Raw genomic sequence first — 64,559 nt, 5'->3', positions numbered from 1 at the left:
CTATTCATCCAGTCACCTAAGAAGTGATGAACCAAGATGTAAACATAGTCCACATAATTTATGCTAAGAATAAAAAGGTATTATCCCTTATAACTACCATTAGTTACCATCAAAGAAGTAAAAATAGTTCCAATAGTAAAAAAAAAGGGAAATGTGAAAAATTAAGTGCCCAATATTTAATGAATTTTAAATCCAGAAATTTGAACCTGGATTGCATTTATTGAAGTTGGCAGCCCAACATCAGAAATCATAATGATGGCAACCCGCTTCAATGCATCTTCAGGAAATCCGTTTATTTTAATTATATATATACTTCAGATTTTCAAAGTAGAATTTCTGACCAACAAGTAACCAAGGAATACAAAACCAAATTATAGAGTGGCAATAACCTGACATGGACTAAACATGAATATAGAACACAATAATAGCAAATAACAGAGAAAAAAAAAGGTCAGAGATAAAATCAAAAGAAAACCATACTTCACCAATGTGTGTAGAAATGGCGAAAAGTAACAGGAAAAAAAAAAACAAATAAATGCATTTTCATATAAATTTTAGCAATATGAAAACACAGTCGTCACCCATTTCCTATTCTTCAGTAGATAACAACAACAACAAAATGTTACAACATGAATCTCAAACATGTATATATATATACCAGATATTTGAATTACCATCTACTGTATGCATTGAAATCAAAGCACAAATAGTCAAAACACTGAAGAGCAAATTACTACCAACTAACAGATAATGAACCAAGTTGCAAATACAATCAACAACAAATTATCATTCTCAAACACACAAATATACCTAATGCAGCTAGCTGTTGCTTCCTTCCAGATCCACGAGGCCGTCCTCTACCCCGTTTCTCAGAAGGCGTAGTTGAACCCTGTGACATAGAATTAACAGGTGCAGACATTGGAGACAGTTTCAAAGAAACCGATCCACCAGGACCGTATTTCCGAGGCCTCCCTCTTTTCTTTTTCACAGGCTCACTTAAAGGTGCCCCAGAAGAGGCCCCAATGCTAATGCCATGATTAAAATTACCATGATGAGACTGAGTTTCCAACGAAAATATGGAGCTAGAGTCAACTGTACTACCACCTTGACCCCTATCATTTGGTTGAGCTATAATGCCAGTGTTTGACAAAGCTCTAAACCCAGGAGGTGCTTGGAAAACTCCAGAGCTAGACCCTCCAACACCAACCCCTCCTCTATGCATGTAATATGAAGCAGAACCACCAGAGAATGCCATAGCCTCTCTCCCATCCATGCATTTACTAAAGAGATTAGTACCTATGCAACTATGTTAAAATTAAAATCCTCTTCAATTTTCCAAAAGGTAACTTCTTAAAGTTGAATATGTTAAAATGGGTTCAGCTAGATTTACTCCTATTTAATGAGCTAAAGCAAAAAAGCTGAAACAATGATGAAAATATTGAATTTTTAACTAAAAATAAGGGGATCTAGTATAAAACCTAGTAGTGCTACAAATAATTCAACAACTAGCTCAAAGATTTTGTAAGTGTTTGCAGGAACAAGGATTTTGTTCACCTATACAAATCTAAGAACCCAACAAAAGATCAAACTCCTAACCACAATAAAGAAGGAAAAAACAGTTTTTTTAGAACTAAAACAGTGCAGACAGAGAAAAAATGGGAAATATATAGGGCAAAATGTAGGAAAATCAGAAGGTGAAAGTTGGTATAATCATATCTGAAGAGAAAAGAAAACCCCAGATTTGAAATCTAGGGTTTAGATAGAAGAAAGAATGCAGGAGAAGAAGTTAGAGGGGGAAAAAAAGAAAGAGGAGAAAAAGACAAAGTGGGAGGTTGGGAATTGGGAAGAGGATTAAAAAATGAATAATAAAAAAAAGAGCTTTTGAAATAAAAGGAGGTTTGAAATAAGTGAAGTGAAGTGTGTGTGAAACAGATGGCTGTGCATAGAAAAAAAGACCCTTTCTTTAATTTAATTGATTTGTTTGTGTTTGTAAGTTACTAGTGACAAGTGAGGGTAGAGTGAGTGGTGGTGGAAGTATCTTATGAGCAAAGAAGGAAGATAGATTTTTGTTAATGTAAAGAGATAGAAACAAACACAAGAGTAGCAGGGACGGCAGAATAGTGGGTATTGGAGGGAAACTGTGGCCTACCAAAATTCATCTCTTTTTTTTATTTTTTTATCACCATTTCTTTCTTATTGCTCTAGAGGGACTTTATGTCATTTGCATATTTAATATTCATTGAGATAATCACTAACTTCTTTTGATGTATTCAATTTTATTGATAAATTAAATTTTTTTATTTTATTTTATATGAAATGGTAAATAAACTTCATATAAATGTGAAATTTAGAGTTGAAATTCAAAACATAGTATTTTATTTAATGATTTCCACATATATGTCATGTTTAGCGAAGGATTAAGTATAATATGACTTTTATAGTAATGAAACAATTTCATGATGTTGGAAACAGTTAAATCAAATTGGTGTTATAAAAGGTGTATTTTCAAATGGGACTCATGACAAACCCATTATTTTGTTATTGATTGGTTATTCGATGATTTGATAAATAATTTTTTGTTATTGAATTAATAACTAAAATAAAGATATTTTATACTTTTAAGAATTAAAATTGTAGTTTGTCTTAAAAAATATAACAATATTAAAATTAATTAAAACAAACGAGATTAAACCTTCTTATAATATAATGTACGAATTGTTTGATAGTTAAACTTAAAGAGATTCAAATCATTTTATCTCAATGTTATCTATGTAAAACAATGCAAACAGTTTTTGATAGATATAATAAAATAAAATAAATATATTTCAATTAATTATTTAATAAATTAACAAATATATAATAAGTAAATTTATAATATTATTATGTGTTGTTTGATTAATTAAAAATGTTATATTAAATATAAATTAAGTTAGAAATCAACATAATATAATTAATTTATATTTGTGAAAAATAATTTAAAATATACAAAAATGTAAGCTAATAAAATTAAAATTAAAATAACACAGTCTAAAATTAAAGTTTAAAACACAAAGATAATTTTATTATTTTATATAATCTAATAAATTATTAACTAAAATTATTAAAATATAAATAGTAAATTATATATATATATATATATATATATATATCTGAAAAACAAAAAATCAAACTAATAAAGTACTATAAACCCAATACGTGAGATCTTTTACCCAAAAGGACTGTGATAGCTTAACTTCTTTGACTCCGTCTTTATTAATTTATTTAACAAATAAAATATAATAACTTTACTAGTCATAAATTTTCATACTAACTTTTTTTATAATTTAAATTATTTATTTGGTAGTATTAACCTTTTTTAATATAAAATTATTTTATTATTTATTTAATTATTTTAGTTTTGTTTGTAATCAATAAAAAATTTAAGTATTATAAATTAATGTATCGTAATAATGTGTGTATTAAATAGTTGATGCGATAAAATAAAGTTATTGTGTTGTTATATGTACATCTCAGATATATGATCCAGTGCACGATGCTTATCTTATGCCTATCATATATTTATTCAGTTTGTATTGTACATTTTCTCTATCATTTTGTATGCATAAAAAAATTCTCACAAGTAATGTGCAAGGGCTATTTCAAATGTTTTATTTAAAAAAATATTAGTTTCATTAATTTTAATAATAAAAATATATTAATAGGAAAATATCAATATTATACTGTTATTATAAAATAAAAAATAATTTAAAATAATAAATAAAACATTTAAAATACAAGTGAAAATAGCATTCAGAGTAGTATAGAAATATCTTTTCATTATTTCTAAATGTAAAACTAATTGAATGTACATTAGTTATTAGTTATCAGATTACTAATGCTCTTCCTGCGACTTTTCCCTATGTTGGACCTAGTATACTTCCACAATCAACCTAGTAAATTCTATTCATTTTGAATTTAAAATATACTATTAATTATAATAATATTAAAAACTTAAAATATAATATTCAAGATAATAATATTAATATTTATTAATTAAATTAAATATAAAAATAAACAATTTATTTTTTATTCACTCATTATTTAATATCTCTTAATTATTGAATTTAAATAATTAAATTATAGGCAATACCGACCAAAATTTAAATTCCAAAAATAACAAAAAAGTGTAAAAGTTGGTATTGGTCATTCATGCAATTTAAGACCACCAGTAACAGCGTTGAATGAGACTTTTCATTTATTCAATTTAATCTTTGGTATAATTAATGATTTTAATTAATTAATACTATAGTGAATTAAATTAATAATAAAAAATGTATATATTATATAAGAATGAGAAGAAGAAAGAAAGAGCAGAAAGTGCTTTCACTTTCCTTGTCTCTTTTGAGTTTTGACTGTTACGAATCCCTTTCTCCTATAAGGTCATTCATTCATTCTCTTAATTCTTCTTATCCTTAATTCTTTCTTCAATTCAATTCATCTTTCTCTTCTTCTCTCTTATAATTTCATTTTTCCATTTACTACTTTTGCTTCATTGCTTCTAAGTTGTATTGATTTTCTGGTCTGTAATGTTTCTATTTTTTATTTTTCTGCTCAATTATTGTTTCGGAGCTTTTGTTTTGTTGATTTAGTTTTTTCTTGTTAGAAATTTGAAGCAGCAGTGTTGAATTAAATTGGCCCAGCTCTGCACAGATTCGACACTCAAATAACAAAGAAAGGTTTGATTTTGCGACCTTTATGTATGTACTGGTTGAATATTCGTTATTGTTCTGCTGCTTAATTTTATTCGGTTATTGTTATTTATATTTGTTTGATTTTTTCATGTGGATGTGATTGTTTTTTTTTACTAGGTTAGTTCAAACTAGCTTCTAGGTAACATTCAATCGTCAATTGTTCATATGGAACAAGGTTTATTTTTTATTTTTTATTTATGTTTACTTAATGTGAATTGTTTTGGGTATTAGAAAAAAAAAACAATTTTGGTAATTGAATCCATACCAATCATGTTTTAATGTAATTCTGTTGGTATTGGGCAATAGGTATAGGTATTGGATAATAATTGAGGGGGAAATGATTTTAAGCAAAAAGGACTCTGTGATAACTTTAGGAATTTGTGGACTAACTAGTTTTTTTTTTGAAGGAGTTATAGGTTGGGATGGGTTGTAAGTGCTCTAAGTTCTCAGCATGCTGTTGGAGTACTGAGCAAGGTGGTGATCCGGTTCTGGAGGCTAACATTGATGGTAAGCTATTGAGTTGTCCCCATGTATATGTTCTTGCTGCTCTGAGAGTGATTGTTAATCATGTGGCTATATTTTGTGTTTAGAAAATGAAGATAATAATATTGAGGGAAATGGGTTGCCGTTGTTTCGTGAATATACAATTGATCAGCTTAGGAAGGCCACTTCTGGGTTTGCAATAGAAAATATTGTTTCTGAGCATGGAGAAAAGGCTCCGAATGTTGTCTATAAAGGGAAACTTGAAAATCAAATGCGAATTGCTATCAAACGGTTCAACAAATCAGCATGGCCAGATACCCATCAGTTTTTGGTGAGCATACAGAAACTAATGTATCGAATTCAAGTAGTTGATTTTTTTAATGTTTGTTATAAGTGTCAGTTGTGCACTTCGTCATATGCTTCTACATTTTAATGCACAATTTATAGTTTGTTACTACTGTATTTTTGTTGGTTTTAACGGCTGAGTTAATTGGTGTTTTGTTTTGTGAGTCTGTTCCACAGGTCACGAGAAATCATAAGAGGGTCTGGAGAAAGACCAAATCAATCATTAGTTTGTTGTTTTTACACATCTGTGATTCTTCATATAGGAAAAATAAATGTGACGGTTCAAATGCAAGTGTTTTTGTGGCCTTTTATGATGTCAATATTCATTTATTTTCATTGCTGTGTTTCATGCATGCTTCGGCATTACAATGATAGTCCGCCTGTTGTTGGATTTACCGTACTTCGGTTGGTTTACGCTTTTGCATTTCAATGATCGTGCAATCTCTTGTTGACTTACATACTTTTGTCGTTTTTTAACAGCCGTATTAATTGGTATTTTGTTTGATGCGTGCGAGTCTATATAGATTCTTTGGGGTCTGGGGAACGACAGAATCAGCTATTACTTTGTTTTGTACACATGGTTTGTGTCGCTGTATGTAAGATAAATGTATGATAGTCCAGTTCAAGTGTTTTACATGTTTTAGTGTCTCCTAAGTCATGTGTGGCATTAATGGCATCAACATTTTTTTGTCTCATTCAATCTTTTATATTGGCATGCAACATTTTCGTGCGTTGAAGATATTTAATATGTGATGTGTGTGCAAGATCTATCAAATAATTTACCTTGTTCAAATAGTTATTGTGTGTATTTATGGCATTTTAGTTCTCCTTTTACATATGTTGGCAGTTGAAAACTTTCCATGATTTTGAGAAAATTTCCAAAAATTTCTAACCCCCCCCAACATGGTTAGTAGTGTGGTTTTCTTTTGCTTAAACTGCTTTTCATCATTAGCACGATAAGGAACCTTCTCCCACCACCCGTTTCAGGAAGAGGCCAGAGCTGTTGGTCTGATAAGGAGCCAAAGATTGGCAAATCTGCTTGGATGTTGCTGTGAAGGTGATGAGAGGTTGCTCGTATCAGAATATATGTCCAATGATACTTTGGCAAAGCACTTGTTCCATTGTGAGTAAATAGCTAACTTGTCATGCTTAGCTTTGGTATTTATTTGTTTGAATTCAAATACAACTCCTATTGAAGCAGCGACTGAAAGCTATCTTTATTGATAGTCGCATTGCTATCGAATTTGTTTTGAATTGAAGGAAATTCAATGCTCTCACTCTTTTGTACCATTTCAGTGCTATTTGGGTGAACTTTAGCAGTGATTATTTGTTGCCGTTACTTCTTCCCTGCTATCCTTTTGAATACCTGTTGATGACTTTTCTTTTAACAAAATTTTCCACAATTATTTAGGGGAAACTCAACCGATGAAATGGGCAATGCGACTTAGAGTTGCTTTACACCTTGCCCAAGCTCTAGAGTACTGTACCAGCAAAGGGCGTGCTCTGTATCATGATCTAAATGCTTACAGAGTTCTTTTTGATGATGTAAGTTCATTTCTTGTATTTTCGGTGATATCTATTTCTCACTGCGGCGAAGGGTGCAAAAGTTTGTTATCTTTGAAAGCTTTATTACAGTTAATTAATAAAGCTGTGTTAAGTACACAGTTGAATTGCTTGCTTAAAATTAATGAATACCATATAATATTCTTTCTTTTCTTGTCAAGTATGCTTATATTCTTTCTTTTCATGTCATTCAGGACTTTAATCCAAAACTTTCATGCTTCGGTTTGATGAAAAACAGTCGAGATGGGAAAAGTTATAGTACGAATTTGGCATTTACCCCGCCTGAATATCTCAGGACAGGTACTTCCTCAAACGAAATACAATTTCATCACAAAATTATGTTATCTGTTGTTCTATGTCTGTGCCTTGTATCAAACTTCTGTACAGTGATTTTAAATTTGAAGATACAGTTGTAAAATTTTCTTCACTCATAAAAGTTGTTTCTGTATCATGTCTGTGATTGGGGTATGGCTCTCTCATATGTTTTTTTAAGTCGCATAGTATTCTTCTTGCTCAGTACCTAATGTTCTCGTGGATTAATAATGTCATGGACCTGCTTATTTTATCTTATCGTAATAAACAGGTTAACATAAATCATTATGTTATTTCAAACTTATGTGATTGAAGTGGATTCGTATCCCCTCCTCCAAATTGAGAAAGACAATAATTCTCCTACATGATGATTTAGTCATTATATTCATTTTATATCTTATGTCATACTTATAAATGTATGATATATGATGGCAATGTTTCTGCTTTCCTTTTCCATGTTCACGCAGGTAGAGTTACTCCCGAGAGTGTAACTTATAGCTTTGGGACCCTTTTGCTTGACCTTCTCAGTGGAAAGCATATTCCTCCAAGCCATGTAAGTTTCTTTCCTTCATAAAAAGTTACAAAAACCAATAATTGGATAATGTTGTAAGTTTCTTTCCTCCAAGCCATGTAAGTTTCTTTCCGCATAGCTTAGTGTCCCCTGTTGGATAATGTTGTGAGTATGTACTCCCAAAAGACTGCTCAACCTATGCGAGGTGGCAAAGTGACAACAGCTGCCTTGAACATTCGCATAACCAATATTTTGTGCTTGCATTTCTTGTCATGTGAAAGATTAATACTACTTGTCTGTCTATCTTCTGACTGTAATTATTGTCTTTCTTCGCCTTCAAGTAGCCAAAGTTATAGCCTGTTAATATTAAGTTGTCTCATTTTGTATTTATTTTCCTGGACAGACGTGGCTCTCATGATTGAATAGGGTGCTTTTTTTTCTTAAGAGCTAAACATTCTGTATTACAGTAACTTTGTTTTTCCTATACATTTGACTTATATTTCATATTTTTTGCAGGCCCTTGACCTGATCAGGGACAGGAACCTTCGGAGTCTAACAGATTCTTGTTTAGAAGGACAATTTTCAGATGACGAGGGGACCGAATTGGTCCGTCTAGCCTCACGATGTTTACAATCTGAACCGCGAGAGCGTCCTAATCCAAAGTCACTGGTCACTGCTCTAATACCTTTACAGAAGGATTCTGAGGTTAGCTATCTTAGATGTGGTTCACATTTTCTCACACATGAATGAGGATAGCCTATTAAAGAATGCTTGAAGGCTGATTTTTATAGGATTCTCAAGTTGTACACGATATTGTCTGTACTGATGTTTTTCTATTCAATATAATTGTAACCATCTTATATTTGCAAGTCAGTGGCTTTTTTTGTCTGTGCTTAGAACTGCGACCATATTTCGGTAAGATGGAATGGACTGTGAATGTTTTTATTTTTATAGGTTCCTTCTCATGTTCTGATGGGTATACCTGATGGTAGTGCTGCTTTTCCCCTTACTCCACTTGGGGAAGCTTGTCTACGCATGGATCTGACTTCCATTCATGAACTGCTGGAGAAAATTGGGTATAAAGATGACGAGGGCACAGCTACCGAGGTATAAAGTTTTGGTCTATATAAGATGTTTGATCTCTTATCATATATGTATTGCCATATACTTGTTTTCCATGTTGACCGGCTAATTGTGTTGTCCACTAATTTATTTATTTACATCTATCTCTATCAAGCAGCTTTCATTCCAAATGTGGACCAACCAGATGCAGGAAACATTAGACTCAAAGAAGAAGGGAGACGCTGCTTTTCGGCATAAGGACTTCAAAACCGCAATAGATGGCTATACACAGGTCCGTAGTTTTCTTGGTTCTTAAGTCGGTTATGAAAAATTTATAAAATCACTTTCTGTGCTCTTCTGGAGCACAACTACGACTTGCTGCTGCTGATGGTTTTTCTCTGCAATTCACAGTTTATTAACGTTGGAAGCATGGTGTCTCCAACAATTTACGCCCGTCGTAGTCTCTCTTATCTCATCAGCAATATGCCAACGGAAGCACTCGGTGACGCAATGCAGGCGCAAATGATATCTCCCATTTGGTACATTGCATTTTACTTACAAGCTATCGCTCTTTTGGCATTGGGTAAGGAGAATGATGCACAAGTGGCACTTAAAGAAGGTTCATCACTTGAAACTAAAAAGAACACAAATTAGTACATGAAGTGGTTAGCCAAATCTTGAAGATAACAACTTTTTTTTACATAGAAAAAACAGCTGCTGGTTTCTCAATGTTTGGGTAAATGTACATGTTCCTTATTGGATAATTGTTAGGATTGTTTTTAAGGTTTATTATACTTGTGCATGCTTAGAAGCATTCTTTTGCAGTAGGATTATCTTTTTGTTGTTTATTTACCTATGTTAGTGGCAGCATAAAAGAAGTGAAATATATGATCATTTAGAAGAGAGGTGTGTTTGTAAAGGATTGACATGGCATTTGCTGGGAAAGTATCAAATGCTTGTAGTTGTGCTTGTAATTTAATGTACAGAACAAATGGTTATGGCTACCATATGTCGACATGTTTTTTGTATGTTAAATATATTGATATATATTCATTTTCCTTCTAATAAATTCTTTTAATATTTTCTCTGGATAGTTGTTCTATTTGCCTAATAAAATCATTTACAAGAAATTCCTTGCTTCGAATAATCACTGGGTTTTCATTAATTTTCTGATGCAATCTCTGGAGAGTCTAGACTGTGGGCCTGTGGTTGTGCCCAAGGATGACTGCAGAGATAGACAGTAACAGTGTAACACTGTAACACTGTGCATGTCGCTCGTACGTTTTGTTTAGTTAAAATTATTTAGTTGTCCTTTTGAAATTATAGTTACATTTTTTTCTTCAATTATACACTTATTATGTTATAGTTTTTTAAATTAACAAAGAGAGAGAGTAAAATGAGTAAATGACCGGATTGAATCCATCTATTTATAATTTTTTATTAACTTAGTAAAATACTTCAATATTTCAATTCATCCATAATCCATTTAAAAAAACAACCGTTCATTATCCGTTAACGTTCTTTTAATGGGTATTCAATTTCAATATCCATAAAATTATTTTTAAAAGTCCGTCAACAAAATTATTTTAATTAAGTACTCTAGGTGGAATAAATTAATATGCAAAAATAAGTTAGATTGCAAATATTAAGAAAGTAGTTGATCACATGTAATCTATGCAATTTCAATATAAATTTAAGTCTATTATCTAAATTACCATTCATGATCAATAATTTGAAATAAAAAAGGTTAAATTAAATGAAGTATATTGTGGAGTAAATTAATATGCAAAAATAAGTTAGATTACAAATATTAAGAAAGGGACTTGATCATATCTAATCTATGCAATTCCAATATAAATTTAACTCTATTATCTAAATTACATTCATGATCCATAATTTGAAATAAAAAAGTTAAATTAAATGAAGTGTATTTTAGATATATTATCATTGAATAAGAGATAGATAGGTGATTTTTGCTCATTTCATTTTAAAAACCACAAAATAATTTAATTTATATCTTATTTTAAAAAGAAGGGACTGTTTGGCCACACCAACCGCGGGAGCTCCGCCTCATCCAAATCCTCAAATTTTATTTTAAGAATACTATTTATTTTATATTTAAGCATCTTTGAATCCAATAGATTGTAAAATATATTTGAGGTGATCCAAGGATATTTTAAATAATGGATTACTTACCATCCATAAATTAAATGGATTGGATGCAATCTTTAATTACTGTAACGCGCACCCAGGATAGTTTTATTCTAGCGTGGAAATTCTAACAAAAATATTTAAAAGATTTGACAGGGCCCAACCGGGTTCGAACCGGTGACCTCTTGATCTGCAGTCAAATGCTCTACCACTGAGCTATGGACCCATCACGTTTATGTTAAAATGATCTTTTATTATATATATTGTTTTATAAAGCGACAAAACATGGCTTAAAGTTGGATCTCAATCACATGCAAATTCTGGCTTGCTGAATTTTAAACACAATTAAATTAATTTAGTTTTCAATTTTATGTCGATCTAGAAAAACTTAAACAATCTATTATTTAAAAAAAAAAAAAAACATGAAAATAAAATATCCATTCCATCGACTATACAATTCATCATATCAACATTAATAGAATATAAAAATTAAAAATAAAAACAGAATCCAAAGTGTACGTACATTCACAAATAAACCCCCACAACTAAACACTAAACCCCCCAAAAGAAAAAGAAAAAAAACAAACATACATAGAATTGAATTATAAAATCCACAAAAACAATACTCTGAATATGTACCTTTGAAGCCAAGCCACAGCAATACTAATAATTATGTAACACACATGACATAAATGAGCGAAAAGGAAGATTAATTAAAAATGTGTGAAGGTGATGAAACTAGGCGATATCGTGTTCCTGTTCTTGATCATCAAAATCACCTTCTTCTTCTTCAAGAGCAGCAGCATCTTGATATTGTTGATATTCAGCAACCAAATCATTCATATTACTCTCAGCCTCAGTAAACTCCATTTCATCCATACCTTCAGCAGTATACCAATGCAAAAAAGCCTTTCTCTTAAACATAACAGTGAACTGTTCCGAAACACGCCGGAACATTTCCTGAATAGAAGTAGAATTCCCCATGAATGTGGAACTCATGGACAAACCTGTAGGGGGAATATCACAAACACTGGATTTAACATTGTTGGGTATCCACTCGACGAAGTAAGAGGAGTTTTTGTTCTGAACATTAATCATCTGTTGATCAACTTCTTTAGTGCTCATTTTTCCACGGAACATTGCAGATGCTGTTAAGTATCTGCCATGTCGTGGATCTGCCGCACACATCATGTTTCTTGCGTCCCACATTTGTTGTGTGAGTTCTGGAATTGTTAGGGAACTGTATTGTTGTGAACCTCTTGAAGTTAATGGAGCAAAACCAACCATGAAAAAATGGAGACGTGGGAAAGGAATGAGGTTAACTGCTAGTTTTCTAAGATCTGAGTTTAGTTGTCCAGGGAAACGTAAGCAACAAGTCACTCCACTCATTGTTGTTGATATCAAATGGTTCAAATCACCAACTACAAAATATGCAAATTACTCTTTTATATAAATATATGATTAAAATTCAATATTTTTGTTATCAATGACAAACAATACTTACAACTTGGATTAGTGAGCTTGAGTGTTCTGAAACAGATATCATAGAGTGCTTCATTGTCAAGAACCATGCATTCATCTGCATTCTCAACTAGTTGATGAACAGAGAGAGTTGCATTATAAGGTTCCACCACAGTATCAGAGACCTTAGGAGAAGGGAACACTGAGAAAGTCAACATCATCCTATCTGGATACTCTTCTCTTATCTTTGAGATCAGCAGAGTTCCCATTCCTGACCCAGTTCCACCTCCCAGTGAATGACATATTTGGAAACCTGTCAAACACCAAATTATTTCCACTTATAAAATTCTGCTAAAAAGTATCAACATTATTTATCAACCATTTCTAAATCTTGGTTGTGTCACCATTTTTAATACTGCAGAGATTTGCAGTTAAATATACTCATGTAAAGGATTTTTCTAAAAAAGGTTCGCAACTGATGTTTGAATTATTTTTTTATGTCTATGCGACTACATCAGCCACACTTGATTGTGATTCTCCTTAGTATTAAAGATCACAGTCGAGATTTAAAACATTCAATCTAACCTTAATCACGATTACATTGCAGTCATGGAGACCAAAAAACTGTGATGTCATACTCTAAATTGTGTCACATGCCTTTTTTAAAATATTGTCTATGCAGCTTTCTAATCGTGTTGAGATTTTTAATATCGCACAAAATTGCTGTTAAATATACATATACAGATGTTGAAAGTTTTTAGAAAAAGATTTTCAAAATATTGTCTATCCAATTTTCTATTCGTGTTGAGATTTTTAATATCGTACAAAATTACAGTTAAATATATAGATGTTGAAGGTTTTTTAGAAAAATATTCTTAAAATATTGTCTATGCAACTTAACTTCTAATCGTGTTGCGATTTTTAATATTGCATAAAATTGCAGTTAAATATACAGATGTTGAGGGTTTTTAAAAGAAGATTTACCACCATGATCTAAAGGTTACTTAGGTCTACGTAACCATAATTAAGGTTGTATTAGTGGCATTTGACTGCAATTCTCTGTAATATTATAATTGTAATTGAATTGTAGTCGAGATATAAAAAACCTTAATATCACAATCTAGATCATCATCTCGCACCTTTTAAAAAACAAAAATACAATCTATACTAATGCAAAACACTGGTAATATGTCTAAATAGACTAAGAACTAAGTGAAGTGATCTAAGTAATAAACAAACAAAGTAGTACCTTGCAAGCAATCACAACTCTCAGCTTCTTTACGAACAACATCAAGAACAGAATCAATAAGTTCAGCTCCTTCAGTATAATGTCCCTTAGCCCAATTATTACCAGCACCATTTTGTCCAAAAACAAAGTTATCAGGCCTAAATATTTTTCCATAAGGAGCAGAACGCAAACTGTCCATGGTACCTGGTTCAAGGTCCATTAAAACAGCTCTTGGAACATATCTTCCACCGCTTGCTTCATTGTAATATACATTCACTCTCTCTAGTTGAAGATGAGAGTTTCCTATATAACTTCCTGTTGTATCTATCCCATGTTCATCACACATTACCTCCCAAAACTTTCCTCCTATTTGGTTTCCACATTGTCCTGCTTGTATGTGGAGGATTTCTCTCATTATTATGAATAAGTTCTCTTGAACTTGATGATTTCAAGAATGACAAGATCAACTACAAGTTGGAATGAATGGAAGTGGGGGAATGGATAGCCTTTTGTAGCTACAATTAAAGAAATGATAGTATTATAATTTCTTAAAATATTTTTTATTGTAATTTTTTAAAATTTATGTTTGTTTTAAATTAGTAACAATGAGATCAAAGACTTAAGTAATAAACAATTGTGAAAGCGAGAAGACGAAAAATGATATACCAAGAATGTATTTTGTTTAAATAATGAAAATGTGTTTTGATATTTTAAAAAATTTGAAAATGTTAGATTTGATTTTAGAAATTGTAAAACAAAATTGTGAAGAAAATATTTGATTTATATTTATAAGTTGAAGTGAAAATAAAAACATGAAGTACACAAAGTAAAGTAAATGATCTAAAATAAAAATATAGTGTGACACAAGTGATAGATGTTTGATCGTTTAACTATTTAGTTGGAGGTTTGATCAATGATAGCTCGTTAGTATATACTGAGAAATATATACAGGAGATATCAACCCCATTAATAAATTTTAATTACATTGAGTGATTAGTCTCGTAATTTCACGCATGATATCTTTTTTGAAAAAAGGATCCTAAGATTGATAAAATTGGTATTTCAATTTCTGTTAAAATGGGAAGAAGAAAAAAGAAACAAATAAAATGAATAAGTTAATGTGGGTCTGTTGGGAGGGGGGCATGTCAATGTCCAATAGGAGTAATGAGCTGGATATGGAAGGTGACAAGAAGTTGCAAATTGCATTATTGTTTGTTCTAATCTAATCTCATGGCCTTGTGAATTATCAGTCCTTCCTACCACTTGATATCCCATCTGTCAATATATGATTCCAAATTGTCCATTTCCTCGTTTGGTCACCTTGCTTTTATTAGTAATTTTGACAGCAAAATTTCACCTCATTTGCTGGACAATCATGCTTATCATTAATATTTAATACTATATGATAGTGAGTTTTCACATTGATAAAAACAAAATTGTGTTATTTATTTACATGTATGTTATGGTATATACCCTTACCAAAATAGAATCAATCACATGGTGAATTTGAAAGCGTGTGAATATTACAAAGTCTGACTCATTCACTTAAATTTGTGTATATATGATCCACAGTGAGAATATGAAATCAATTATGATGGGGATCATTTAAGAGATTCCTTTGCAATAATAATATGTATCCTTCTCAAGAAAACTATACTCATTCATTACCCACTAAAGCAGTAGTTAGGTACAGGTGTGGTGTGGGAATTATTTGTCTTGTTTAGAGAAGTTATTAATTAGTAATTTAAAACATATTCGTTCTGATGTGATCCAGTGTATAAAGGAATCAAACCGAAGTATTGCCTTCTCATGCAGCCGACAGGTTTTTTTTTTTTTTTTTTTGTGACGTTTATATATCAAAGCAAATAGCTGTATTTATAAATAAGAAAATCTTAATGAATAGCAAAGCAACTATATTACATGTGAATTCAACTAGTTTTGTTAATATGTTTTAATGTATAAGTTACATAGAAAAATTATAAATTTCTACGTATTGTTGTATAAAAAGTGCAAATTTATAATATTTTAGATGTCTAATCTGTAAAAAAAAATCGAAATCTAATGAAAATAAAATGTTACTTTTACGAATCCGTGTATTAAGGAACACCAATTAAAATGTAAATTAAAAAGAATAAAAAACTTTTGAAGATGGGATATCACTTCACACAGTTAATATCTAATGGTGTTTTCCCAATATTTGCTACAAAATGAAGGGTCGCACCGTACCATGGTATCAAGTTCATCTAATACATGGTGGCAGCAAGTAAACAGAGCTATCAGGAGGAAGAGATAAGCTGTTGGAGAAATGGTTTTCAATTTTTATTATTCGACGAAGTAAATATGGTAGCCCATCAATCAAATCTAACTAGCTAAAATCAAGCATAAGATAGAACGTTTTATCAACGCCAACCAGTAACCACCAACCTCTCTTCATTCTCCAATCAGTTGCACTTTTGAATATTCATCTTCACTCTCTCAAAGTTGTTCCATGCTATTGGGAACACGATTGGTTTCTAGTAGAATTGCTTGTAAAAAGAGTACGCACTAGAGCTGAAATATCTACTGTTATATCATATATGCATGGTGACTTGTAATCAATTGTTACAAAAGTGAACTTTATTTTTTGGTTAATTAAGATGTATCTTTCTAATACAGAATAAATTAAGAGCAACGTTGAACAATAATGTAAAAAGTAATATTGCAAAAAAAGACTTTAAACAACATTGTTATGGAAATTGATGGAAAATAGAATGTCTCTAGTCTGGAATTAGAGAGAGTGAAAATTCGTTCAAGCAACATTTACACCTACCACAACATTAATCACAACACTTACGAAAATTATTAAGCTGATGTGATGTTCAAACTTCCGACATGAATTAAATACCAGCTTGATCTGGTCATGTTTCCAAGCATATAAGAAGCCTCGGGGCAAAAATTACACCACATTATTCCCTATTTCTAAAAGCAGCTCACAGGAGAGGTGACCAAGACTAAAAAGTCCAAAGGTTTATTATGCACGATTCTACCCAAAAAAGGTGGTTTACCGAATACACCTTAATAAAGCAATTCCTCAAATACATGATCTACAGATTGCTCCCACTTCCCATTATACAATTCCAAAAGCCTTTCAGCTGGAGTGACACCTGTCACCACACAAAAAAATGTTAAGACACGTATCCAACATTAGTCAATTTGCATTCTACAAGTTATTGAAGTTGCAACTTGCATGTTAAACTTGACACCAGGTGTCAACAAATCTAACTCTCAAGATATAATTTACCATAAAGATAAAAGGGCAAAAAATAATTGACCCATAAATCAACCGCAAAATCTCAACGTAATCAGTACTATTCAGAAAATTACATACTAAAATTGATTGAACAAGCATAGAAGTAAAAAAAAAATATCTTCACAGTATTGCATTGGTAAAAAATTGATTGGAATTAGTACGGGAAAACAGAAGATTTCAAGTAGTTTCAATATGATGCTCAAAGAGAAAGATATATGAACTAACATGATAAGTCCCTTGAATAAAGTGCTTCATATAATCACTAGAAGTTAGCTCGGAAAAAAGACTACGTAACAAATCACTAGAACTTAAGTCAAAAGAATGTTCAATGAGAAAGCAGAATATGGTCAGTGCTTTGAAGACAGTCTCTAACTAAAATAAGGGAAAACTAGCTATAAATTATGAATGTTGACATTTAACTAAACTAAGTTGTTATGAAATGGAATAGGGCCATCTGAGGCATGACACGGTAATCGGAGATGCATCATTATATAATCTCAAAATCCATTACCTGTTCTGACCACCTCAGCTACCGCATTTAAAAACCCTGATTCCTTAAAGCCTCTTCTTTCCAAGCCATCCTGTAGATATATATACCAATCCATGCCATTAGCAACATTGATGGTAATAGTTGTATCCAAAAAAAAATTGATGGTAATAGCAATAACAAACAATTACACCTTACCTTTGCCAACTTTAGAACCTCTTCAGCAACATGCTTCAGCAAGCCATCTCGAAATGGCGTCCTTAGACCAGTTACGGTAACCTACCAGAGAGAATCCAGTTGTCAGTGCTCAGTATAGAAATTAAGTGGAAAATGACTATTGCTGAAATATAAATTGTCTTATATAGTAAAATATTAACATATGACTACTGGATCAATGATATATTTTTTATGAAGAAACAAAAGGAACATCTCGAGTCTGAAATCCCAGTATGTGCATATGTAGATGTCTGTGTGTGTGTGTGAGTGTGTGTGTGTGAGAGAGAGAGAGCCCAAAAGAAGGGAGATATTTCCTCATCCAGGTTTCATATGATATTTATCCCTCAGACCCTAACAAGTAAAACTTGAAATAGTTCTGCTTCATCCTTTTTTCAGTTTTGTAACTAAAACTTTAGGACAGATTTAAAGCCATTTTGGTCACGTGATCAAAGTAAGAGGTTTATCCCCAGTTAACCACTTCCGTTTTTCCAAATTAAGTTTCATCACAAGGTACAGCAACGTACAGCATAAGCTGGTGCTTATGCTTTTGGGTTGAATAATATAAAGAAAAAATATTGCAAGGTGGTTACCTTATTCCTTAGCATTTGTCTTTCTTCCAGAGTCCAATCTTCTGTTAAATCCAAAACACTTTGCAAAGAAATCTCATCGTACAAAATCCCTACCTGGCACAATCAGGAAAGTTACAGTGAGCTTATGTTACCAAATTGAAGTAGTTCATAGAAGAACACGTAGAAAAATGACTTGAATATCAAAATAAAAACAAAAATATGGTTTCCACAAAATATTATTGAAAACATTATTCCTTTTGAATGGCCATCAGTTGTTATAAGATATATCTGCCATGAATAGGTTATGTAACTTTCTCAAGGACAAAGTGTGACTACAAATATCATGCACAAGTAGTAGAAAGCCACCACTCACCCAAAATGCTGGTAAAGCACATAACCTTCTCCAAGGCCCGCCGTCAGCACCTCTCATCTCCAAATACCTCTTTAGCCTGACCTGAAAAGAGTAATGTTTATGTTTTATAGTAACACGAATACAAAAGTACTACAAAACTATTAGAAAAGCAACAGATACCAGTTAAATTGTGAAACCGCTAAAAACAAACCTCAGGAAATATAGTGGTCAAATGATTCTCCCAATCATTGAGAGTTGGTAATTCACCAGGAATACAAGGAAGCTTTCCTGCCAAGAAGTCCTGCAATGAAAAAAAGAGTCAATTATCTATGCTGAAGAAAGCAAGGCTATATGAATACTTGTGGTCAAGGAAAGTAAGTGTCACAGTAAAGAACGACAGGGATACATTAGATAGCCTAAGATTACAAGAATATTAAAGATAGATGGGAACCCTGAAGGTCATTCCAGTACAGTCGATGTACTTCTTTTTCCGATAGACAAAATACATTGGAACATCAAGAGCATAATCAACGTACTGCTCAAACCTGCAATCAGAGAGTTTGAAAACAAAATAAGTGGAAAAATAAACCAAATAGTTGCAAGAAATAACATTGATAAAACTTTGTTTTCAAAAAATACTATTATGCAACATAATTCATTATACAAGACGACAGTACTAATAGTAAGTTTGAACTATTACAGAAAATAACATAATGTCGTCTAGATTTTGATTTCCAATGAATGACCTCCTAAAGGATGATATAAAATTATTTGCATATGTAAAACAATATATTCCTTATGTAGTCTTTATGAATGTCAAAAGCGGATATTGCCCATGCATTCAATGTGTATATTTCCAAATACATTACACATTATATGAAGGATCACTGAATCAGAAAAAGGATGAAAAGATCTAAGAAAACTCATGAAGCCTAAGAAATAACTGTTAAAACAATCTCTTACCCGAAGGAGTCATCAAAAACAAAAGGCAGCATGCCTGTGCGGTTCTTATCAGTGTCAGTCCAAATATGGCTGTTTCAAGTTTATGAAAAAGGGATAAGGCACCTTAATAAAGCAAAGTTAGAGGGGAAACAACTGCACAAGAACTCCCATGTACCTTCTCATACTGACAAATCCATTGGGCTTTCCATCTGTGAAGGGTGAATTTGCAAAAAGAGCTGTTGCAATCTGTTGTAAAGGTAACAGTGATTACATCTTACAGCACTGAAAATAAATCCTTAATAAAAAAAATTAAAAACATCAATGTTTCTTACAGGTTGCAAAGCTAGGCCAGCACGAAATTTCCTGATCATGTCAGCTTCAGAACTAAAGTCCAGATTGACCTGTAAATGTTTACCACAAGAGCTGATTACAAGCGTGTGCAAGAAGATATTTTTTTCATCACGTTTAAATTATAAGGGGTTTGTTGATAATCAGCTCACAAATTATCATACAACTCACCTGTACAGTGCATGTCCTGAACATCATGTCAAGCCCAAGAGAACCAACTTTGGGCATGTATTTTTTCATAATCTCATATCTTCCCTGAGCCACAACACAAAGTCAGATAGCATGTAATAGAATTGAACCACTAAAGGTCAAAAAAGAAGCACTGTGATTGTTCACTTACTAAGTGGAATAAAGCCTACTACCAGACATGATTTTCTCCATTGATTAAAAAAGAAATTAAGAAAATTACAAAGATCATTGCTACACTATTAAAAAGTGCCTTATGTTAGCATCACAGTTTACAAAAGACTATCAGAATAGAATTAGAATGGTGAGTGTTAGAAAAGAATAAGAACAGAAGTGAGAAAATAATTTATTTGTATTACTGAGATGAGTGCAGGGTAAAGAAGAAAAATCAAAAGACCATTGCTACACTATTAGAAAGTGGGTTATATTAGGATTACAATTTACAAAAGCCTAGCAGAGTCGTATGGTGGTAGTGTAAGAAAGAATAACAACCAAAGTGGGAAATTAGTTGATCTGTATTATTGAGATGAGTACAGGGTAAACACGAAAAGTCCTCTTACAAAGGCCAGCCCCTTTCCAACTGAGATTGCCTCAATTCTGAGAAATGTCTTTCATGACCCCTTTCCTCACAACCCTCCCTTATTTGATTACTAACCTCCTAGGTGTCATTTTAAGTGCTTGTAACTAAATCATTGGCCCTCTATACATTTATTCCTTGTAGAATATAACCTCCTTACTTTGTTTTACCTGTTGTTAAGAATTGGCTTTCGCCTAACCATACCGCCTATTGAAGAATCAACCTTTTCCTCAAGGTTGAAGTCTGAAATTTGGGCTCAAATGGTATAAACATGCTAAATGCTTGAGGGTTTGTCCTGACTAACAGGTTATAACTTATGAAGATGTAGAGCAATGAACTCAGTTATAGCCATATTTATGGTGTAGCAGTACCATTAGCTGTAAAGTTAAGTCTACTATGAGATCAGAAGTATGTATATCATTATCAAGCATACGGCACTAACCAAAATAACTTAAAAGTGTAAATTTAAATGAAAGCCGGTATGAGCAGATAAAATGACACATTTAATACATCTATCAGACTATCATGCAATGATACGTAACAAAAGGAAAAGGTGTGTCTGGCATAAGTTGCTGAATCTAATCCCTCAAGAAATAGGCAACGTTATAACTGATACTGTTACCGTGCTAATATGTTCAACCAGTTCAAGTACTTGAAAAATGAGGGGAGAAAGAAAACCTACCTTTGGCATCATAGGTATGTCTTTGAGTTCCCATTTTGGCTGGAAACCAATTCCCAGAAATCCAATTCCCATTTCCTCAGCAACAGCTTTAACCTATAAATAGAAATATATATGGAAACAATTAACAGACTGTTAGATATTGTTCTTTAATTAGGACGGCAATTAGCAATAATAATGGCCTTGTTAGTAATATTAGTAGGCAGATTTTATTAATAATAACTGTCATGTGTAACTGCTATGTGAAGTTGGAATAAGAATTAGTTAATGGGGAGAATAAGACATGTTGCCAACAAATAGAAGGGGTGATTGAGAGAGAGGGTTATCTTGGCATTTGTATGAACTTGGGGGCCTATTAGGCATGGGGAGAGTTCTGGATCTCTCGAATATCCAGCAAACATAATTGTAATATTCATTTTACGGCAATATACCGGTTGGTTTCTATCACAGATCTGAAAGAAATATCTAGGTTACAACTTCGATTACAAAAAAATCAAACATCGCGAGCTAGTAACAAAATTTAGCCATCTATCATCTCAGAACTCACAACATACAAAGATTAAATTACTATAACTGTGATGATGATGCATACATTTAATTATGAAGGGAATATGATTGAACGTAAAAATCCAAAATTCATTTCCCTAATGGAAAAAGAACAGATTCTTTATATTCAAGACAAGTATGCACGACTAACTTGATAGAGGTGCGAATTGACTTCAGCACAAGTCTGATGCAGAGTTTCAAGAGGGGCTCCACTAAGTTCAAACTGACCTCCTGGCTCCAATGATATGCTTTGCTTCCCCTGGTTCACATAATATTCGAAAAAATTACACTTCAACTTTCCAACAATAACATGTCATTCCAATGAATGCTGAATCAGGAAGTACTTTATTGAATACATCAAATTGTAAATATCAAACAAAATGTTTGATTTTCGTGTTCACAAAAAAATTAGCTTACCTGTTTGAGTCCAATAATTTTATCACCTTCCATTACTTTATCCCAGTCAAATCTTTCAGCAATGCCATTCAGCAAATCTGATATTTGCTCATACTTCATAGGACGCAAGCTTCCCAACTCAAAACCAAACTTTTCATGTTCAGTACCTATTCTGCAAGAGAACATGAATAAATTAACTGCCTGGTAGACAAACGAATTATGACACAGCATAAGAGACCGTTCAAATTCCATACCTCAAAGAAACATAATGAGGTGCTACATAACTTACTTTAATGAAAACTGACAAAAGGACTCTTCATGAAAACTGAAAATTGAACACAAGAACCTAGGAAGATATTTCATCAGTCCACTTTTACCTACCACCTCATAAAATTATTTTTGTCCCATTTTATTTGTCGCTTTAGAAAATCAACAAATCATTTATTTCTTCAACTTTACCCTCAGCATTGATAAGTAATATGAAGATTGCTACAGTGCAATCCTTCATTTAAGCAGCTTGAAGCGCGTTTTTTTTTTAAAAAAGTTGTTGAAATGAGACTCCCACAACCACAATCTATAAGAATTTACAGGTTTTCAACAGATATAAACCTCAAGCGCGCATGCAATTGAGCTACGGATTAGGTCTTTTTGTACTCAACTCCGCAACAAACTACTATTCATGTTCTCCTAATGATACTCTGAGACTATTGATTATCCAATGGAATGCAAATTATTTATGTTTACAACTCAACACTGTCTGCATGTGTTGAAACCTAAAAGTAAATTGATATATTCAGGTAAAAAGTAACAATAATTAAAGAGAATGAAACTAGAGGAAACATAAAAAATAAAAATAAAATAGTGAGAGAGAGAAGAAAGAGGAACCTCCATTTATCTTTGGTTTTACAACCAGAAGCGAGATAATCGATGAGATCCTGTTTGGTAAGTGGATGAGTAGCAACAACAGCATCTTCAGTTGGAGGACTAGCAGCAACAATCACCCTGCGGCCACCGGAAGCAACAATTCTCTTGACGGAATCGTTTGAAGAGAAAGTTAAGTTGTTGGAAAGGGAGGTTTTGCGAAGATGGAAGTTAAGTGGTGCTGCGTCGTAGCGAAGAGAGGGAGAGGAGGAAGCAATTCGGGAGATGATAGCCATGGTAGTTGTTGATAGGTTGTTGTTAGTTAATTATTTTACTTAAGAAGAAGAAGAAGAAGAATCGAAATTGGAATTGTGGAAGAGAATAAATGATTAGGGTTGAGGAATTGGTGAGGGAGGGAGGAGAAAGGGAAAATGGTATTTTCTTTCTTTCTTTCTTTCTTTCTTTCTTTCTTTCTTTCTTTCTTTCTTGTTAGTTTGGGATAGTTCACTCCCTCAGGCTCACACACACACACTCTCGCAAAGACACAGTCACCGCTTGTTCTGTTATTGCAATTATATATTCGTATTTCAATTTAATTAAAAAGAAAAAACATTGGGAATGGGAAAGAGAAGTGACGCATAACTTCACCACTGCAAGTCCTCCACCTCCTCTTTTTCATCCACTCTCTGCCATCCCTTTTTCTTTTTCCTTTTATAAAATACTCTATTCCATTTCTCGATTACGTAAAACAATTTTGTTTTTCCTTCTACTACTTACGTAAAACAATTTTACTTTTTCCAACCATTTACTTTAATCTCTTTTTTCTTTTTTTACTCAATTTTACTTTAAACTAATTTTTTCTATTTATTTACTCCCATATATATATATATATCTCTTCGGCGTTAAAATCTATATGTTGTATTTAAAATCGCATATTCCATACAATAAACTTTTATGAGCAACAGACAATAAATTCAAGTAGATGTTCGAGCCATCTGCTTACTAGTCATATAATTTATTTAATTCATTTGTATAAATTAAAAATTCATTAATTTAGGTCATGGTTTTGAGTTTATTTAGTTCTGTAAAAAATATTATATACTTATTAAATATGATTGACAAAATATATACTTTTTTAGCAAGACAAAATAATTTTTTTTAATAAAGACAGAATCTATACTTATTAATTGTTTAGCAATTTATATAATTTTTATAAAATTGCTCCTGTAGTCATTTTATATTCATCGTAATCTTCCCTGTTTTTTAACACATCCTACGTTTTTACCTAATTAAGTTATTAATAAGTGTCATTAATCCTAATAAAAACGCGTTTTAAGGTTCCATCCAATTACTCAGAGATTCATTACATCTTTGATTCAAACACCACGTGGGACATGAATTAATTAAGAGAAATACTAACAATAGCTCATAAGTGTTTTAAGGTTATTTATTAAAATTTTATGATGTGCCGTGTGCGAGTTTAATATCTTCAAATTTTTAAAAATAGTATTTTTTTTCTTTTACGTAAAGTTTATTTTTCTTCCTTTTTTTGATTTTTTATGACAAATATACATTTGTTAGCACGATTCATTAATTAATATATTAGTATTTTAGTCACAGCACAATACTTTTCAAATAATGTTATAAAAATCAATATCAAAGTTTAAAATGGGTATTATATTCTTTTTCAAAAAAAAATATTCATTAATTTAAATTAATTGAATATATCGATCAATAATAATATATACAAATTCGTTAAAATCGATATGGATTAATCTATAAATAAAATTATGTCATCGAGGTTAATAGCATAAAAATGACAATATATCTACAAATTTAACAAAATTAAAATAATTAAAATATAAATGTATTTGGATCATCAACGTTAAAGACATTAAAGTCACTAATTGAATTTACCGATATTTAATCAAAACTAATATGACATTTTGAACAAAATCAACATCGCGACAAGACGAAAAAATCAAACAAACAAAATCGCACTCAAATAACAAAATAAGAAAAAACACAGAGAAAAAAATAGATTTATGTGAAAATCATTTATTTAAATAAAATGTGAAGAGTTCGTTTAATGCGCATAATATGATAGAGACATAATATAATAAATATTAAACTACATATGTCGTCCTTTAACTTAATTTCAATTAATATTTAGTCTTTTATCTTTTTATTTCCCGAGTTGGTCATTTATTTTAATTTTAAGTGACAATTTGATATTTTATATTTTAAAATGTCAACAATATTGTCCTTTTTTTTACAAAAAAATCATTAATTTTTTTTTAACAAAACCCATCAAATTCATTATCATCTTCAATAAAATGTAAATTTAATCAAATTCATAACTTAGATCTTTAAATAAACTCATATTTTCATTCTTTATTTGATGTTGTTGGAGATGAAAATATGAGTTTATTTGAATATTTGAGTTGTGCATTTGATGAAATTTGCATTATATTGAAGATGATTATTAACTTTATGGATTTTTTTATAAAAAAAATTGATGACTTTTTTGAATTTTTGTAAATAAAAGGATAACACTGCTGACATTTTAAAATATAAAATATAAAATTGTCCACTTAACTTTAAAATAAAGAACCAAATCGAAAAAAATAATTAAATAAATAAATAACTAAAACGTTATCAGAAATTAAGTTAAGAGATCACATATGTAATTTAGTCTATAATAAATAGTTGGATAAGAACAGGATAAACATTATCATATATTGTATTTGATACACCTATCATAATCAACATGATAACAATATTTTATTTTGTTATGTTTTTGTTGTTGAGACAAACTCCATATTTAAAGTTTTGATGAAAATAAACAAATGTTAATTAAGAAAGTTAATTATGATTTTAAAATGTTATGTTAATTTAACTTGTGCTTTTAAGTGAATTTATTTAAGAACAGAATCAAGCAAAGCAGAAAAGACAACAATAAGAACATTCCGCATAAAAAATAGAGAATGATCTTCAGTTTCAAGAATGTTCATCACAACATATTGACCAATCATTCTCCACATATTTAACAAAGATTATGCCTTGAAACTTCATTTAAATATAATCAGTACATAGCAAGGAACAAATAGGATTCATCCCAGATCGAAAAGGCTATCTGATCACTAAAATAAAAGGACTCAAAAAACATTCAAAAAATAAGAACAGTTTGTAACTCTAAAATCAAACTGTCAAGAAAGTTTGATCAACCTTGATATATGATAAGACATTACAAAGGACATCCAGAATGGTCAAAACAGGAACTCCAAATTGATCATCAAAACTCCAGAAAGATCAAATTGACAAATCTAGATGGATAATCAATCTCTGTTTTCTGCATAACTCTAGCAGCAGTGACTTCTCTTCTGCAATGGCTTATAATTCTTCTTCAAACTCAATGGGCTACATTCATGACTCAAAATTGAAACTGTACCATCCAAGATCAAGAAAAAAACTTCAAAGGTCTTTTAACTAAAAGACAAAACTGATTTAGAGCTTTAACAGAAAAGTCAAAAAGCAGTTTTTAAATCAATTGCTAGATTATTTTTATTCTGAAATATTGGTTTCAATCAAAAATACAGAGCACTACCAACAGCTCTTTTTGACCCTCATTAAATGTCTCTAAAGCCTATAAATAGAAGGCCAATATCCAGGAGCAAAGTAAGAAATTCAAGTGTTGTAAAATCTCAAACATCAATCACATACATACTTGAAATTCTCAAAATTCGCAAATAAGAATCAGTTATAAAAATCTCATATCATATTGCTTGATCATTACTGATTTCTTTGTAAAGAATCAAGTCTCAAACAAGAGTTGAGATATCTTAGATTCTGTCAAAATCAATCTTATTGTAAAAACTCAAACTATAAGAGTTTCTTTATAGTTTGTTTAGATTGTATTGAATCCTATCAAAGTTAGATAGGTGTTGTTGTTGCTTTCTGGGTGGAAAGTAATAGAGATTAAAATAGATCAAGGTTGATCTAGACTAGGTGCTGTAAAATCAAGAAGGTTCTTTATTTTAAACACTTAGTGGAAAATCTTACGGTGTTAGAACTGGACGTAACCCAAGTTGGGTGAACCAGGATATTTCTTTGTGTGGTATTCTATATCCTATATTTTTATTTGTTAAACTGAATTGATTAACTAAGATAAAACACAAACTGATTTTATGTTTTAAGCTAATCAAGGAACGTTCTCTGTTTTATAATAAAATCAAGAACGTTCTCTGTTTCTCTATTTTACTAACCAAGATCAATCTTAAGTTATTTTCTTAATTTTTTAACAGGAATTTTTAAAATGTACATTTACAATTCAAACCCCCATTCCTTGTAAATCGACATTGTTACTTTATTTGTTACATGTCTCATCATTATATAATATATATTATATTATATTTAAATAACAAAATTACCATTATAAAAAGTTACATATGAATTTTTTAAAATTAATTTATTATATTTTAAATATTATAAATAAAATAAAATAAAGACTCAAAAATTAAAATAAGTAATAAAATAAATTTTTATTTAAAATTATTCATTGACACTACTAAATCAACGATTTAAATTTTTTTTTAAAAGAATAACCAAATTAGTTTATTTTATTTATTAGAATGCAAATAAAGATAAGATATATATATATATATATATATATATATATATATTATATGTAAATGAAAAAAAATACTCTTATAAACAAATTATATTTATTTTAAAATTTCAATTAATTTTTATATTTTAATAATTTTGTATGCTAATTTATTAAATTATATAAAAAGAAAAATCTAACATTGTGATAAAATCATAAATATTTTTTAAAATTTATTATTAATATTTCATTTTTAAGTTTAATATCAAATTCTAATAATTACTTTTATATTTACATTTGATTATATTTACAGTTTAAATTATATTTTATAAATTGTTTTTATATTTATATTTTATTATATTTTAATTTCAATCTCAATTTTATATTTAAATTAAATTGCATAAAAATAATTGAATAAATTATTATTTTGTTCCTATCATGTTGATTTACAATGTAACTCATATTTAAGATAACGATTTCAACTGGATAGATAAGATATGATAAAATTATATTAACTTATCATATTATGTTAATTTATCGAATACTAATTTCAGATAAAATATAATAATTTATTATTATCATATGTATCAAATAATTAACCATACAGATTTTAAAACAAATATTATATTCATAGACTCGACTGGAGTATTTTATTTATTTATTTTCAGAATTGACCCACTTATATTTTTTTTAACACTAGGGTTTAACCTCGTACCAAAAAAGAATGTTTTTTTATAACCACTATGCATGCCAGATATTATAATATGACAGAAATTATATTTATTACAATAACTATGCATACAACATACAAGTTATTATTATAATTATATTTGACTTTATTTGATCTAGTTTGATTTTGTTTATATTTGTGTGTTGTTAACTTGTAACATATTTTTAAGAGTTTCGGCGTAATGACTATTTTGAGGTGATTTTTGTCGTAAAATTTATGAGTGTCTTATACACTATTATGATTCATAATACATTTCGAGAGGTGGATATAATAATATTAATTTATCTATTTTTGGCTGGTTAAAAAAATGAATATTTTATATTATGATCAAATAGGATGATTGAATGTGTTTACACGCACATTGTGTGAGGATAATTAATTTAATGTTTTTTGGAAAGAGAATTATATTAAGAAAATAACTGGGGGGGTGATTAATTTTTGGAAAAAATTTACTTAACCTGTAATAGCTAGAGGAAGCGCTGTAGGAAGCTAGAGCATTTTCTGGTATTGTTTAACAATGTTTTTAGGTATTGTTTATTTCTCATGACATATATCACACTTTTTTTTAGTTAAGTAGTTGAATTTAAGTAATTAATAAATTTTTATTAAGTGAAACGTATTTTAAAGGCAAGGAATTAAAAAATATACTGTTTTTTTAAATGACTAATTAATTTATTTTTGGCCTGTTTAATTATATTAATTTAATCAGATAAATAATTAAACATATTAACATCAGGTAATGTCACCCTACATCCTCCATCCGTATGTTCATCATGTTTTTCTTTTGTGATATAATTTTAACATATGGATGCATAATTACAAACTCAAACATATAATCAATCTACTTTATGAGTCATGGCACTAAAGTGTGTGATGTGAGGGTATAGAATATCCTCGACCTAAAACTTAGAAGGCATAGCAAAACTGCATTCTGTATAATTGATTAGAATGTTATTTAGGGGCCAATGGTGCAACATGCATATGTATACGTCATGACCTCTCAAACCTTATTACTACTACTATTTATATATTTACTAGTGTACGTTGTCTCACAGTATAATTAACAAAATACGATAAATTATTTTGATAATTTAGAAATTGTACTCTATATTATTTACAAAATAACAGTAATTTATTGTAATGTTATCAATTTTACCGTGAAATAAAAAATACACAAATGTTTTTTATTATTATTATTATTTATGGCAGGGCTAGCTAGCTAGCTAGAGTCATAATCGAGTTTGTGGCTATTAATATTCATGAAGAGGCTAAGATTTTGCGTCTTTATGGCTATTTACCTTCTTAATGAGTCTCCAGACATGCGCCTTTCTAATGTATAATGTCTCTCCATTTCCATTTCTATAAAAATGGAGATTTTATTACTACATAATTTATGGATTTATTAATAATATAAAGGAACATATTCTCAAAATTAGTGATATTAATTAAAATTTTATATACTAAAACTAATAGCGGTGTTTAACGAAACGAAGAGATAGAGGACAAATGAATCTTAAACCGGACCATATATAACAATGATATATTAGAATAATAAAATGCTAACAAGTGTCTAAAAACTTTTTTAAAATATTTGTTAAACATCTAAAAATAAAATAAAAATTATATTAAAAAATATATTAAAATTTGTGTGCAACTTTTAAAATGTTAAAATTTGTTATTTTAAAAATAAAATTTATACTTTTGTATGAGTACTTGTTAGCATGATGTATTAAAATAATATTACTATTATGAACATGGAATCTTATTCTTAACCAATTGCAGGGTGATAGTGAAGAAAGTAACGCTGAATAGTTGATTATTGGCATTACTGCGATGGTTCCTAATTGATGCCCGAAGCTTAACTAATAAATTTAGCAAGCATGTATCTATATACTTCAAGTTAATGTCTATGTCACGGTATATGAAAACCACACACCACCATCTATCTGTACTATATACACAAGTTACAACCATGCAAGTCACCATCAACCTATTCCATCTCAACCTATCGTGAATCTTTCCAAACCATCAATATGCCCACCATCCTCCGCAACTGAATGACGTTATTTGACATCATGCACTAGACCATTGTAGTCCAGAGGGGATGAATTGCTAACTAGGAAGAATACATTTATAGAATTAACGAAAACAATTATTTCACACCATCTTTAAAAATATAGATAATTATTCACTTTGTGAGTTATGTTAACAAATAAAATTAACACAAGTTTTAAAAACTGAAAATATAGTGAACTAATAAAGACAAGTGGTCGCTTGCAAGCATCTCATTATTTGGATTTGGATAGATAACACAAACAACTCTAACACCTTAGAAATTACAAAATGAACTTCATATGCAGTATAACCATGGAAAATTAAATTAAAAATCCCATCTGCTCATTAAATTGCAGTGATTCTAAACATGCACATGCAAACACCTTAAATATGTAATCTAGTATCCTATTATATGCAGTAAAACAGAAAATTTAGTGTAGGTGGTGTATGTCAATACATCCACTGCGCTACATTCAAACCGGGGCAACAATTGGTTGTGCGTTTTAATGCTGCAAACATTTAATAAGGTGGGTCATTTGCACATTAATTAGTCCTTCCAAAGAAATTTATTTGTAGTCATTCGTTAAGTTTCCATGGCCAACACATCTGTGACTCCTCAGCTAGCATCATATGAGGGACCTAGATTGGCTGCAGTCAATCGCCTCTGACTGCAGTGCAGTCATGCACATATGGACCGTCCAATCAAGATTGGACGGTCCATATTTCAAGTTCGGATTTTAGATTTATAAATAATTATAATCCGATCTTAAAATTTTGAGTGGACGGATCAGATGTGCTGAGTGCAGTGCAGAAAATCCAAATTCCATCATGAGCCTAATTGTGCCTCTCCATAATTCACCCTCCTAATATTCAGATTCAAATCCGGATACTCAACATCGCTGCTTACATTCAAAAAACTCATAAAATTCTCAATAAGAAAAACAAGAGTTCATCATCGCCATCTTTGTCTACCCCATCAGAGGAACCCATTTCAAGCAACTACCAAATCCTCCGTCGTTTTCCATATAAGTTAAAACACATTGCTCCACCACCGCTACTCCGCTGCCATCCTTCCTCTCCTCCAACCTTTCCATCGAATTATCTTCTTCAATGGCAACCTCATCCTCCTCACAGCCACCTCTAACCACAACCTCTCCCCTTCCTTTTGAACTTCAACTCCCTCCCCCTGTTGAAGTATGTGCAGCCAACGTCTATGCCGTGACAAACATACTGGGGAGAGAAAAAAGCAGGACTGTGCTCCTAAATAATTATAAACAAAATGAAATACAATGGTCCACCCACGGACCACCATATATGCCACCCTTCAAACAAGTGATCTATCATTCTCCCAATTGACATCCCATTGAGCTCCTTTATTCCTAAATTCTGCTTAATATTTGGGCTTAGTATACTTCAATCTCCCACAAATATAGCAGTGATCATTCTATATTTTAAAGACTAAGGGGATAAACAGAGGAAAAATTATTTTAAATAGGGTCACTTATGAGGCACCTGTATCGATATTTAGTTACATCGCCTTATTTAACAGGTTTGTTATTTTCCATGAGTTAATGGGTTATATTGTCACAACATAAACTTTATGGATCACATATACAAACAAACTTAACTTCAGAGGTATCTTGAATTTTACTTTATGGATGGAAAACACAAGCAAATCAAATCTGAAAATTCCATGCATGTATAAACAAAATATACAGTAGCAGTAACATCATTGTTCAATGCAGACCACTAATTTGACAATTATTTTTATTATTCTATTTAGTGTTACCATATACACATGTAACTAATCTGTAACTAATATCATCAAGAATCAGATGAAGTTCAATGGACTGTACATTTATAGGATTTACCAGAAACTGTCATCAACAGTTGTATCAGAATCTTCTTCCAACTCCATCTCGAACTCAAGCTCTGCAGATCCAAATTCAGCTGTTTCAATGTCTGCCAGATGCTTCAAATCAACCACTGAAAGCTCATCCAAGCGCCTAACAACCAAGTCAGCAGCCCCAAGCTCATACACAGGATGCTTGCTAGCAACAGCGACACACTTCATCCGTGCATCATGTGCAGCCTCCACAGTTAGATTCGAGTTTCCAAACACAATGCATCTCTCGGGTATGACGTTTAAAAGCTGCGCTGCATACTCAAACATTTCTGGATCAGGCTTTCCCCTGTGAACATCCTCAGCTCCAACAATAACACCGAAATTCTCTTCAATACCAACTTCTCCCACAGCAGACTCAATAACTTTCCTAGGCCGCGTGGAAACCAAAGCCATCGGTATCTTATAATGCATCAAAACACCAACAAACTCTTTCGACCCAGGCATGAGACTATATATCCCACCTTGTAAACCTTGGTAGATTTCTTCCTTTCTATTAGCCATTCTACTCAGTTGCACCCGGTCCCTAGACCAACAAAGCACTTCAGAAATAGCCTGTTCATTCTTCATTCCTTCAATTCTCTTGATAATGAAAGCAGGAGGAGAAGGTTTTCCTTCTTCTTGAGATAAAGCAAGCCAGGCTTGCTTCTCAAGATCAGGATTATCTTCAATGAGAACCCCCTCCCACTCAAATATAGCACCCAACCAACCACATCCCATCCTCTCCTGTCGAAGCAATGGATTTTGAAGCGAAGGCTTATCGGCTCTATTTTCTGGAGGCCACAAACCAGGTTTTAGATCAAATCCGCCATCAATCTTACTACTACCTTTCTTAGGCAATTTGTCTTCCCTGTAAGCATAAGCTTCTCTTGTGAGCTCCACAGCAAGAGCCTTAATCGATGACGACAAAAAGTACCGATCTTGTTTTAATTTAACCAAAGGCAGTGAAACAACAACCTTTCCACCAAGAAATTCAGGTGGTGAAAACCTACAAGTGTTCAAGGATTTCTTCTTTCCAGATACATCTCTAATCAGATTTCCACCACAAACAGGACGGTGGCTAAGTAGTGAAGTTGCAGCAATTGAATCAACCATTTTTACCTCAAACCCTAACCAAATTGAATATGGCACGGACCCTTCGAGGGTCACAGTGAATTTTCCACAAAAGGAAAGACCAACTTCACTACAAAGTAACCTATTAAACGAGATTCAATATCGAACTTGAACCACGATTCCTGAACAGAAACTATATTCTTGAAAACGACACCATCTTTGAACAAAACGACAGAGACAAGCAGAGTTTAACCGCAAAATCGAAACTTTATCGTCGATTAAATCCCCTTCACGAAAATAGAAGCAAACCCATCACTCAAATAGCCAAAAGAAAACGCAAACGACAGTTTAAAGTGGAAACCGAAAAAGTAAAAAAGAAAATGAAAATAAATTAACAATTCGAGAATGAAGACACGGAATAAACGAGAGTGTTGGAGAGTGATGAAAGAAAATCGAACCTGAAAGGGAAAGGAAGTGGAAAGAGGATCAGAAACTTGAAGAAAGGAAAAGAACAGCGATGAATCTCTCTGATTTATTGGAGAAGCTTTTTTAATACGTTTACTTGTTTTTATTTATTTATTTATTTATTTTGAAGGCAAAGAAAAAAGTGTGGTTTATAAACGATGGAGAAAAAATGGGTAAAAGAAGAGGGAGAGAACAACACACGGCAAGTCGGCAACAACAAACTGTCCACGTTCGCCAAATGTAATCCGACCTTATTTCCTCGTCTTTGGTCACGGCCGGTGACATTATCATTGCTTTTTTTCTCTCTAGGTTTACGTCACCGTCCTATAAGAAATTACTATGTTGCCGTGTCATTCAATCAATTTTTAAATAGTTTTGTCATTTTTCAGAATACAAAATCTTAATTAAATATTAATATAAAATTATTTTATATTAATAATATATCTTATATTCTCTTTAATTTATATATATGTATATAAAATGAAATATCAAATTATTCTCAAATTTCAGAATACAAAATCTTAATTAAATATTAATATAAAATTATTTTATATTAATAATATATCTTATATTCTCTTTAATTTATATATATGTATATAAAATGAAATATCAAATTATACTCAAATGATTATAATAAGAATTACTTTCTTTTAATAATATAATGTTAGATAAATATTTTTTATATTTAAATATAATTTTAATCTCCTTATTTTAATTGATTCGTAACTTTGGCCTCTTATTTTTAATTTCGCAATTTTCATCTTCATATTGAAACTGATTCGTAATTTTGGTCCTTTTATTTTTTAAAGTTGAGACATTTTATCTTACCTATATATTTAAGTATTAATATTATTTTGATCAATGATGACTTTCTTTTAATAATTACTTGGACTTATTTTTAAAAAAAATTACAGCTCATGTTTAAAAAAAATAAAATTCACTGCTCATATTTTAAAAATTATTTTTAAAACAATTTATAACTCTTATTATTAATTAAAAAACACAAAATAAAATAAAATGGTTGAAAATAATTTTTTACCTTTTTAAAAATTATTGTGATTTTATGTACACTTTTGAGAAAATAAATAGAGATATACAACGAATCACAATAATTTTTAAAAAGTAAAAATATATTTTTGACCCTTTATTTCATATTATGGTTATTTTAATTAATAATTAGAGCTAGTAATTTATTTATTTTTAAATAATAATATAAAATTGAGAGATAACATTATTAATAGTAATTTAAATTACTAGCTCTAATTATTAATTAAAATCTTTAGATAGGACAAAATATCTCAATTTTAAGAAATATGGAGACTAAAATCGTGAAATTATAATTAAATAGTGATACCAAAATTAAGAATCAATTTAAATAGGAGGACTAAAACTACGAAATTAGAAATATGGAGATCAAAATTACGAATCAGTTAAAATAGAGAAACTAAAATTGAGAAATTAAAAATATAGGAACCAAAATTACAAATTAGTTAAAACATGGAGACTAAAACTGCATTTAAGTCTATTTTTTAAAATCAATTGTTGAACTGAATTATCATATAAATCGTTTATATTTATAAATTTTGATATTTAATCATAATCTTTTGTTATGTCATCAAGATGTGTTGAGATTAATATTGTATTCAATTATAGTGTTAACGTTAATCTAAATTTATCAATATGACACGAGAAATTGTTATAGATAAAATATCAAAATTTATAAATATGAATTATCTATATGATAATAATTTTCAATTCAACAGTTGATTTTGAAAAATATTTATCTGACACAATATTATTAAATGAGAAACTATTTAAGTATAATTTGATATCTTATTTTATATATATATATTACACTGCTACGTCTCATGTTTTATTTGGATTTTTTTAGGGTATGTATGGCGGAAAGAAAAGTTTTATATAATATCTATTTGATTCAATTTTTAAGAGAGAAAATAAGCAAAATCTCTCGTAATCGTATTTTTTTAATTTTAAGGATAATTAGAAATAACTTATAAATCAATGAGTGAAGATAAAAGAATCAAAATATCCTAATTTATGTTTGTATGTACATTTACCAAAAGTAAACAATATTTTTGTTTGGAAATTCACATACAGAAACCATCTCATCAACAATTTTGATCAAACAACACAATACTACACAATATGTGTCCGTGTGCTCTTATACAAATTGATGGAGTTTGGCGGTAGTCTTAGCTGATCAAGAACTACATATCTTTATGATTTAATAGGTAAATAAACGAGATAATGAATGCAAGTGATGATTATTCTCACTGTCGTATATGATTTTAAAATTAGATTAATCGTTCAATGAGATAACGGTTAAACAGTTAAACGACTTAGAGCACATATCTCTCGTTAGGTTCAACATAATAGTTTAATCAATTAAGAAACATAACATATATTCGTCAATAAACTAGTGCTTAATAACAATAGACCATATTTTATATTTAATAATAATTTATAATAATCAATTATTGTCGATCCATAATTAATTAATTAAACAATTAATCCAACACCATTCTCCTATTTTCCTTCCTTATAAAATGAAATATTAATCTAATTTTCTAAGTATCATTTTATCTAATTTAATCTCTAAACTATATTAAAATAATAAGTAGTTCATAAAATATTTGAAATTCCTCAATTTAATTTTTTAAATATATAAAAGTTCATCACATTTATTCTATTTTTTATTTTCGAATTTAAAATCTTACAATTGTATACAAATTTAATTAGCATTTTATTTATAGATAATTTTATTTGACAAATTTCGTATATATACTTAAAGATCTGTTTAAATTTCTTATGTATTTTAAGGATTCAAATAAATCAGAAAAGACTATTGAGACTAACTTCAAACTTTATTAAAATTGTCTCTTTTAGATAGGATAACATTAATATGGAACAAAGGTTGAATGACACAAGTTTAAAAGTTGGCAACTAAAATATGTATTTATACTAAATACGAACACATACAATGTTCTAAACAAGAACAAGTAAGGCATCTAAAAATGCAAGTGATGCTGTCAAGCACAAAAGAATGCAAGTGATAGCAACGGTAACGGGCAATACGTACATTTGATGTTATAAAAATAATGAGTGGTTCCTGTGAGAATTGTGAAGATTCTGTCCTTTGTCCAATTTCTAGAATAGTAACCAATATTCTTCTCCACCAATCTAAAGGTGAATCCAGTGGCCAAGTCGACAACTATTCAATCACATGTTATTTTTTGAGTTGCCCACAAACAAATTCGAAGTGATTTATTTGTTGGAAAAACCTTAATAACGTTGTGCTCAACAATCCATGTCAATTACATGATGAATAGCCAAAGGCGGAAGCGTACCTGTGGGAATTGCCATTAATGAAATCCTGAGATGATGATAGAGCCAATGGGTTGGGTGATCTTCCTCAGCAAAACACCCTGAAGACCTTGCTCTCTTGATGGGGATAGAGAGAACCAGAGAATTTTCTCCTTTAGGATTTTGAAACTGAATAGTCTTGTTGTGTTTGCCTTGGGGACCATTACCCCTATATATAACTATTATTAGTTATATCCCAAATTGCAGTATTTCCAATTCAGCCCCTCATTAAATTAGAAACTGCCTGATATCTACACTATTAATTTTCATAACTATTATGCTCTTTAGCCATAAACTATTATACATTATTTGACCCTTAGTTTATTGGCTAATTATATAATGACCCTAACACACTTTATTAATTAATTACATATGTGACCCATAAATCTTACAATCTCCCACTGGTCACACATGTATCCTTAGGAGTGTGTTAGACTTTATGACGTCAAAAATGTCATTATAATTACCTTGAGTATAATCCAAATCGTCTCGTCCATTAATCATATCAGCACATGGAACCAAAGAGGCTTTCGTCATAATAAGCATAACTAAACCCATCAATGATCACCCGTACTGACACAACTAAATGACATAGACCCATTATGAAAAGTGTAGCATGAAAATTACATGAAGTTGGTCAATGCATGTCAATTTTCAACTGGTCCTACTTTATCGAATGAGATCATACCATAACTTAAATGTACAAAGTAACCAAAAACTGAATACTTTAAACTTTATTTCTGATCAGAAAGTCCAAATACAATGTATTTGTACTTTACAATTAAACATAGAACATGAATTACATAATGGACGAAACTCCCACTAAAATCAAGATTCCTCAAACTGTAGCACACCCATGTGAGCAGTATGCTCATGAAAGACCTTGGGTGGTAGACCTTTAGTGAGTGGATCCGCAATCATGGAGTTTGTCCTTAAGTGTTCTATGGATATCTGTCCACTTTGTACCTTCTCTTTAACAACTAGGAACTTAATGTCAATGTGCTTTGACTTGGTTGAGCTCCTATTATTGTTAGAATACAGGACTGCTGATCTATTGTCACAATACAACTTGAGTGGTCTTTCAATCCCTTCAACTATTTGCAGCCCCGTGACAAAATTTCTCAGCCAAATGCCCTGGTCAGATGCCTCATGAATTGCTACGAATTCTGCTGCCATGGTTGATGAAGCAGTAAGACCTTGCTTGGCACTACGCCAAGAAACTGCTCCACCAGCTAACAGAAAGACATAGCCTGAAGTTGATCTTAAGCTGTCTTGGCATCCCGCAAAATCCGAGTCAGAGTACCCAGTGATCTCTAACTGGTCTGACCTCCTATATGTGAGCATGTAGTTTCTTGTTCTCTTCAAATATCTCATGACCCTCTTGGCTGCTTTCCAATGGTCAAGACCTGGATTGCTTAAATATCTGCCTAAAATCCCTACTATGAACGCTATGTCTGGACGCGTACATACTTGGGCATACATAAGACTCCCTACAGCTGAAGCATAAGGGATCTTTTGCATTTCTTGAATTTCCAAACTTCCCTTAGGGCACTGTTTGAGACTAAACTTGTCTCCCTTAGCAACTGGGGTGTCCCCTGGTTTGCAATCCTGTAACCCAAACCTTTTGAGAACCTTATCGATATAGCTCTTTTGTGACAATCCAAGAATACCTCGAGATCTGTCTCGGTGTATCTGAATTCCTAATACAAAAGAGGCGTCACCAAGATCTTTCATCTCAAAATGCTTTGATAGAAATTTCTTAGTTTCGTGCAACATGCCTATATCGTTAGTGGCAAGCAGTATGTCATCAACATACAAGACCAGGAAAATATGTCTGCTCCCACTGAACTTATGATACACACAATCATCAACTGTATTCATCTCAAAACCAAATGAGAGAATTACTTGATGAAATTTATGGTACCATTGACGAGAAGCTTGTTTTAGCCCATAAATGGATTTTCTTAGTTTGCACACCATATTCTTTGGGTCTCCCAACACAAAGTTTTCTGGCTGCACCATATAGATCGTCTCATCAATGTCGCCATTGAGAAAAGCTGTTTTTACATCCATTTGATGAAGCTCCAAATTAAAGTGAGCAACAAGAGCCATGATTATTCTTAAAGAGTCCTTCGATGAAACCGGAGAGAAAGTCTCTTTATAATCAATCCCTTCCTTTTGAGTATAACCCTTAGCTACAAGACGTGCCTTATATCTCTCCACATTACCATTGGAATCCCGCTTGGTTTTAAAAATCCATTTGCAACCAATGGGTTTCTTTCCTTCAGGTAATGGGATAAGTTCCCAAACTGAATTGTCTTGCATAGACTTGTACTCCTCATTCATTGCTTCGATCCACTTATCTGAACGAGAATCTTGCATGGCTTGATGAAAGTTGACTGGGTCGTCTTCCGTCATGCCAACATTTTCCTCTACCTCATTGATAAATACTACATAATCATCCGAAATAGCATTTTTCCTTTCTCTAGTGGATCTCCGCAATGGAGCTGGCTCTTGAGGCACTTGTTCTTGAGGATCTTGAATTTGATCTGGATTTTGTTCTTCCTGAACAACCAGATCATCTTGAGTTTGTTCAATAATGGGAAAGTCAATTGGTGGAAGAATCAGTTCTGGAATTGTTACCGATTCTTCCTCAAAGACAAAATCTTTAACCTTAATCTTCCCCCCAAACTCAATATCCTCAAAGAACGTTGCCGTTCCCGTCTCAAAAATTGTTCTCAAATTAGGATCATAAAATTTATAGCCCCTTGATTTTTCTGAGTACCCTATAAAATAGCTGCTAATTGTTCGGGGTTCAAATTTCTTTTCATTCGGCCTATAAGGCCTTGCCTCAGCTGGACATCCCCAAACATGAAGGTGCTTCAGACTAGGCTTACGCCCAATCCAAAGCTCATAAGGTGTTTTAGCCGCTGCCTTAGTTGGTACTCTATTAAGAATGTATGCTGCTGTTTTTAATGCCTCTCCCCAGAGTGACTCTGGCAAGGTGGAATGACAAATCATACTCCTTACCATATCCTTAAGAGTCCTGTTTCGTCTTTCAGCTACACCATTCATGCTGGGTGACCCCGGCATAGTGTATTGTGGGACGATTCCACATTCCTCTAGGTATTTGGCAAATGGTCCCGGACGTTGTTCACCTGAACCGTCATATCTGCCGTAGTATTCACCACCACGATCAGATTTGACCTTTTTAATTCTTTTATTAAGTTGATTCTCAACTTCTGCCTTAAAGGATTTGAACACGTCTATTGATTGGGACTTTTCGTGAATTAGGTAAAGGTAGGCATATCTAGAATAATCGTCTATGAATGATATAAAATATTGTTGACCATTCCAAGAAGGAGTTGGAAATGGCCCACAGATGTCCGTATGTATCAATTCTAAGACGTCTGTAGCTCTATATGCGCCTAATTTCTTATCTTTAGTCTGTTTTCCTTTAATGCATGCTACACAAACGTTAAAGTCTGTGAAGTCAATGGAATCTAAAATTCCATCTGACACAAGTCGTTCAACTCTATTTTTAGAGATGTGACCTAGACGCTTGTGCCAAAGCACCCCTGAATTGAAATTGTCAATTTTCCGCTTAGTACCACGTGATTCCACATTCAAGGTTTCATTATAGTTAGCCACAGTTTCCAACAAATAAAGATTATCATAACCAGAAAGTAAACCGGTTCCAACAACATTCGAATTTAAAGACAAAGTAAATTCTTTATTCCCGAATGAACAATAATATCCTGATTTGTCCAAATAAGAAATAGAGATCAAATTCCGTCTAAATGACGGTACAACAAAAGTGTCTTTTAAATCCAAATAATGACCGGAACTTAATAATAATCTAAATTTTCCTATGGCTTCAACTTCTACCTTCTTCCCATCTCCTACATAGATCCATCTTTCAGTATCACTAGGCTTTCGGAAGTTCAGGCAACCCTGCATTGAAACACTGATGTTAGTAGTTGCACCAGAGTCTAACCACCAAGTGTTTCTAGGTACTGAAGCTAAATTAACCTCAGAACAGACCAAAGACAGAATCATACCTTTCTTAACACGCCAAGCGTGATATTTGGCACAATCCTTCTTCACGTGTCCAGAACTCCTGCAGAAGAAGCAGTTGTTATCCTTAGTCTGCTTCTTTTGTTCTGGACCCTTAGCAGCAGCTTTGTTCTTGGGCTCCTCAATTCTTTTCCTTTTGCCCTTGTCTTTAGAGATGCTAGTAAAGTGAGCACTTTCAGTCCTATCTTGCTTCAGCCTGTCCTCTTCTTGCACACATAATGAAATGAGCTCATTAAGAGTCCATTTCTCCTTTTGACAATTATAAGTCACCTTAAACTGACTGAATTGCGAAGGAAGAGACAGCAATACTAAATGAATGAGTAAGTCATCTGACAACTCAAGCTTTAGACCTTTAAGCTTAGAAGCAATGTTGGACATCATCATAATGTGCTCTCTTATATTTCCCTTGCCTTGATACTTCATGGAAATTAAATTCTGAAGCAAAGAACTTGTTTCAGCCTTATCACTTTTTACAAAGCGTTTTTCCATCTCAACAACTAATTTTTCAAACACGTTAAAAATATGGATTCCATAATATATATATCAAAATTCCCAAATTCCCAAATTACAAACCCTAATTTTTCAAACACGTTAAAAATATGGATTCCATAATATATATATCAAAATTCCCAAATTCCCAAATTACAAACCCTAATTTTTCAAACACGTTAAAAATATGGATTCCATAATATATATATCAAAATTCCCAAATTCCCAAATTACAAACCCTAATTTTTCAAACACGTTAAAAATATGGATTCCATAATATATATATCAAAATTCCCAAATTCCCAAATTACAAACCCTAATTTTTCAAACACGTTAAAAATATGGATTCCATAATATATATATCAAAATTCCCAAATTCCCAAATTACAAACCCTAATTTTTCAAACACGTTAAAAATATGGATTCCATAATATATATATCAAAATTCCCAAATTCCCAAATTACAAACCCTAATTTTTCAAACACGTTAAAAATATGGATTCCATAATATATATATCAAAATTCCCAAATTCCCAAATTACAAACCCTAATTTTTCAAACACGTTAAAAATATGGATTCCATAATATATATATCAAAATTCCCAAATTCCCAAATTACAAACCCTAATTTTTCAAACACGTTAAAAATATGGATTCCATAATATATATATCAAAATTCCCAAATTCCCAAATTACAAACCCTAATTTTTCAAACACGTTAAAAATATGGATTCCATAATATATATATCAAAATTCCCAAATTTCCAAATTACAAACCCTAATTTTTCAAACACGTTAAAAATATGGATTCCATAATATATATATCAAAATTCCCAAATTTCCAAATTACAAACCCTAATTTTTCAAACACGTTAAAAATATGGATTCCATAATATATATATCAAAATTCCCAAATTCCCAAATTACAAACCCTAATTTTTCAAACACGTTAAAAATATGGATTCCATAATATATATATCAAAATTCCCAAATTCCCAAATTACAAACCCTAATTTTTCAAACACGTTAAAAATATGGATTCCATAATATATATATCAAAATTCCCAAATTCCATCTTAAAACAAAGACAATAACTGAATTTCATCATGAATTAAACATGGTAGGCTCTGATACCAATTGTTGGAAAAACCTTAATAACGTTGTGCTCAACAATCCATGTCAATTACATGATGAATAGCCAAAGGCGGAAGCGTACCTGTGGGAATTGCCATTAATGAAATCCTGAGATGATGATAGAGCCAATGGGTTGGGTGATCTTCCTCAGCAAAACACCCTGAAGACCTTGCTCTCTTGATGGGGATAGAGAGAACCAGAGAATTTTCTCCTTTAGGATTTTGAAACTGAATAGTCTTGTTGTGTTTGCCTTGGGGACCATTACCCCTATATATAACTATTATTAGTTATATCCCAAATTGCAGTATTTCCAATTCAGCCCCTCATTAAATTAGAAACTGCCTGATATCTACACTATTAATTTTCATAACTATTATGCTCTTTAGCCATAAACTATTATACATTATTTGACCCTTAGTTTATTGGCTAATTATATAATGACCCTAACACACTTTATTAATTAATTACATATGTGACCCATAAATCTTACATTATTCATTTATATTTTTGAAATTTAAAAAAATAAATATCGTTTTAGATTGAACTTTTGAGTTGGACCAAACCTAATATGGCATCTTTCAAATTTTATAGGTCACTTTTCAAGATTATGTCTCTTAACGACCTCAATTTATATTGATTTTAATGTTACAGTGATCACAGATATACCAACCAAAATTTGATGTCTCTCATCAACTTCGATTATAAGACTGCACATAAAATTGTGCATGGTTGTTTCTTTTTTTAAAATAAAATCATATCTATTTTAAAATTATAGATTAAAATTTATAACTGAATTTATTTTTTAGTTTAAAATCAACTATAAAAATCGATTGTAAAATCAGTTATGGTTAAATAATTGGTTTATGATTATGCAATCTATTTCGATAAATCTAGTTTTAAAATCGATTTTTTCTCAAAACCGATTAAAATTCGGTTATTTTTTAAAATGAATTACTGTTAAGTTATGAATATATTGAAATGTATAAAATGAAGAGATAAATGGAATAATGAAGTTTGATTCAAAATGATTATCTTGTTGTTGTCATCGAAATCACTTGTCATCGAAATAAAATAAACGAGATAAATATATAGCAAATTTTTTTCTCTCACTTGTTTAGACAAATTTGTTGGATTAAAGAGAAAAAAATAGCATTTTACTAATTCAATTTTAATTATATGTACAATATAGATAAATGAATAAGGATTCCAATAAAGAATTTGGGAGTCTTGCATAGTTGATTGAAATTTGGGAGTTGAGTGGATAATAATTCGATAAGATCTAAATTCAAAAATAAAATATGAGTATGTATTTAAGTGGTAAATGAGTTGAATTGTAACTATATTATTTTAATCGAATATTTAAAATAAATTTGGATCTCATAACCACATTTTTTACATAATCTTAATTACATGTATACTTTCATCAAATGCTATTTTGACGTTATATTAATATTTCAATTTTATCCTTATCTTGATTGATTGATATAAAATTTGTTTGAATTAATCGATCTAGATGTTACTTATATAACTCTCATTTTCCTATTTATGCGATTATTTAAACTCAAAATTATTCTTAAATCTTTGTTTTTCTATCTAACCAATCTCTAAAACTTCACATACGGCGTATTTACAAAGTTAGATTAATTATTTAATTAATCTAATGATCTTTCACGTAAATGACAATAATCAAACTTTCAAGAGAATATTAATTTTAATTTTAAAATTTAAATTCTAGTGAAATCGTTTGTCATCAAAAGAAAAACGAGTTTAATGAAGAAAATTTTACCCTATATCCCCTCCTTTATCCGTGTACCCCCCAAAAAGTGAAGGAAAATACTAAAATACCTTCGTATATATAATTTTTTTTTTCATTTTAACAATTCCGGAACTGAAGCAAGTGTCAAAAAAAAATCCGAAAAACTATTTTTTTTAGTTTTCCGGTACACAACTTCCACTCCGAAAAACTTGAAAAATGTTTTTCAATACAGAACATCATTTCCAGAAATCTTTTATGAAGTTTTCCGGTACAAAATATGATTTCTAATTTTTTTTTTTAAACTTTTTCGGAAAATTTGATTTTTTAAAATTTTTATTTTATTATATTAGTATTTATTTGATTTTAACTAATTTTGTTTCTTCAGTGGGTAGCAAGAATACGTGACTTCTATGGATCCTATTTTAGAAATGATTCGTCATCTCACGGGCTACGATTTATGGGGTATTAATTATTAATTATGGTATATTAATTATTAACATTGAATGGTGTATTAATAATGTATTAATTATTTATGGTGCATTTATAAAAATAATATAATTACAAAAAAAAATGGTGTGTACCGGAAATCTTTTCAATAAATTTTCCGGTAATACAATTTTTCACTTCTGTACTGAAAATCTTTTTTAAAGATTTTCGGTAACAACTTACCTTTTGTACTGAAAAACTATTTTCAAATTTTCTAGAAATAAAATATATATTAGAATTATAGTTAAAAAAAAATTAAAGGTATAATTGGCATTTTAAAAAAATTATGGAGGTACATATATAAAAATAAGGGTACAGAGTGAATTTTTGTTTATGAAACTTGTTTACTTGAACTACGTTTATATGTTTATATGGGTGTTTTACTCTACATCACACTAAATCTGGTTCAATATCGCATTGAGTGAATGAAATTGAAGATTCACATCAAAAAATTGTAGACCATCTTCATCGCCAAAAAGAATTGAATCTGTGTCATAGATCAAAGATTTAGAGATTAGACTTCTTCAACGCTATTTGTTACTTTTTTACTTCAACGTCAGCTTTATTTTTCATCATTGTATTTTTTTTATTTAAAAGTAACCTTTTTGTTATATTATAAAAATAACTTAATTCATATATAGAAACTTGCCGCACCAGCTCATTTAACTGCCACAAAATTGGAGGTTAAATTTATGGGTGCATAAAATGTCAAAAATTTATAAACTCACGGATCAAAATTGCATACAAAATTAAAGGGGTGTTGTGTTGTGGAGATAACTTTTATCTATAAAAATTGATTAGTTAAAGTAAAAATTTTCCTCCTAAATTACAACCATTTATTTTTAAAAGAAAAAAAAACATCTCACTTTCTAAACTATTAACTCATTTAATTTTAGATATTGATTAATGAGTATTTAAGTAATTACATGTGGTGCTAGTACAAGATAACGTTTTTTTTTCTTTTTCTTTTCTCTCAAGTAGTCCAAGGTACCTCCATGACTTTTGTTTACTTTCTCATTATAATGAATTAAAAATGATTAATATTTTCAATTACAAAATAAAATAACAAAAACAGTTAAACAATATTGATAACGAAGTATTAATAGTATTGTTTACCATTATCATAGAAAAATAATATAGCATTATATTAAGTAAATTTAATATTCTTTAAATTAATGAATTTTTCACACGTAGTTAGATATTTTAATTAGATTCAACAACAAAGCAATCAGAATAATTGTCAAATAAATTTATACCAAACAATAATAAGATGTGAAATTGTGAATTTCTCAACATATGCAAATATATTAAGAAAAGCTCTCAATAAAAATGAACAATTTTTTTAGAAGTCCATTTTTAAATAGACCCTTATTTATTATCATAAAATTTTATGATGAATAAAATTTGTTTATAAATTTTCCAAAAAAAATAAAAATTGGTTAGAAATTTCATAAATAAAAGAGAGACATTTGTATCGACGCAAATTACGTGCATCACACAAGTGAAATATATTTTTTGTATCTCAATTTTCTATTATTTACATCCATTAGTTTTGCATAAAATGTAATTTTTGTGGTTTTGTCTTACTTTTGACATTTTTTCAAGTAAGAAATAAGTAGTTTGGTCTTCCACTAGCATAAAAACTTTTGTATTTTACATTACTAATAAAAACAATTATATTGAGTACAAAAATGAAAACAATTATATAGTTTTTCTAATCATATATTCATATATTCTACACATTTTTTAAAGTAAAGTTCAATTTGCGTCAGATATAATTTTTCTATTGTATACAATATCTAACACTCACCATTCTATTTTTTTATATGTTGTTCTATTGAATTCTTACTATTATGATCATGTTTGTGACAGTTTTTATGTGAAAAAAACAATTTTTTTAAATAATCACTTTTAAGAAATTTAGGATCTATAAGTTACATATTAACAAAAAAAAAATTGATTTTGACATTCTAATATAGATATTATTTGTTAAATATTTTTTTAAAAAAATATAAATTATTTTATAATTGTTTATTGTAACCAAAACCAATTTTTTCAAAACAATCATTTATAAAAAATTACTGATCAAAACGTATTCTCATTTGAATCAATTTTAAATTATTTTAAATTTTTATTGTTTTAAAAGCTGTAATAAATAGATACATGTAAACTTCTAAAAATAATTATCTATGTAAACTTTTAATGATTATTATTTTAAGAATAAGATGTAACAAACGGGCTCTTGACCCGTTTCTTAAAAAAAATAAAAAATTAAATTTTGAGAATTTTAAAAACTATTTTAAATGTAACTTTTATGTGGAAAAAAAATATATTTTTATAATAAACAATTTTTAGAATTTTAATATTTTGTTATAATTTTTAAAAAATTAGATATATATAAAAACAACTTCAAATAATTTTTTTTTTTAATGGTTTCTCGATAATTTTTTATAGAACTACTTTTTTTCAAAAAAAGAAAGATGATTTTTGTTATGGTTTACAAACACCTAATAAATTCTATTTTTTTTTTAATATCTAAACTATTTTATTTAATAGTTTGTAACACGTGGTCATTTATTTATATCTTTATCTACTAACAAATTAGTAAGAAATTTGTGTTATTGCATGGGTAATGTGACGTTAGTATTTTATATTAATAATAAATATTTATCATGTGGTATTGTATGTACCAATGAGAAATATTTGTCTTATATTTTTTTTATATGTATAAAAAAATATTTATTCGATGGTTTTTATGCATTATTTATGAATATTTATCAATAAAAAATATTTATCACATGGGTTTTTACATTTTAATAATAAATTTTTGTCTCATCATTTTTTATATTTATTACTGATAAATATTTGTTTTATATTCTTTAAGTTTTAATTATAAATATCTATTCTGCATTATTTTAATATTTGTCTTATATTTTTCTTGTATCAATGATAAATAAGAAATAAAAAATGTAAATTTTCTTATAAAGACTAAAAATAAATTTTTTACTTTATTTAGGTATAAATAACGAATGTAATCTTTAATTAAATTAAATATAATTTAATATTTTTCATGTTGTAATAATATTTAATCTTTTATTCAATAAGACAATTGGAGTTTTTATTTTTACAAATACAATATTTGTTCCTTTGTACAATAAAAAAATACTGTTAATGTTTTTGTTGAAGTAAAAACTTTTTTTATATGTGTTTAAATGACAACAAACGTTATGCAATAAATATTAAGTTTTATAAATTGTAATCTACTGATATTTATATTTGAATTTTTTGTTGAAATAACATAAGTGGTCAGACATGAAGTCACTAACATGAACAAGTGTGTTGTAATAACTCAACAATGAAAAAGTGGTACTAACATTAAAAGATTATACTAGTAGCATCACATGTTTCATAAAGTTATTCGAAGTTGACTATCATTTGAAGCATAAAAACTTTAATTGAGAGGATGAGAAAGTTGTCATGAGTTTAAAGATAATCCCAGGATGACAGACCATCAACAAGAATGCAAACATAGTTACAGTTGCATAATTAAACATATGTGAAACGTCCAATAGAGGATGTACTTTGCTACCACACTATTTCAAGTAATGTATTTACCCATAATAAAGAATCGATGAGACTAATTCATAAATATAGATATGATTATCCTCAAGCCGAAGATGATCATCGCTATATGTTGCATCTCAATCACACATAAAATATTTTGAAATAAATAAAAAATGATTATGGATCATGATGTATCTATATAAAAATTAGAGGATGAAGTATTCAAATATGATGATAAATTTGAGAATGAATATTTTTCAGAATATGGTATCTGAGGATAAACCCAATGATGGCCATTCATCACAATCTTAGGTCCGATGAGAAATATTCTTCACAATCTAAAATTCAATGATAAATATTTATCAAAATTTTCATCGCATAAATGTGATACATATAAAAAATTACAAAGATAAAGAATATGAAGTAGTTGACATGGTACACTAATCAAAATGATTGGAAAAAGGAAAACAAAAAACAACAATCACATGAAATACTCAGTAAAATAGAAACTAGTCAAAATGTTTTGGAAAAAGAAAAACAAAAAACAACAATTACATAAAATATTCAATAAAATAAAACGCCATTTGCGAATAAAAGGACAGATTTAATAAAAAAAATAATTAATATGATATTAATACGAAAAATCTATACATTATAATAAAGCAAAGATGATAATTTGGCAAGTTTGCCACGTGTCAGCCAAATAGAGTGTTAGGAATATATTAAGTTTCTATTAATAGAAACAATACTTCATCGTGTAGATTTTGTTTTTTAAGAATAAAGTTAAACTTCAATTACATCACGACCTTATACATGTGTTAGTTGAGACGTTAATGGCCAAAAAATAAAAGATTTTATTAAAAATAAAATACAATACACCATGACTACTTGACATTTTTTGAACGTAACTGTTTAAACACTACTTTATCAACTACCGCTTTAAATTAATTTAATTAAAAAAATTATGGCCAATTAAAAAATTAAAAATAAAATACAATACACAACGACTAGACAGTTTTTTGAACGTAAGTGTTGTTTAAACACTACTTTATCAACTACCGCTTCAAATTAATTTAATTAAAAAATTTATGGTCAATTAAAAAATTAAAAATAAAATACAATACACCACGACTACTTAACAGTTTTTTTTGAAGATAACTGTTTTTTAAACACTACTTTATCAACTACTGCTTCAAATTAATTTAATTAAAAATTTTATTTTATTTTATGAATTTTTTAGTGTCTTCCGACTTTCTTTCTTAATTCGTACCGTTCTCTCCTCAATAATCTCTCATTTTTGTGTCTCCTTTATAAATATCATTCATATTATCTCATCTATACACAATTTCCTCTTAATTTTTTCTATTTCAAAGATTCGTTATTTATTTTTGTTTTATCGTACTCTGATGTCTGAAAAAAATCAGATTTTGTTGCTTCAATTTCTCCAAAAAAAGGAGTCATGAAATTTGGTTGTTAGAGTTGTGCGATTATGGTTTCTATCTGATCTCAATGTCAAACATAAATTTTATGCGATGGAAATGGTATTGATGGATGACAAGGTTTAATTCTTTCTTTCATAAATTCAAAGTTTTAAATTATACACAAACTTACTTATTTGTTATGTTATTAATTTAACAAATTTGTGTTTCATATTGTGTCTTTCTTGTATAAAGTCAAAGTTTTAAATTATACACAAACTTATTTCTTATGTTATTAATTTAACAAATTTGTGTTTCGTATTGCTAGGGTGATAGAATTCAAGCAACAGTGCGAAAAACTCTTATTCCTCGATTTGAGACTACTATTCGTGAGGGAGTTGTGTACAACTTTCGTTCTCTCGGTGTTGCGTCTAACTCTGGAGCATATAGAACAACCGGAAATCAATTCAAATTGAATTTGCAAAATAGTACAATGGTCCGAGAATTAGAAACCAGTTTGGTCACAGCCTCTCTGTACTCATATTTCATTCCCAGAAATTCGAAATGTTGACATGGATTACTTGATTGGTAAGTTTATTTCAATATGTTATTTTATTTTAGTCATTCACAATTTAATCATTATTATTATTTTTAAATAGATGTCATGGGAATTTTAGTTGGAGTGGGACAAGACAGAGTTTATGAAAGGAATGTTGTCACTACAAAATTTAAAGTTATTGAGTTAGAGTCAGATGGGTGAGACTTTTTATACTATATAATTTTTTTTCAATATTTAATAACTTTCTCTATTAATTATTAACTAATTTTTTATTTTATCCTTATGTAGTATAAGGATTGAATATGCACTGGTTGGATCCTACCTTGATGAACTGGATGCATATTTGCAATCCGGTTATAATCAAAATGTTGCTGTACTTGCTCAGTTTCTAAAAGTGAAGATGTTTAATGGTAAAAACCAACTACAAAATGCAATGAACTGTACTAAGCTTTTATTCAACCCTGAAATTCCTGAGTCAGTTTCTTTCAAACTCAAGTAAGGTTAAAAGTAAACTAGAAGTACTACTAACTAACTTATTCAAATTTTTTATTTTATTCTTTTTATTAAAATACTAACTTTATGCTACATTATCAGACACTCGCATAACTTTGACTCGCCAACTCAACCATTAACTCATAAGAAGGATACTTCTCATTTGAGTTTAGAAGAAGAATTTTTAAGTCTTTTCCAACGCATGACTATAGAGGAACTTAAGGATTGTCAAAATGTAATTTTCACACTTTCAATGTCATATCTATTACAGTTCATTTAGTTTTGTTAATCATGTATTTTATTTATAATTTTTACTTCTTTTGTAGGACATGGTTTGTGTTGTCTTTGGTACAGTTAAACATATTCTTGGTGAAGGGGATTGGTGGTATGGAGCATGTGTATGCAACAAAGGAGTTGTTATTGAATCTAAAAGGTTTTTTTGCTCAAAATGTAAAAAATATGTATGGACAATTGTGCCCAGGTGTGTTTAACAAATAAAATTCGTTTATGTTAATTTATCAACTCCTTAAACTATTATTGATGTTAATAAATTTCATTATCTAATTTTGGTAAAAGGTACCGTATCAAGGTTAGAGTCGTTGATGATACTGATTCTGCTACCTTTGTCATATTTGATCATGACGGAATTTCGCTAACAAACAAATCATGTCTAAATTTGCTTCATGAAATGGATCAAGTCAGTATAGTTTCTCAATTTTATTGTATCTTCAACCTTTATTTATTATTGATGTGGTCTGATTATGTTTATTTTGATGATCTGAATTAATGTTTTTAACAACAATGTGAATATTAGGATCCACAATCTGACACCGTGCCAAAAGAAATTGGAGATTTGGTTGAAAAACAATTCCTATTTAAGATAGAGGCAAAAAATGATGTGAACTCAAATTTTGAAAAATCATTTCGAGTCAAAAAACTTTGTGGTGACTTGGATATTATAAAAAAATTCAAATATGTTGCTGTTGAAAAGGTTTCTATTCTTTTACCTTTTGTAAACTATTTTACTTATCTAAATCAATATGTATTACTTTCTGATTTTCGCAATTTGTGATTAAGGTTGATGCTGGTCTTGATAACGACATAGAAGGTGGTGTAACGAATGATTTGAATAATAAGTTTGCAGAAGAAGCTACTGATGACAAATATCAAGTCCCAAACTCTGTCCATGTACCCGTACCAGTTGAATATGATTCTGATGATTGTACCCTCTTAAAAGGGGATTCATAGAAGTCGCTGATGATAATGATGGAGTCAATTCAAAGAATGTAAAAAATGTCAAAATTGAGAAGGAGTGATAATCAAGTTTCTTATAAACATAATACTTTTGTTATTTTGTTTTGAATTAACTTAATGTAGCATTTGTTTTGGCTAAAATTTGTTAGTTTTGCAATGTTATATTCACACATTAAGTTTCTATCAATTTTCATTTATTGTTATACATTTCTTGCAATGTTATATTCACATCATCATTTGAGTAAGATTAAAGAGTGGTGTTAGAGTGATACTTTTTATCAATAACATTAAGTCTATAACAAAGTAGTTTTTAAGTTAAGTTAAAATTAGATTTTTTTTTTTAATTTTTTATTGTAAATTATTTTTTTAAGTCAACTTATTTTTTTAATGTTAATAAAATTTATGAAATTTGATATATATATATATATATAATATAACCATTTATTTATTAAAATAGTTGTTTACGTGCTGACGCAGGGGTTACAAACTAGTACACATTTAAAATAAATAAAGTGAGAAGTGCGTCATAAAAATCACAGGAGAGGGAATATATTCTTGTTACCGTAAATGGAGGTAGTGAGGAAGGCGGTGGCTACAGTTTCTGCATATATAAGTAGCAAAAATCCGAAACAATCGCTACAGTTTCTGTAACCGCTGTGAAGTGAGTTAGTGAGTGTGTGACTGTGTAAGTGTTTCCATTCTCTCAACAAAAATGGTGAATCGACGCTTCACTCATGTACCAACCAGTGACGACGAAGAAGACGAGTCACCTCCCCTTTTCAACCACCAATCCACTCTCCAACATAACCAACCCAAAAGGAAGAGGATGAAGCTCCAACAAGAAGACGACGATGAAGAAGAAGAGGACTTAAACGACAATTTCAACAATAAAACGATTAAGCCGAACGACAACGAAGAGGAACCTTCCACCGACGAAGAGGAATCGCCACAGGAAGACGCTAATCCCGTTGGTGAACCAGTTAGGGTTTCAGGAAAAGGAAGAGGCAGAAAAAAACACTTCCGTTCCTTCGAATACGACGGAAGCCAATACACACTCGTATATCATCTATTTCCTTTTCCGTTAAAATAAACGTCGCTTCGTATTCAAGAACTGTAACGCATGAATTTCGTTTTTATTACAATTATTTACTATTTCTTCTTCTTCTTCTTATTAATTATTATTGTTAATAATAATATATCATATAATTTAAGTTTGTTAATGGAATGCTTAGTAGTGTCAAAATGTGACTGAAGGTTTGGATTGGACATTGTTTGTGAGGATGATGGTTGTTTTGTTTGTGAATTTGGGTTCTAAAACTTTCTATTATGGGAAATTTTGTTGCATTTTTGCGCGTGTGTGTGAACTGATTTTGTAACTTACTGCTATTCATGGCGTCCCGTTTATGCAGGAAGATCCTGTGCTTCTTGTGCCTGAGGATAAAGATCAAAAGCCGTATGTGGCAATTATTAAGGTGTATACATTTTTAAATATTTAATTCTGCGTTGTTTCTGGAGATATGTTAAATTGAAGTTCTATGACACTTGATATCTGCTTAGATATTTTACAATGTACAATGAATTTTGTGTTCATCTGTGTATGCTGTTATGCATTGGCAAATAAGTAGTAAATTCTACCAGAAGTACATGGAGTACAATACAAGTGTAATATTCCCTTTGATGATAATTCATACATTTTTTATTTCACAATTTTACGTGTTTAATTTTTTTGGAGTTTAGTTTTGATACATTGTGAGTGTAAAGATTTTTATTTTATTTTTTGCATTTTCAATTAATCGTAAATGTCTGCATCATTAAAAATGTTGACTTTTATTCTAACTACATTAAATGTCACACATATGATGATTTGTGATTGATCGACACTTTACATTGTCAATGAAAGTGCAAGCTAATTAAATCATTTTTTAAGATTTGCATTCATGTGTTTTGTTATTAGAAAAATCCTGTGCACACGCTGGATATATGTGGCGTTGTCCTCATTTTTTTACTTTTGATTACAAGGTCTCCAAATTTTGTCGCGTTGTTATGCAATGCATCATAAATTGTAAAGCAGATTTATCTGCATTGACATTATGAACTTAAATGTAGAGTTATACACCTTTCCATCTTCTGATTTCCGGTGATATTTCTATGTCAGGACATTACACAAACCCTAAATGGTAGCTTGATGATCACAGGGCAATGGTTTTACCGTCCAGAAGAAGCAGAAAAAAAGGGAGGTGGTAGCTGGCAGTCACATGACACAAGAGAGCTGTTTTATAGCTTCCACCAAGACGAGGTTCCTGCAGAATCTGTTATGCATAAGTGTGTGGTGCATTTCATTCCCAGACATAAACAGCTTCCAAATCGTAAGCAGCATCCTGGGTTTATTGTGCAAAAGGTGTATGACACAGACGAAATGAAATTATGGAAGCTAACTGATAAGGACTATAAGGACAATAACCAGCAAGAAATTGATGAGTTTGTTCAGAAAACTATTCAACGATTGGGTGAACTACCTGACATTGAGACTAATGAAGCTTTTGCTGATCAGGAAGATCTGATGAAAAATAAAAGAATCTTAAAGAAAAGGAGTATTTCACCTCTCGATGTTTCAAGGGAGGAGGAAACATTTCGAAAGAGTGCCCAACATCTGAAAACTGAAACACCAAGGAGTCGTGTAGCTAATACCTCAGAGCATTATCGCATATTAGTCAATTTTAATGCACTAACAGGAGATACCCATCGTGACAAAGGTTTGGTGATGTTGCTTCAAAATGTTCAATACTTGTTTGATACCAAAGACAGCAGAAAGAAAAAAGACAAATGTAGTGACAATTCTGATGCAATAAACAAGGGATGCAATAACAGAAGTATAGAAATAGCAAATGAATGTAAAGACAAAGTTCTGAAGGTACTTGAAATAACCAGCTGTGATTGTGATCTCGTGTGGGTTTATTTATATTATATTCTATTTGTTTCCCTTTTCCTTGAGGGTTATAATGAATATAACATTTACCTTTTTCACTCTACAGAGTTCGGAGTCTTTGGTCTGGCCAGATGTTGCTATTCCCGCTATAGTTGCGCTGGAGAAAGCTTCACATAATACATTTTCATCAGATTATCAGAAGTACAGCCAAAAGCTACGACAATTAGCATTTAATCTCAAGGTCGGGAGTTACTTTTTTAATAAAGATATTTAACCTTAAATAATTATAAGTTATGAAGCACAACTACTGACACGTCGACATTGGTTTTAATTTGAGAAAATGAATTAATTGAATATAATCAAAGTCTCAGTGTTCTGTCAGACACCAGAACACGCCTTCGATCGAAAGTGTTACTGCTACAACGATAAAAAACCACTTATCACTGCACATTTTTTTGGATAAGGCGGGACAGTAGGACATTTTTGTTCTTGTAGTTGTGTGTGTGTGTGTGTATATATATATATATATTATTTATTAAAAGTTAATGAGCAGGAGATTAAATGTCTTCTTAAATGGTGGCACTATTAACTGAATATGTATAGTTTAGGTCACGTGACTACTGATGACTTATTGATTTCTTTTCTATTTCTGTTGTAATTAGTATCATTGCATATTTGTGTTATGTGCATATGTGCTATAGGATTCTTTTTATTACATTTGTGCTTATGTGTATTATAACGTTTTTCTTTTAGCTTCAAACAGGCGTAAGTTTAGTAAATTTTGAGCATTCAAGATGATGCGGTCAACTTACAATGGATGATTTAAGTTTAATGATGAGTTCAAAATGCGTTGGTTTTTTGGCCACATGATACACATCATCTGTGGTGTTATCTAAAATTGTTAGATGAATTATAGTTTTTTTGGTAAAACCAGAATGAAGGTTTTGTGGGTGTGGTTTCTTGTGGCTTTGCAGATTGTTCTTTAGTTTATTTTTACCAAGACCGTCCAGGTTGATGGTTTCTTATTTTTGTTTTCTAAACTTATTTTGCAGAACAATGCATTTTTGTTACGCCGTTTATTAAATGGAGAGCTGCGACCTTCAAAAATATTGAATATGACTCCCACTGAATTAAAGGTATTTTATGAATGTTACCTTTTCAGCCTTTTTTTTTTTTTATAAAAATATTGAACTTTGAATTTCTTCGCTCATATGCTGTTTTTTTCTTGTAAATTTTATGCTATTAATTTCTGATTTGACAGCTTCATGTAATTATTTTGTTCAGTCAATATAATTAGTTCAACCTTTACAATTTTCAACATATTTCTCTATGTAACACATTTGAAATGCTAATTAAATAAAATAATATACTTTTGCTTGGATTTCATTGACAGCACTGAACCTATGGTTATTGATGACTCATTACTATGCTCTGAGCAAAAATTTGTATGACGTTAAAACTTTTCAACTTATCTTTGGGGTGGTGTGTTAGAAGGGATCTAAAAACATGTTTAACCTCTAATTGTGTTAGAAGGGATCTAAAAACATGTTTAACCTCTTACCTTATGTTCTTCAGCAATGAATTGTTGAGCACCCTCCTTTTTTTTTAACTGTTGATTAGTTTTTCTTGTATTTTCATGGAGGCATCTTTCGTGGATCCTTCTTTGGTTAAATCAGTACTATAATTCATTGCCGGTATGTGATCAATTGATGATAAAATAGTACTATATTCATTGGAAATGAACTGCTTCAGTTGTAAATCTTGGTCGTGGTTGTGTTTATTATTTTCTGTGATGATGCTTTGTTCTAATTAAAAGCAGTGGAGTTGGTAAACGGATAATTGGTACATCTTAAAATGATTTAAGTGTTGGATAAATTTCTCAGGATGCACTTTTTAAAATAAATGCTAGGAGTGTTGTTTTTGAAAGCCTCCTTGCTGTTTGGTTTTAAACTGAAGCATCACGAAAATAACTGTAGCTTCTTAAACCAAGTTCTTACTAGTAACTTCAGAAAGATTAATCTGGTTATTGATTCTGTCATTATTTACCGATTTTTTTTGAATTCCAGGAGGGTCTGACTGCTGAGGAAATATCCAAGAGTGAGCCCGATGAGCCACAGCACATGCAGGTCACTTTTTGCTCTGCACCGACAATCTTATGTTATCAGTTAAATTGTGTGAATACATACTGACTGTTAGCTTTTCTACTGGTGAAACAGATGACGGATGCTCGCTGCAAACTTTGTTCAGAGCGTAAGGTGGGCGTGAGGGATATTATCCGTGCAGGACATGTTGACCGATATATGGTTTGTACTTTAAGACTTTACTGATATCTAAAATATGACATTCGTCTCCCTCACTTCTTATGACTTGGGTTTAATTGCTGCTCTGCTTGTTCAGCTGGAATGTACTACATGTGGTCATTCCTGGTCCGCCTCTCGTGATGCAGTGTCTGTGCTGACATTAGATGCATCAAATTCAGAAAGAAATGTAGGCACGGCCCCATGGGCGACGGCAAAATTTGAAGATGTTGAGAAGAAGCGGGTGAGTCCCCGTGAATCTGAAAAGTCGACCAATGACATCTTTAAGAAAACTAGTGAAGCATATATGCCTGTTTTGGAAGCCCAGAAATCATTTGGCAAGTCAAGGAAAGATGAAAACATAGAAGCTTCAAGACGTGCTTACTAGGAGGAATATTCTGTATTTTGGATATCTTTTTTGTTTGGAATCATGATACCAGTAGCAAAATGTTGTCTATAGTTCTCATCTAGTTTGAATATGTGAATGTGAATACAGTTAACTAATGGATCTTAACTTGACAAGAATTTATACTTAACGTAGAATGTTACTGTGATGCTAGTTTCCCTCAAAGAGCTAATTATGGGTATTGGGCTGTGATGTTGATGTTTCAGGTAACAAGGTACATATATATATTTTGTAAAATATTAATATTATTACAATGAAAACTAAAATGCCAATTTTGGGAATTTTTTTGTGATACTCATTTTAGCCTAGAGGAAGTATAATGTTCACTATAAATTTTTATTTTTTATTTTGTAATTACTATTTAAACAAGTTAATTACGTGCATCCTATTTTACGGTACACACACATATCTATGTTTTAACTTTCTAAATACTTATATTTCTGTGTTTTGTTTTTATCCTTAACCCTATTTTTTTTTTCTTTCCGGTTGATACTTATTGTTTCACATAAGTTAATTTATTTGGTTCTTCAATGCATATTTCCTTCCAAGTGTCAAATACCTTGATTTGGTGGTGGATTGTGATTTTGAATCAACGATAACATGAAATTAGAATGCGGAGCTCAAAAAAAAAAAAAGGAAGTGGGCGTGGCGTGAGTCCAAGATTCCGTTCCGTGGGTTTGATATGAAGCAATGCTATAGTTAGTGGGGTTGATTTTGGGTGTCCCTCCCATGCTGTCCCTCCAAATCCATCCATTCAACATACAAATGCAATATCTTCGTTTTATTAACGTGCCTTTGAGTTTGACTGTTTGACCCATAATTGATTTTTTTTTCTTGTCCTTTTCCTCACCTTAGGCAATTTAACACTTCTGCTCTCGAAATGCCAAAAAAGCACTTCAATTTGACTTGGTCAAATCATCTCTTGGACAACTCCGAGTCCTTTGATGGTATTCCATTTGAAGTATAAGTCATTAAAACTTTTTTTCTTCAATTTTGGTAGTCTAAACTATTTTTGAAGGCAAAAAGGTAGTCTAAAATGTGAACAAATATAATCAAAATTCATCACATTTAAAAATATTATTCTTAAAATATAGTATTTTAATTAATTTAAAATTTTGACAATCTTTTATTTTCATAAAACAATTAAAATAATTATTCCAATAAAGGATATTTTTTAATAAATAAATACTAATATATTAATTATTATTTCAATATTTTCTCATTTATAAATATGATACTTTAACTTTTATTTTTAAATAAATTGAATTACCTAACTACTTTCCAGTGAAGGACAGGGTTATTAGAAATACAATTATCTTATTTATTACAGAAGAGAATTAAATAATACTACTATTTAATAATTTTCTTAAATGATGTGAAGTACTAGATTTTTTTACATATAGTTGAATTAAAAGGGAGTATAACAATATATCTTGCTTGCCTTGTCCTATTGGTGAATAACATAAGTCCATTCACCAAAGGAAAACACTGTTCAGATCTGATTCTGAATTCGACAAAACTGATTATGGCACTTAAATATCTTATTACTATATTATTATTGTATAAATATTTTTCAGTCACTTAATTGTGGGATTCCGTTCTTAATTATTTAGCATGCCATATCTGCCCTTCCCGAGCCATATAATAATAAGATAATAATTTGTTTTCCCCCAAAACAATTTTTTTTTTACGAAACATAAACAAAATAAGTTGTCTTGCAGTGGAATATCACATGACTCAAATTCCACAATTACCCTCCAATTGTTTCCTAAGTAACATGATCAAAGGTTGTAACTCTATGGTGTTATTTGTCTTTTCGTAAACTGCACTGTCTCTTTTTTCTCTCGATTCTTTCTCGGGTTCCTCGCTACTTTGCTTAGATCGCTGGTCTCATGCTGACTAGTGCTCAATGTGACACAAATTAAATATATATATATATATATATATATATATATATATATATTTAATATTGAAATTGCAATTATATATCAAAATTAGTCTAAATGTGTCTTAATTTTTTTAATCTGTATGCAATTTAAAAAAAAAAACTCAACAGAATGAACATTTTGACTCCTTTAAATAATTTAATATTTCATAACTTTGAAATTCCAAATTAATAGACATTTGTGGTTTCAAGACTTAAAATGATAATTTATTTATTTTTATAAAATTAAAAAAATATAATAAAGAAAACCATGATTATATGATTATGATGGTGTTTGAAGAACATGGCATGACTAAGTAGGGACATCATGTGCATGAGCATAATTGCAAAACAAAACTTGTTGTCTCTTCCTTCTGTTTGCTTACTATTCTCTCTCTTAATGTAGTTTCTGTTTCTAACATCACTTTTTGGAACCATTTACTGCTTCTTCTGTAGTGGTGATTGAACTCACCTTGCTTCTTCTTTTGGATTAGGATTTTTGAGTTACAACACAACATGTATAATAAGTACTTCACTCTTTTCTTTAATGGGTTGGTTTCATAAATTATTCTCCTTCACTCTTTATGATCAAGTTTGGAAATTTATGATTGTTCATTGAAGTTTGCTTCTTGGGGTTCTCTTTTTCTTCACCAAGATCTACTCCAGTATGTCCTTTTCCTTTTTCTACTTTTTTTTCTTCTTCTGCATTTTCCATTGTTTTGGTTTGGTATCAAAATCATAATGCACTTTATTATTTCTTTTAAATTAAAGATTTATTATAAACAATTCATTAGTGTCACTTTACACAAATCACATTTGGGCATTATAAAGATCATATATCATTCTTTCCAACCTTGTTTTTCTTTTGCAAATAATTTATTATAACTTGGATCAAAGATATTCTTTTCAAGTTTGTTTATTTTTCCCTTGTAATTTGTCTCTAATGTATAATTTGTTAGGTCACTTGTGATACTCCCTTTACAATAATAATTGGTATTTCAAAATTACATGTTTTATAGGAGAGTTTAGACTTTAGATTATTGTTCTACAATGCAGGTATCATTTCCTATTTGCAATCAACAATTTCTTCTTTTTGAGTATTATTTCTTGTACCAATTGTGATAATTATGGCCCAAGTTTTTTATACCATTTGCATGGATTGTTGAATGTGATGTTATTGCTTATGTTTTTGAGTCCAACAAAAATTCTTCTATGGAAGGTTTCCCATGTCTTCTTGCTACAATGAAGAACATACATGAACACCAGACACGACAACGATACTCACACTTAAACACCTGTAATAATTTGAGAAAGAAGTGATTGAATCTATTCACATTGTTCGTGTTGTGTACGTGTTTGACACCAACACGTGTCAAACATCGGACACGCCTTCAATTTGAAAATTCGGAGCTAAATATCTTCTGACTACTTAGATTAGTTTGCAACTTCACTTGTAGCCATCATAAATAAATTTTGTTAGATAGTGAGTAACATTTTGCCACAAACTAATTTATGTGCTTCTCTTTTTTTGTTTAAATAAATAATGGTGTTGCAGGCTTCTGGATTCATCAATGGGGAAAGAGCTGGAGTTAGACCTCAATGACAAATCTTCTGAAGGTCTGAGCCCGAATACCGTTCTTCCACCTCAGCAATATTGTGTGAATGTTAAGAAGAGATCCAAAAAAGGAAAACTTACAGGAAAAGACGAAGTTTTTACCATAAAGGAGGACTTTGCAGAGATTAAATTTGCACGATTCCGAAGTTCGTCGTGTAAGAGCCGTCTTTCTAGACCTCATGGATTGGAAGGTGATCCAGAAACAAGGAGGGTTTCCATGTATCAGATTTCAGAGGAAGTAAAAAACATACAGAAAATGGAGGGAAGGAAAAAGATAGAATTTTCAAGGAGGAGTGACATCTCTTTCTCAAGTAGCATTGTTGATTCTTTATGTGGTTCAGATGATGAAGATTCCAGGCAGAGACCTTCAAATATGTCTCAGCATTCGAATTCAGGTTCACCGTATGTTTCCAGGTCCTCGGCTTGCCAAGAACCTGACAATTCAAATGGATTTATTGAGATTTGCATGCATTCAGATGTTAAGAATAAAAAATCTACCTCAGTAGAACGGAGAGGTTCCGTAAATTTCAAGTCCAAAAGTGATGAAGTTGCTGATTCTATTATGAATGGCAATTTTCTTCTTCAAAAGGACAAAGTTCACTTACTACAGAAGTCACTCTCTGCTAAGGTGAAATCCTTTCACTTGCTACCTCCTTTGGAAAGCAATTTCTCATCGAGAGCGAGTGCTAAAGTGCGAGTCAACCCAATCACGAAAAGGATGAATCATTTCACGAAGTCAAAATCTTTGAGAAGTCCACTGAGTCATATCGTGGAAACTAATGAGGAAAAATCAAATGAGACAGCAAACATGATAAGCAACAGGACTTATCAGAAATATTTGCTGAATGACTTATCTAACACCGGAAAGCATTCCGACATTATTTCTGAGTTTATCAACCGAGAAATTCAGTATTCAGGTATAGCATCTTCACCGGTTCACCTGCATGGTAATCTCAAGGTGGAAAACAAACATGGAATGCCTTTTTTTGAGTTCAAGGTGAAATGTCCTGAAGATGTTTTTCTGGCCAAGACATGTAGAGTAGGTAATGGTTTCAATTGGGTATATAACTTTCATTCGATTGATAATAATAGAAAAAAGAGCAATGCCACTGTGTTGGAATCTCATGATCTTGACAAAGATTTCTCCATAGTAGCAAAGATGTTAGTTTCTAGTAATTTATGTTCTGAACAAGAAGACAACGTATTTGACAACTCTATGGTGACAGAATTTGTGTTGTATGATCTTTCACACTCGAGACATAGTGTTTCTTCCGAAAAGAAGTTATTTTGTGAACAAGATGCTTTCAAAACTCAAAAAGCTTCGCGTGTTGGATCGGAGGAAGAAACTTTCAAGATAGTTGAAGACAAGCCTCTATCAGGCAATGTTGAGTCTGGTGATTCACATTCTTTTCCTTTGTTGCCTACTGAATCCTGTTCAAACCTCGAAATTGCTGCCATTGTCATGGAAATTCCGTTTTCCAAGAGAGAAAGCTTGAAGTACAAGAGAGGGGATAGAGTATATGGTAAAGAAAGTTCCAACATAAGCAATCTTTGTGCAGTGGTTGATCAGAGAAGAAAGAGTCTTCATGACAGAAAAATCCATGAACAGTTCAAGGTGGTAATGCCAACTGGATACCATGGTTTGCCAAATGCTGAATGTCGAGGTCCCTCATCGTTACTTGATCGGTTGAGACACGGCGGAGGTTGTGACTGTGGTGGCTGGGACATGGCTTGTCCCCTTGTACTTTTAGGCAATCCTAGTATTCAATTTGCTGAAGACCATTCACTTCTAGAGGAATATCAACCATTGGAACTTTTTGTTCAGGTACAACTTGAATTTCACAACAACTGTTTCTTGAAGCAACTTATAATAGATCATAGATGAAACACTAGTATATTAATTGAGTTAATCGGAATACACATACATCTTCCTGCACTTTTGCATTTCATTTCCGAAATAGGTTCATATTTCTTCTGGAGCTATAACTTATATATGAGAAATGATATTTTGACACAAAATCGACATAAAAAAATGTGGCTAATTACGTTGAAGGCGTGATTAATGGATATTATAAGTGTCGAAATTCATTAACCATCTATTGAACACGATTAGCCATGATTTTTAGGTGTTTAAATTTTACATGTAATTGAACATTCTGAACTCATGGTTAATTGTGTTAGAATTCTTGGTTAATCACGTTCAATAAATGGTTAATGAGTTTCAACATTTGTTTTTTGTCAATTTTTGTGTCAACATATCATAACTCTATATATTGAGCACAGGATTGGACAATGCATTAGTTCCATGAGACATGTATCTATATTGTCTTTTGAGTAGAAGTATTTCTTGTAGTTCTCTCTATTTTGTTCAGTATTGCAGGTTTACCTTGTGTTTATTTATGAGTTTGTTATTGTTTTTACTGATACTTATCTGAACTTTTGGTGCACAGGGAGCAAAAGAAAGTAGTCCAACTTTCAGCATGAAAATGATTGAAGAGGGTCATTATGCTGTTGATTTTCATGCAAAGTTATCCACATTACAAGCATTCTCCATCTGTGTTGCCATTTTGCATGGAACTTCATCCTCCAGAGGTGCAAGGCACGAGAAAAACCAGAAGTTATCTCAATGCAGTTCATTGAAAATGCTTCTTGAGGAGGATGTAGAGTGTTTT

The 64,559-nt window shown here is 30.7% G+C and overlaps 8 protein-coding genes and 1 non-coding gene across 19 annotated transcripts in view; 4 read left to right on the top strand and 5 right to left on the bottom strand.

The window, feature by feature from the left end:
- Positions 1 to 1,425, bottom strand: part of LOC101504185 (AT-hook motif nuclear-localized protein 5-like) — a 3,591-nt gene extending 2,166 nt beyond the window's left edge. Inside the window, exons 1-2 of the mRNA XM_073370080.1 lie at positions 811 to 1,425; positions 3 to 16 (exon numbers count right to left, since the gene is read on the bottom strand). Of these exons, the coding sequence (XP_073226181.1) occupies positions 3 to 16; positions 811 to 1,273 (477 nt within the window). The 5' untranslated portion in view covers positions 1,274 to 1,425. The remainder of the gene's footprint in view (positions 1 to 2; positions 17 to 810) is intronic.
- Positions 1,426 to 4,312: 2,887 nt separating this feature from the next.
- LOC101502771 (serine/threonine-protein kinase BSK7-like) lies at positions 4,313 to 10,093 on the top strand. Of its 10 annotated transcripts, XM_073370299.1 has the most exons (13): positions 4,313 to 4,418; positions 4,643 to 4,715; positions 4,848 to 4,905; positions 5,147 to 5,237; positions 5,321 to 5,544; positions 6,546 to 6,681; positions 6,970 to 7,103; positions 7,316 to 7,421; positions 7,901 to 7,986; positions 8,461 to 8,649; positions 8,899 to 9,051; positions 9,185 to 9,298; positions 9,418 to 10,093. In XM_073370299.1, exons 4-13 carry the CDS (start codon positions 5,153 to 5,155, stop codon positions 9,658 to 9,660), a joined length of 1,470 nt encoding a protein of 489 aa, XP_073226400.1. In that variant the 5' UTR covers positions 4,313 to 4,418; positions 4,643 to 4,715; positions 4,848 to 4,905; positions 5,147 to 5,152; the 3' UTR covers positions 9,661 to 10,093. The 10 variants fall into 10 exon arrangements, with proteins under 10 accessions (XP_073226400.1, XP_004503727.1, XP_004503725.1 ...); XM_004503670.4 differs by lacking the exon at positions 4,848 to 4,905 and having other exon boundaries at positions 5,138 to 5,237; XM_004503668.4 differs by lacking the exon at positions 4,848 to 4,905 and having other exon boundaries at positions 4,314 to 4,418.
- Positions 10,094 to 11,311: 1,218 nt separating this feature from the next.
- Positions 11,312 to 11,383, bottom strand: TRNAC-GCA (transfer RNA cysteine (anticodon GCA)). Its single transcript has one exon. It is a non-coding gene; the product is annotated as a tRNA-Cys (tRNA).
- A 197-nt stretch (positions 11,384 to 11,580) lies between these two features.
- On the bottom strand, positions 11,581 to 14,365 carry LOC101502468 (tubulin beta-1 chain). Its single transcript, XM_004503666.4, has 3 exons — positions 13,868 to 14,365; positions 12,662 to 12,931; positions 11,581 to 12,578 (listed from the first exon to the last, which is right to left on the bottom strand). Exons 1-3 carry the CDS (start codon positions 14,259 to 14,261, stop codon positions 11,896 to 11,898), a joined length of 1,347 nt encoding a protein of 448 aa, XP_004503723.1. The 5' UTR covers positions 14,262 to 14,365; the 3' UTR covers positions 11,581 to 11,895.
- A 2,220-nt stretch (positions 14,366 to 16,585) lies between these two features.
- Positions 16,586 to 23,772, bottom strand: LOC101502151 (glutamate--cysteine ligase, chloroplastic). Its single transcript, XM_004503665.4, has 15 exons — positions 23,319 to 23,772; positions 22,455 to 22,605; positions 22,189 to 22,296; positions 21,495 to 21,587; positions 20,221 to 20,304; positions 20,034 to 20,102; positions 19,877 to 19,947; positions 19,723 to 19,791; positions 19,211 to 19,304; positions 18,971 to 19,060; positions 18,781 to 18,861; positions 18,429 to 18,521; positions 17,821 to 17,901; positions 17,647 to 17,716; positions 16,586 to 16,989 (listed from the first exon to the last, which is right to left on the bottom strand). The coding sequence occupies exons 1-15, from the start codon at positions 23,588 to 23,590 to the stop codon at positions 16,901 to 16,903; spliced, it is 1,515 nt and encodes a 504-aa protein (XP_004503722.1). The 5' UTR covers positions 23,591 to 23,772; the 3' UTR covers positions 16,586 to 16,900.
- Positions 23,773 to 32,361: 8,589 nt separating this feature from the next.
- On the bottom strand, positions 32,362 to 34,241 carry LOC101501826 (5-amino-6-(5-phospho-D-ribitylamino)uracil phosphatase, chloroplastic). Its single transcript, XM_004503664.4, has 2 exons — positions 34,100 to 34,241; positions 32,362 to 33,928 (listed from the first exon to the last, which is right to left on the bottom strand). Exon 2 carries the CDS (start codon positions 33,681 to 33,683, stop codon positions 32,553 to 32,555), a length of 1,131 nt encoding a protein of 376 aa, XP_004503721.1. The 5' UTR covers positions 33,684 to 33,928; positions 34,100 to 34,241; the 3' UTR covers positions 32,362 to 32,552.
- A 16,837-nt stretch (positions 34,242 to 51,078) lies between these two features.
- LOC101511049 (uncharacterized) lies at positions 51,079 to 52,713 on the top strand. The gene is made up of 7 exons (XM_027335218.2): positions 51,079 to 51,170; positions 51,262 to 51,468; positions 51,568 to 51,700; positions 51,792 to 51,946; positions 52,042 to 52,162; positions 52,280 to 52,456; positions 52,543 to 52,713. The coding sequence occupies exons 1-7, from the start codon at positions 51,079 to 51,081 to the stop codon at positions 52,711 to 52,713; spliced, it is 1,056 nt and encodes a 351-aa protein (XP_027191019.2).
- Positions 52,714 to 53,245: 532 nt separating this feature from the next.
- Positions 53,246 to 58,496, top strand: LOC101501082 (ASI1-immunoprecipitated protein 3). 2 transcript variants are annotated; one of them, XM_027336177.2, is made up of 8 exons: positions 53,247 to 53,776; positions 54,129 to 54,191; positions 54,875 to 55,630; positions 55,752 to 55,886; positions 56,698 to 56,781; positions 57,712 to 57,771; positions 57,862 to 57,948; positions 58,043 to 58,496. In XM_027336177.2, the coding sequence occupies exons 1-8, from the start codon at positions 53,432 to 53,434 to the stop codon at positions 58,328 to 58,330; spliced, it is 1,818 nt and encodes a 605-aa protein (XP_027191978.1). In that variant the 5' UTR covers positions 53,247 to 53,431; the 3' UTR covers positions 58,331 to 58,496. The 2 variants fall into 2 exon arrangements, with proteins under 2 accessions (XP_073226640.1, XP_027191978.1); XM_073370539.1 differs by lacking the exon at positions 56,698 to 56,781 and having other exon boundaries at positions 53,246 to 53,776.
- Positions 58,497 to 60,600: 2,104 nt separating this feature from the next.
- LOC113787055 (uncharacterized) overlaps positions 60,601 to 64,559 on the top strand; it is a 4,435-nt gene continuing 476 nt past the window's right edge. Inside the window, exons 1-3 of the mRNA XM_027335465.2 lie at positions 60,601 to 60,937; positions 61,828 to 63,712; positions 64,338 to 64,559. The exon at positions 64,338 to 64,559 is cut by the window's right edge and continues 476 nt beyond it. Of these exons, the coding sequence (XP_027191266.1) occupies positions 61,844 to 63,712; positions 64,338 to 64,559 (2,091 nt within the window). The 5' untranslated portion in view covers positions 60,601 to 60,937; positions 61,828 to 61,843. The remainder of the gene's footprint in view (positions 60,938 to 61,827; positions 63,713 to 64,337) is intronic.

Source organism: Cicer arietinum, chromosome 6 (assembly GCF_000331145.2).
Source record: "Cicer arietinum cultivar CDC Frontier isolate Library 1 chromosome 6, Cicar.CDCFrontier_v2.0, whole genome shotgun sequence".
Classification (NCBI taxonomy): Eukaryota; Viridiplantae; Streptophyta; class Magnoliopsida; order Fabales; family Fabaceae; genus Cicer; species Cicer arietinum.
The sequence above is the reverse complement of the archived record's forward strand: the minus strand, read 5'-3'. Positions and strand labels throughout refer to the sequence as shown.

What these genes read in the sequence shown, in the direction of transcription:
- LOC101511049 (XM_027335218.2), top strand. Translation starts at nt 51,079, where the DNA reads ATGGGAATTTTAGTTGGAGTGGGACAAGACAGAGTTTATGAAAGGAAT. An exon ending in TCAGTTTCTTTCAAACTCAA is followed by an intron (nt 51,469 to 51,567) that starts GTAAGGTTAAAA and finishes CTACATTATCAG; the next exon opens with ACACTCGCATAACTTTGACT. An exon ending in AATATGTTGCTGTTGAAAAG is followed by an intron (nt 52,457 to 52,542) that starts GTTTCTATTCTT and finishes TTTGTGATTAAG; the next exon opens with GTTGATGCTGGTCTTGATAA.
- LOC101502468 (XM_004503666.4), bottom strand. Translation starts at nt 14,261, where the DNA reads ATGAGAGAAATCCTCCACATACAAGCAGGACAATGTGGAAACCAAATA. An exon ending in GAGTTGTGATTGCTTGCAAG is followed by an intron (nt 12,932 to 13,867) that starts GTACTACTTTGT and finishes GGTGTTTGACAG; the next exon opens with GTTTCCAAATATGTCATTCA. An exon ending in CAAGCTCACTAATCCAAGTT is followed by an intron (nt 12,579 to 12,661) that starts GTAAGTATTGTT and finishes CATATTTTGTAG; the next exon opens with TTGGTGATTTGAACCATTTG.
- LOC101501826 (XM_004503664.4), bottom strand. Translation starts at nt 33,683, where the DNA reads ATGGTTGATTCAATTGCTGCAACTTCACTACTTAGCCACCGTCCTGTT.
- LOC101502151 (XM_004503665.4), bottom strand. Translation starts at nt 23,590, where the DNA reads ATGGCTATCATCTCCCGAATTGCTTCCTCCTCTCCCTCTCTTCGCTAC. An exon ending in CTGGCCTAGCTTTGCAACCT is followed by an intron (nt 19,948 to 20,033) that starts GTAAGAAACATT and finishes CCTTTACAACAG; the next exon opens with ATTGCAACAGCTCTTTTTGC. An exon ending in AGCTGAGGTGGTCAGAACAG is followed by an intron (nt 16,990 to 17,646) that starts GTAATGGATTTT and finishes GTGTGGTGACAG; the next exon opens with GTGTCACTCCAGCTGAAAGG.
- LOC101502771 (XM_004503670.4), top strand. Translation starts at nt 5,153, where the DNA reads ATGGGTTGTAAGTGCTCTAAGTTCTCAGCATGCTGTTGGAGTACTGAG. An exon ending in ACAGAGTTCTTTTTGATGAT is followed by an intron (nt 7,104 to 7,315) that starts GTAAGTTCATTT and finishes CATGTCATTCAG; the next exon opens with GACTTTAATCCAAAACTTTC. An exon ending in CAATAGATGGCTATACACAG is followed by an intron (nt 9,299 to 9,417) that starts GTCCGTAGTTTT and finishes TGCAATTCACAG; the next exon opens with TTTATTAACGTTGGAAGCAT.
- LOC101501082 (XM_027336177.2), top strand. Translation starts at nt 53,432, where the DNA reads ATGGTGAATCGACGCTTCACTCATGTACCAACCAGTGACGACGAAGAA. An exon ending in AATTAGCATTTAATCTCAAG is followed by an intron (nt 55,887 to 56,697) that starts GTCGGGAGTTAC and finishes CTTATTTTGCAG; the next exon opens with AACAATGCATTTTTGTTACG. An exon ending in ATGAGCCACAGCACATGCAG is followed by an intron (nt 57,772 to 57,861) that starts GTCACTTTTTGC and finishes CTGGTGAAACAG; the next exon opens with ATGACGGATGCTCGCTGCAA.